The sequence below is a fragment of the Gracilinanus agilis genome, chromosome 4 (assembly GCF_016433145.1).
Source record: "Gracilinanus agilis isolate LMUSP501 chromosome 4, AgileGrace, whole genome shotgun sequence".
Classification (NCBI taxonomy): domain Eukaryota; kingdom Metazoa; phylum Chordata; class Mammalia; order Didelphimorphia; family Didelphidae; genus Gracilinanus; species Gracilinanus agilis.
The window spans coordinates 513179921-513231255 of NC_058133.1; the positions used below are offsets into that span (position 1 = coordinate 513179921).

At 38.5% G+C, this 51335-nt stretch overlaps 1 pseudogene; it reads left to right on the forward strand.

Annotated features, from left to right (window-relative positions):
- The first annotated feature begins 6804 nt into the window (after positions 1-6804).
- On the forward strand, positions 6805-30249 carry LOC123246898 (annotated as a pseudogene).
- Positions 30250-51335: the final 21086 nt, after the last annotated feature.

Consider the following 51335-nt stretch of genomic DNA (forward strand, 5'->3'; position numbering starts at 1 on the left):
AAAAAAAAAAGGAAGAAGAAGAAGAAGCTCCTCCAGGAAGGGATGATGGGAAATTCCTCCAAACAAGGGAAAAGAGGCTCCAGATTTGTCACAGCGGGGCTGCCCTCAGACTCCTAGGCAGGTAGTTTCTCTCCTGCCTCCCCCCTCCTCCCAACTGTAGTAGCCAAGGTAGGGTGGTCTAAGCCTATCCACCAACTCTCCTGTTGTCAGCCCTCCGATTGACGGGGGAGTTTCACTTAGGGACACTGGGGACCCAAGGCAGTATCCTCAAGGATGGAGCATCCCAGAGCGGCAGTGCACGCCAGGAAAGGGGACGACGATGAGCTCCCCGAGCCACGGAAGTATCCACGAAGATGACCCTCTGTCTCCTCTGAATGTCCTTCTTGAACTTCCCCCTCCTTTTGAGACCCCTTCAATCCTCAGGACCTCGGCTGCCAGCCGCTGCTAGGGGCTGACTCTTGGGTCTTCCTCCCGGCATACCGTCTTCTTCGTTCTCAGCTCCTGGACCCCACATCAGGCTGATTCTTGCGGGGCCGAGGCTCCAGGGGAATAAGAGAAGGCTCAGAGACAGGTAGGACTCCTTCCTAGTAAGCAGGCGCAGCGGACCCAGTTGGGAGAGGACCATCTGGTTGAATGCCATCCGAGGAAAGCGCATGCGCAGCTTAGTCCAGGAAGTGCCGTCCTGCCTCGAAACTTCATTTCCCAGAATGCATCGGAAGGCGCCCCCACCCCCCTCAGGTGGAGAATGACGTAAACTTCCATTATGGGAATCGCCCTTCCGGATGTCCGAGGGCTGAAGCCGCGTCCCTTCTAGGAGGCCAGATTCCCAGTTGGGGCCCCGGGTGCGACTCCCGGGGCTGAACTCGTGTGTGAGTGAAGGAGGGAAGGACCGAGGGCGGGAGTACGCACGCGCAGAGGCCGCCCTCCTTCCTCCCGGGGCGAGTCAGTGCGCAGGCGCGCGCTACCACTCCACCTCTTCTCCCCACTGTACAGATCAAGGGTTGAACCGATGTGCCTAAGGTTCTTTCTCTGGAGAGCGCGCGCTCGAGTGTACGTGTTGGTCTATTTGTGTGTGTGTTCCTTGCACTTTGGCATGCAGCCTCAGGGGGTACCTGGGATCGCGTGTGACCCCCCACACACACGGGAAGGCCTATCCTAGAGAGTTTGGCCACGGATTCCTCTTCGAGGATCCCCCCCAACTTTTCCTGTTGATCCCTCCTGACCCCTTTTCTGCCGCAGCCCCTGGAGCCTGTCTTGCCCGCCCTCCTGGGGTGACCCTGTGCCCCCTTCCTCCCTCCCTCTCTGTGCCCCTCCCCCCCGTCCTCCTCCATTCTGTGCCCTTCCCCCCCCACTCTGCGCCCCTTCCTTCCCCAACCCTTGTTTCTAGTTCTCCAGACAGCTGACCCTGCCCATTCCTGCCCTGACTGTTCCTTCTCCACAGTTACGTGTGGGTGAAGCACCCACTGTGTGCCATACACCGCCAGGTGCAGAGGACGAAGAAAGAGGCCAAGGACAGCTCCAGCCCTCAAGGAGCTCCCAGTCCAGCTAGGCCATCCGCAGGACCAGTGGGAAATGAGGCGGGTTGGGACTAGCTGGGGTTGCAGCCTGCAGGGATGTGCTTCTCCTTGAGGCAGATGCGGCTATGAGGGGAGGTGAGACCCTCCTTGGGACTTGCTGAAGTAGAGCAGAGGCTGGAGCGCCTGCCAGCCTGGGGCACGGCCAGAGCCGAAGCTCAGACACTGGAGGTGTGGACTTGTCCGTGGTCCGCCCGGAGGCCAGGGTCACTGGATCAAAGGGGGAGGGGGGAGGCTGTAGGAAGACTGGAAAGAGGAGGGTCAGGTAAGGAAAGGCTTTGAAGCCCAACCGGCATTTTACATTGGATCCTTGGAGCTATCTTTGATCTCTTGGAGTGTATTGAGGTTTGGCGTTACCAAGTCAGACCAACGTGAGAAAAACCATTTAGGTGGCTGAATGGAAGATGATTGGATTGGGAGAGTCTGGAGGCAGGCAGACCCACCGGCATGTTATTGTATTAATTCGGATGTGAGGTAGGTAAGAGTAAAAGATGAAATGACTGAGGAAACAGGTTTGATTTAAGTGATGAGTGCCATTTGGCCAACCTTGGCATCAAGGCTCTTCCTCAACTTAGGGCTGGACTCCAAATGGGGGAGAGTAGATTTATACATTTAAAAATGACCAACTCATTAATAGGAAACAGTATTAAATAATCTGATTTGTAATTGGATGAAATATTAGGGACTTACCGAGTTGGGAGAAGGAGAGTGAACAGGCACAATTCCTTCAAATTCCCCAGAAAAAAGAAGTGTTCCATTCCTCTCCAAGCATCTGTAAACAATTAAAGGAGCAAGGAATCAATAATTGATTGATCATATGGGGCCATTTTTTCAATAACACATTGAGATGTACAATTAGGAGAAAACTCCTTTAATCAGTCTTAGGAACTATGTTTCTGGTCAACATAACCTCTCTCCTTGGTTAAGGGTCTCTAAACAGCAGGTACAGATGATCCAATTTTCCAGCCACACAGGGTTAGGTTCAAACATGGCAATGTGGTTTTCTCTCAATTCCCACAATCGAATAAGCTTTTCTCACAAAGCAGAATTTGGAATAAGCCCATAACTGAATAGAAAGAAAACTGAGCTAGCCACAGAATTGGGTCACAAGATGGAGTCAGTGTGGTTCACTTAATTCTCACAATTGACCATTTACTGTCCTAATCCTCTCAATTCCCTCATGAGTTTTCCTTTTTCCTTTGGATTTGGAGTACCCCACCCCTTGCCATGGGTCACATCTGTAAGCCAAATATATGAGATTTTTCATAAATTCATAATCAGAATTATGTAAGTCAGGTTACAAATCAAACTACTTAGAGTACTCATAATGGACTAACTTTGAGAAGGGAGATTTACATGTCACCAAGGTAACCAAGAACTTAAACACAGACATGAACACCATGAAACAAATGACCAAAGCAAGACAATAATCATCAATATTAACTAATGTCAAATTTCCTTGTGTCCTAATAGTCTACTCCCAATATCCATTTAGTCAGCACATTTTGAGTCATAGATGTCCTGTAACGATTAAAAATGATAAAGGCTGATATTATGAGGAAAAGTAATATTTTAATTACCATGGCCATGTTGGTAAAATATATAAGACCACACACCTGATAAAAGCTATTTTAAACCTCCCAGCATTTTTCTTCCCTCCACCTGGCTTCCTTGTACCAAAAAAGAGACCAGTCAAAGCCCCATCTCCCCATTTAAGTCACGCTCTACGTTGGTTGACGTCATCACGTCCAAAACCGGAAACCCATTGGATCACGGAAAATGTCTCAAAGTCCCCCACATGTCCACAGGAAGTTTGTCATATATCTACATATTTTGAGGCTTAATACTTCTAAATAGAACCCCATAAATTCTAAATAACACAGTCCTATATAAATTCCAAATTTCAAAAACTCATAAGTAGGGAGCATCATAGAAAATAGAATACCTAGAACCAGGAGGACTTGGATTCAAATCTAGATTCAGACACTTTCTAGATCTGTGACCCTGGGCAAATCACTTAACCCCTTTTGCCTAGCTCTTGACCTTCTGTCTTAGAATTGTTACTAAGATAGAAAGTAAGTCTTTAAAAAAAATTAATGTGTCAACTTGTAAAATCAACTCTTCTATCTTTTAAAATGGAAAAAACAATTTTATTTTCTTTACAATTATTAATGCAGTTTTATTAACCTGGTTTTGAGAACTGATTACTAAAACATACTTAAATCCTGAATTTCCTTAGTATTTTGGAAGCCAATTATATAAGTATATGTATATAATTATTGTAGGTTTTTAAAAAAAATAAACCCTTACCTTCTGTCTTATAATACTGTGTATTGTTTCCAAGGTAAGAGTGGTAAGGGCTAGGCAATGGGGGTTAAATGATTTGCCCAGGTTCACACAACTAGGAAGTATCTGAGGCCAGATTTGAACCTGGGACCTCCTGTCTCAATCCACTGAGCCACCCAGCTACCCCATATAGTTGTGGTTTAAAAAAAATAACCTTAACTTCTGACTTGGAATCAATATTGATTCCAAAGTAGAAGGAAAATAATGGCTAAGCAATTGCTGTTAAGTGACTTGCATAGGATCAAATAGCTAGGACGTGTCTGTGACCAGATTTTAACCCAAGACCTTCCATCTCCAGGCCTGGTTCTCTATCCACTGAGCCACCTAGCCGCTCTGTGTATAGTTTTTAGAAGAAAAAAATATATAATCCTCTTGCCTTCCCAAAATTTACTCTTCCATTTAATTAGAAAATTTTTACATTATAGCTTTTTCTTAGTTATCTAATTCCTCCTTTAGAAGAATATTATCTCTATGTTATAATTTGCCCACAAATTATAAGGTTTTTCATATTTGTATCCTATTACAATAATTCTGAGATGTTTCAATATCAGTCTATTAATGAACAGATTTTGCATTATACTTAAAAAACTTCCACTTCTCACTTACCCTAATTATAGATTTTGCTATGAAAGGAAAAGGAGGGGCATAGTTAGGACAATGTCATCTATCGTAACAGGGAAAAACCTCCCTTAGCTCTGTTTGGTTCCAGGCATGAGTCATATCTGACAGCCAATCAAAGAAAAGTATCAAAAGCAAGGCTCAGGATTAACCAGGTAGGGAAATATTCTGTTTAGAAAGGATCTAGAACAATGGGAAAACTGAGTCAAGAGCATCCTACCGTAGGCTATGTTAAAGTTGTCTCCAAAACTCTTCTCAAGCACAAACATACAGACATCCATTTGTAACATATCTTGGACCGTAGCACATGCCATTTTCTACAATTGGCTCCATGACAATTCAGACAAATATCCCTATAATCAAAACTCAAAACAACAGTAGATCATAATCCCAAAAAATTTTGCCTCAAAGAGCAAAATTTCACTAATCATACTTAGGACTTGAATATTATTAGCTTCTTCATATTTCCCTAATAGTTATATTTTATTTATCCTTTACTTATAAATGAAAATTAACCACATTGCAGGGTTTAGTATTGAAGTTATATCTTTAAACTACTCTATACATTTTCATAATTTTTATAAGTGATAGCCAATATTTTCAAATTAAAACTCACTATTATGCTAAACTTATTTATCTTAAAACTAATATATCCCATCAAATACTTGTTTTGAAATATCTAGATTTTTTTATCACATTCAATTAAAAGTTTAATTCATAACTAAATAGAATCCTGATCAAAATTATCTTTTTAAGAGCATTTTTGATATAATAGTTTCTTAAGCTTCATAATAAAAGAGAATTTAGAAATATAGTGATAACATGCACAATATCCTATATTTAAAACATGAAACAAAACTCATTACTAGTCAAATTCTTGCTGATCTTAGCTCCAATTAATTTAATTATTTTTAATTAATTTTTAAAAAAGAACTCCATTGCACAACCTGGCCAGATCACAATTATATACTTCAAAAGAGAAACAGGCTACATGTAATAGAGATCATGCACCATCCTCTTTTTCTGTTTTACTCTGTATATAGAAATGTAAATTTTATTTGGTGGCTAAGTCCAGAATTTTAAAGAAGTTCTTTTCACAATCTCTTCAACTATGACAGTTATTCCATCCAAGAATTCATTGAATCTGAAAAATACAACAATAGTGTTAATGTTAAATGCTAACATTTATATAACACACCATGCTAATCCCTTAACAATTTTTACCTTTTTTAATACAACAACTCTAGGAGGTAGCCCCATTTTACAGATGATAAAAACTGAGGCAAATAGGATTATATTCCTAGGATCACGTAGTTTTCAAGCATCTGAGGTGGAATTTGAACCCTCGTCTTCCTGACTCCAGGCCCAGTGCCCTGTCTACTAAGTGGCGCAGTAGATAGGACACTGGGTTCTTCTTTTTTAAAGTTTAATTGTTTACTTTTTTTTTTTAAAGTGAGTTTAGTTAAGTTTTGATCCCTTTAAAGTTTCTGGCCCCAGATGTTAATGAAATTTGCCCTGTTGGCCTATCTTTGCGGATATGCACGTGCACAAAGTTACCTTGTCTACCCCTTAGTGGACAATATATTGCTTTGAGAAAAAAGATTTATCACCAAATGTCACTCATTCTCACGGACCCCTGGGCGGTGAGCCCTTGATTTCCCCAAAGTATATGCCAGAGTGGATTTTCTTTAAATATTTCATGAATGAATAAAACTCATCGTTGGCCTTTTTGTCCATCCAAGGTCTGCAATCTCCTCTGAAGGTCCTGAGGAACCGTGTGAGATTGGGGTTTCTGGTCCCGCCTGCTGCCTGTAGAGCCTCAGTTCTCTGGGGACAGCCAGGGTCCGAGGCCCAGAGGGAAGAGCCAAGGGAAGGCGAGAAGGGAAGGGTAGAGCCTTTCTGACTCCGAAAGGAATCCCACCAGGAGCGACACTTGCACAGCGATCCGGGTACTGAGCTTGTGGCAGCATCTCCTGTGAGGAGCAGCCCCGGCCCTGCCACAGGGACCACAAGGGATTCTGGTCCGTCCTGCCTGGGCAGGAAGACTGGGGCGAAGTCTCCCCCAGGACAGTCCACCATGGAGGACTCGGCCCTCATGCTTGCAGACAGAGGTGAGCGTTGGAAGAGAATCTCTAGTGGGGTGAGAAGTCTAGCGCGTCCAGCCAGCACCCTTCCTAGACTCAGGTCTATGGATGCCCCGGGGCCCTGCTCTAGAGCTTTTCTGTGGCTACTGAGGAAGCCAAGAACAGGAAATACTTGGACCGAGATGGGGGAAGGGTGCTGTAGGATGGATCCTTCTGGTCTGGAGGCCGCAAATGGCCATGCAGAAGGGTTCGAGATGGGCCTGGGAAGTGCTGGTGAGTGATCCCTTTGCCAACAAGGGCTGGTGAATTCTTTGTTCTTGCCCAGCTCAACCTCCCCCAGGCTTTGCCTTTCCCCAAGGCAGGAGAACTGAGGAGGGAGTGACTTCTGGATTCCTCACAGCCAGATTGCAGGTGAGTCCTTTTACCCTCTCCAGTGAATCCGTGCCAAATCTTTTCTCAGTATATAGACATATTTCTTTCCCTTGTCAATCCACAAGCATTATCTTCAGTGGTTGTGCATTCCCCCAGATTTCTTCTAAAGATCTTAACCTGAATTGTTCTTGTCAGAAGCCTGAGGCTTTTCTAATCAATTATGTAAAGTTTATATCTAGATTATCAGAGCATGAATTTTTCTATAAAATGTAAATGGACAACTTTTAGATAGGAAACATGTATTTTGAGAAGGAGGATCGCAGTCCCTGTGAATGGTGGGAGTGAAGCATTTGTATATGGGCTGAGAAGTCAGAACCTGGAAAGTCTCTTTCAACTCTTAAGATTTTTCTGTTAAATTAAAAAGTTCAATTCAACAACCACTTATGAAATTCCTGCTGTGTGCAAGGCCATAGAGGTACAAAGAAGAAAATGCAGTGGTCCCTATTTTCCAAGAGCTTTCCTTCTCTTGGTAGTGTAGCCTAATTATCTAACAAAAGTAAACCCACATGAGTAAGTTCTCCTGGCTCTCGAAAAGCCCCGGCCCACAGCTGCCTGCGATCACAAGAAGAGAGAGCGAAAAGCGGGCGACACAAAATTTATATCCTGCCTATGTCAGCACGTAGTAAGGAGGAGAGTGGGGAGCTGGGAATTGTAGTTTTGGGGTTCAGATTCCAATTACACAGCAGATACATGTATTTGCAGTTTTAGTGTTCAGTTTGTGGCCCCATATTTTAGAAGGCTTGGGAAGCTTGGTGGTACAGTGGATAGAAGGCCTGGCCTGGTGTCAGGAAAAGCCGAATTTAAATCTGGCTTCCAGCACTTACTAGCTTTGTGACCCCAGACAAGACACTTCACTCTTTTTGCCTCAGTTTCTTCATCTATAAAATGGCTTCGAGAAGGAAATGGCAAACAAACCACTTTAGTATTTCTGCCAAGAAAACACCAAATGAGGTGACAGAGTCAAACTGAACTGAAATGACTGATCAAAAACAACGACAAATTTTAGGATGGCTTTTATAAGTGAGGATGTGTCCAGGGGAGAATAGGATGGTCTTATGTCGTGTGAGGCTCCTCTAAGGGGAACTCAGGCTATTCAGGTCAGTAAAAAGAAGATTTAGATTTAGGGAGAATGTGACAGCTGCAACTATTTAATAGACTATCGACTGTCTTGAAGAGGGGAGATGGAGCTGTTCTGCTTAGCTTCAGGGGGCTGAGCTGGGGACAGTCCACAAATATATGCTTCAAGAGATGAAAAGGTCCAAATAGAGCTCTTGAAACATGGATGGACTGGCCCAGGTAGCCCTGGGTTCTCAGGCACTGAAGGTCTGTAGGCAAAGGTGGCACTACCACTTGTCGGGGATGGTGGTGTTCTTGCAGATTCTTGTCAAGTTTGAGTTGGGCAAGATGTCCTCTAAGGTCCCTTCCAACTCTGATTCTACGATTAAAAACAAGTGGAGCAACAAACTGTTTCATGGAAATTGGCAGGAGGCCCAATTAAATTAATAAAAGAAATGAGGACAAGCAAAACCGGGAAAAAACATCTGTGGAGATTTATATAATAGTCTCTTTTAGCCCATCAATGATTCTAAGGCACCACATTCATGCTCTCACATTTTAGTAGGTAATGTGCTCCCAGGGGCAAATAGAAATGAGGCTAGAAGGAAATAAAGACAGCAGGAGCAAATAAAATATCACTATAAAATGAATTGTCAAAAAAAGTAAATAAATTCATCGAACAAGAAATAAAGATTTAAATAACCTAAACTCCTAAAGAAAAAAAAATCTAGATGGAAGAACAAGAAATCCTTTCAAACATTCAAGGTACAGTTAATTTCAATATTTTATAAACTTCTAAAATAGGAAATGAGTGCATCCTACAAAGTTTTTCTGTAATATGAATATAGTCTTGATAAATACACCAGGGAGAGTCAAATCAGGAAAAAAAAAACTATTAACTAATATCCCTAATCAATATTCACAAAAATTCAAAATAAGTTATTAGCCATGAGGGTAAAACAACATCACAAAAAATTATGCACTAAGACCACGTTGATTTATATCAGAAATGCTGGTTGGTTTAATATTGGGAAAATTATAACATGAATGCTATTAATAACAATCATATGATTATATCAACAGATGTAGGAAAAAGCTTTTAACTAAATACAACACCTAGTTCTAATAAAGGTACCAGACAACATTGGACTAAGTGGGCTCTTCCTTAACGTGACAAATAGTATATATCTGAATCTAAACGTTAGCATTATATGTAATGGGTATACATGAGAATCCTTTTCATTTGTCAGCACTTCTTTTTCTTTCTTTTTTTTAACTCTTACTTTCTGTCTTAAAATTGATACTAAATAATTTTAAGGCAGAAGAGTGGTAAGAGCTAAGCAATGGGGATTAAGTGACTTGCTCAGGGTCACACAGCTAGAAAATCTGAGGCCACATTTGAACCTAGATCCTCTCATCTCCAAGCCTGGCACTCTATCCACTGTGCTGCTTAGCAGCCCCTCTCCCCTTTTGTTTAACAAAGTGCTAAAAATGCTGGCAGTAGTAATAAGACAAGAAAAGAAATTAAGAGAATAAGTATAAGTAAAGAAGAAACAGAATGATTGCTTTTTGCAGATGATATGATAATGTACTTAATTCTAGAGAAACAATTAATTGAAATAACTTTAGCAAAATTGCAGGCTTTAAAATAAATCTGAATAAATCAACATTTCTACAAATTGCTAATAAAATCCAGCAGAAAGAAACAGAGAGAACTTCCATTGAAAGTAACTGCAGAGGGGCAGCTGGGTGGCCCAGTGGATTGAGAACCAGGCCTGAAAATGGGAGGTCCTGGGTTCAAATTTCATCCTCAAGCATTTCCCAGCTGTGTGACCCTGGGCAAGTCACTTAACCTCTATTGCCTAATCCTTACCACTCTTCTGCCTTGGGACCAATACTCTTGGTCCCAAGGCAGAAGTAAGGGTTCAAAAAAGAAAGAAAGTAACTGCATAATGTATAAAATATTAAGGAATCTGCTTGCCCATATATATACATATATATATAAGAATTATGCAAATACAACCACAAGACACTACTTATAAAAATGAAGACAGACCTAAGTATTAGAGAAATAGTAATTGGTCATGAGCAGAAAAAGTCAATATAATAAAAATTATATTACAGTGCAAATGAGCCTATTTTGATTAAATAACATACCAATCAACTACCAAAGGATTACATTATGGAATTGGATAAATAATAGTGAAATTCATATGGAGACCAAAAAAAGTCAAGAATCTCAAGGGAAATAAAAAGTGAATAAAAATGAAAGTGGGAACAAAAGGGGTCTAGCAAATACAAGCTCCCAAACCACACTACAAAGCAATAATTCCCAAAATAATCTGGAACTGGATAAAAAAATAGAGAAATTAATCAATGGAATACCACTGAACCTGCTGGCCTAACATTTGATGAAGACAAAAACCTCAGGTACTTGGACAAAATCTTACTTTTTGGGAAAATTGGATAGCAATATGCAAGAAATTAAATGTAAACCAACATGTCCACTTTATACCAAGATAAGACCTGAATGGATATGTAATTAGACATAATAGGTAACATCATAAATAGATTAGAGGAACATAAAAAATTACATAGTGGATCTATGGATAGAAGAAAAAGTTCATGGCCAGCCAAGGGATAGAGAAGATCATAGAAGATGAAATGGATAATTTTGATCATATAAAATTGAAATGTTTTCTATTTTTTAAAATCCAGTAAAACAGATCAAAAGGGAAATAATTAACTGAGAAGGAATCTTAACAAATTTTTCTAATAAAGGTCTTATTTCCAAGTTTTATAAGGAATTGATTTAAATTTATAAGAATAAGGGCTATTCCCAAGTTGATAAATGGTCTTAAGAGTATGAATAGGCATCTCTGAACGAGAAAAACCTCAGGCTATAATTATATTAAAAAAACAAAAAGTTGTGAATAATTAGAGAAATGCAAATTGAGGTAATTTTGAGGTTCCACCTCACACCCATCAGGTTGGCAAAGATAACAAAAAAAGAAAATGAAATTTTGAACAGGCTGTGGGAAATATACATCGATATACTAGCGGACCTGTGAAATGAAACCTTTATGGAACCTTTTTGGAAAGCTATTTGGAATTATACATCAATAATATGAAGACTTGTATAAGCTACCAAAGAATGAAATCAGCAGAACTAAGAGAACTATTTGTCGAATAATAGCAACACCGAAAAAATAAATTAAAAAAAACTCTACACTGATTGATTCAGTGACCATCCGTAATTTCAGAGGTCCATTGATGAAGTATATTCTCCAAATTCTGACACACAGATGAGGAAGAGGGAGTTCAATCAGGTGGGGGAGAAAATACATTTTTGTTAATTAAAAAAATTTTTTTAAGATGAAAGAAACTAAGCATAAACATAAGGTTCCTTGCTGCAGGCAGCAGAGTTTTGAGATCATTGACAGATAAATTCCCCAAATCCCCAAAAAACATTTTCCATCTATGTGTAGCAGATTGAGAGGTTTCTGAGAGGAATCCATGAAAAAGATGTCAGTAACTACTGATCACTCTGATAGTTACTTTCTCTACAAATTATCTGAGAAAAGTTTGCATATAACAAGAGCATCCTTGACAAAGAGGACAAATGGTTTAAAATATATTTTTTCCAATGCACCCCCAACTTGTCAACTAATTAACAAGCATTTTTTTAAATTTTAATTTGAATATTTTCCCATAATTACATATTTCATGTTCTTTCCCTCTCCCCACAGTTCCACTGGGTTTTACATGTATCATTAATCAAGACCTAATTCCATATTATTGATAGTTGGATTAGAGTTATTGTTTAGTGTCTATATCCCCAATAATATCCCCATCAGCCCATGTGTTCAAGCATTAACAAGCATTTATTAAGCATTTCGTATGTGCCAGGCATTGGACAAAGTAATGGGGATACCTGTGTGTGTGAACAGACAAATCCTTTCCTCTTTAAGAGTGATGAAGAAAGCATCTTTAAAAAATCCAAGTCTAAGCCTTACCCATCTTTCTCTATCATTTCCTAAACAAAGCCCTGCTCTCCTCTGTTTGATCAACCCAAGAAGGATTCCTCCTTGAAGCAATTAGAGTAGTGCTTGGACAAGTGCTAAGCACCCAAAATTGATCCTCTTTCTCCTGAAGGGGTGATAATAATGATCTTCCTAAGAGATGTAACCCTTCACCCATTTCCACTGGGGATTATAGTATTGATAAGAGGGAAGAGGTCTTTTTGCTTCATTTACCTTCTAGAGATAGCTTTGGAGGTGAGTGACCACTGGGGTGAATAATTTTTGTCCAAATTATGAAAGGCATAATTATAGACCAGCCAAAAAGTTGGTAAAAGTTGTAAGATTTAAATTAGTATCAGTAAATCCAAGTATTATATTTTATAAAATTTATTAGTAATCACTTGAAATAGAAGAAATAAAAAATAGAAGTACAAAGCTTAAGTATGACCACATGAGTCAACTTTCCTGCCAAGCTCTCCCCCAGCCTCCACAGCCACATTCCAGGAAGAAGAGAGAGAGGGACGGAGTCATGCAAAAACTTTATCCTACCTACATATAGGCACACAGTGTTTGCACTCAGCATGAGCACACAAATGGGATGCTGGGTAAGAGAATCCTGAGGAGCAAATTCTATCCACACAATCTCCTCTCTGATTCCATTGGGAGGAGAGCATGTTGGAATCTCCCAGATTTATATGCCTAGTCTCCCAATGAATCATTACACATAACCAGCTTATATCTCTAAAGATCTCTTACTAAAGGTACATATAATATTGCACTTTCTAAGGGGAAATTACAATAATTTCTAAGGGGATGAGAGGGAAATAAAAGAGAAAGAGAGCAAAACTAATGTTAGGTGGGCACATTGACAAAAAGCCAATTAGGGGCAATCCTTTGGCATAAGAGTTTACATTCAGAGTAAATGTGTTCAACCTCTCACAGTTCAATTCACTCCATCCCAAAGTTCATTCTGCATCTTTTGATGTAGTGTGTGGTTTCTGCAGGCATCTCCATGGAGCCTTCTCCAAATAGTTCACTTTCTTAACTCAGGGAGTTAGTGAGTTTCTTTTCTTGAAAATTTCTCCAAAAGATTGTAAACTTAGCATTATAGGATAATACTACAATTCCCTGAGGAGGGTGTTGACCAACACCCGGATCACCCTGGGATACATGGCTGAGTTATGAGGTATATGAATCAATTGTCAAAAGAAAGTAAAAAACATAAAAAAACAAAGAAAAGAAAAGAAAAAATCAAAATCAAATAGCATATAAAAATAATGAGTAAGCAAGAATAAGCTCATAACAGGTTCTAGAATTAGGGCCCAACAAAGTGATTTATGTCCCACAAGCTTATAGGACCATTGCAGCAATATGCACTTACCCAGTCAGCAGCTAGGACTACAGAAAATTGCCATACTATGAAAGAGAAAAAAGGGACTAGACTTCGAAGCAAAGGGGAAATAGCATTCCCTGGCCTGATTTTACCTTCACTCACAGGGATAAGGGAGCCAAAATGGCAGCCAAATTGAGGTACTTTGTCTAAATCTGGCCCGGGGAAATCCTGCACCTGACATTGTCAAATAGCCACTTCCTCGAACCCCAAAACAAGTCCTCTGTCTTGACACAAATTCTTGTCAATCCCACTAGGATTGGTTGGTCTCCATGACCTTGTGCTTCTTGGCAGATTCTCATCAATCCCATCAGGTTTGGTTGGTCTCCTTGCTTTTTGGCACTGTACAATGGCTCGGCTCTTTTGTGATCCCTTCTTCTGAAATCAAACACAATTATTAGCTAAAGTCCCATAATATTTGATAATCAATGGCAGGTTTCTACAGTCTAAAGCTTTTTGGTATACATTGACATTAGGGCTAATGGATATTGTAAACTTATTTTAGTGAAAAATTAAAAAAAAAATTAACATTGGTTGCATGTAGTACAAATACAAAAAATAAGAGAGGAAAGAAAATTCAAACACCCTATTGCACATAAAAGGAAAAACAATAATAAAAATTTTAAAAATTCATAGTGCACATTCCATGAAACACTGTGTTAGCCAAGCAGAGGCACAACACAAAGTACAACAACCTTGAACAGACAAGGCAGATAGAATCTGAACTGGTCCCTAAATCAAACTTTTGGAAGACTTCATGAAAAGGCGTTCTACAACAAGTGCCTCCCCTTTCTCTTTCTTAACTCCTTATAATCTGTCTTCTGACCTCCTCATTCCTCTCCAAAGTTACCAGTGATCTGTTTAATTAGATGCTAAGGGAGAGCTGGGTGCTCAGAAGATAGAGCATAAAGCCTGGAGTCAGGAAAACAGCTTTAGACACTTACTAGCTGGGTGTGATTCTGAGAAAATCATTTAACTCTGCTTGCCTTAGTTTCTTCATCTGTGAAATGAAGATCATAACAGTCCCTACCTCCCAGGATTGTAAGGATCAAATGAGATCAGCGTAAAATGCCTAGCATAGTGCTTTAAGCTCAAATGAAAAAGAATATAAGTCCTAAAGGACAAAAAAAGAGAGAGGAACTGATCAGGTAGCCACAGTGAAAGAAAAGATGGGCTGCTCACCCTTCAGGCTGCATTTATGCCCTTGCACGATAAGAGATGCAGAGGAAGACCCTCTGCTTGTTGGCTGGACTATTGATGGGTGGGTGGTAGGGAGTAGTTTCTGGTAAAGGTCACAGAAGTTGGTTTACCAACCAAAAACCAGGTTTACCAATCAGAAAGACCTCATTTGCTTCCAAGTACTGCAGGAAATATTTCCTTCGGCACTAAATAGAGTTCTGTGGCAGTTGTGGATAACTACAGTAAATGTCATCATTATGTAGGGGTGGAAGTGGAGGGGTAGGGACAGGACTGAAATTTAGTCCACATCTCCAAAGTACAGAGGAATCTGTGACCTCTGAGAAAGAGCAGAGTGCCCTCAGTGGTGGGAGGAGGGAGCTCCTTGCATGACCTTGTGGGGTACTACCTCCAAATAAGTTGGGACACTTGGAGACTGCATACTAACCATGAATGATTATTTGGAACAAGATTGATGTTCATGTGATGTATGTAAATCGTGAAATGTTCACTGACTTTTCTTGTGAGGTTTGAGGCTTTAGGAGAAAAAAAATTATTTTCTTGGGGTTCACTTATGGAAAGAGTGAGCTTGAAGATTCATGTAAAACTATACATTGTGTCTAGTGTAAGTGAAGCCTGGAATGAATAATAATTTAGACATATTTGATATGAAATACTCAGAACTCTCAATGGTGTGAGAACCTCCCTTGATAAAAACTACACAGAGCCAAGGGCTCTGGGACTCTGGGAACAGTATCTCTGTGAGAATCACCTCACAAGATGATTCTCTGAAGAACAATAAAACATAGGGATTTTATATAACTTTTGGGGAACTCAGGACATCAAACATACTCAGACAGGTTGTAAGCAGGCTTGGGAAAGAGGCTGTAGCCAGAGCCTAGGGTATCAGGGAGTGGTGTACTACAATGGATACTAAAAGCATGGTTCCTGCACAGGTCTTGGTCTTCTTGGGACCAGATCTGTGATACAATGGGGGAAACTTCTAAGACTAAAAGGGAATTTAACTAATTTGACTGTCTACTAGTCCCACCTAAACTGGGATCATTAAGTACTTTAAGGTCTCTTGTTCAGTCTGAAATGAGGTCAGTCTGAGACTTCCTTAGGGTCAAGTTCCCAGGGGACAGGGGCAAAATTTGGGTTCCCAAAAACCCAATTGACATAACCTTCCACTTCATGTGTCTCAAGGCATATGAGAGGAACAGTCCCTGCCAAGCAGGAATGTGTTTGATTCAGGAAGCAGTGACATTCAAGGATGTGGCAGTGGACTTTACCTGGGAAGAGTGGAACTATCTGGATCGTGCCCAGAGGGACCTGTATAGGGATGTGATGTTGGAGAACTATGAGAACCTGGTCTCCCTTGGTAAGCACATTGTCAGGCCCTTGGGACTTAGAATCTGGCCATCACAGTCTCTGGTTAAGACTCTCTTGCTGCAAGCTGTGGGGTATCTGAAACGCTGAGCTGAATTTTCACTTGTTGGGTAAAGAGTATTCAAGATTATTAATCACTTGTGGTCAGTTCCAAGTTCCTTATGGTCCAGTGAGAGAATATTTTTCTCTTTACCATTTCCAAGTGAAAGTCCATGATTTGGACAGATAGGTTCTTGGTACTGGCCTCAAAACCCCATTCCCTGTCCATTGACCTGCAGGCTGAAGTCCCCAAAGAATACAAAGACCTCCTTCCAGAAAGCTTCCCTGCTTTGCTGGAATCTTTTTCATTTGCTTGGATTTCTTTTTCCCAGTGAGGCCAGTAGGAAATCCTTCTGGACTGTCTTTAGTATTCCCCCAGCTCAGTTTTCTCCATACCACAAGTACTGAATAAATAGGTCAGGAGCCTGACCACAATTCCCTTTATGTTGGAGTTTAAGTCCTTTTTGCCCCTAGGACCAAACATAAAATTCTCTGGTTATCCTTCCCAACCCTCCCCATCTAGATCCCATCTTGCCTCTCCTTTTTTAGAGTTTGCTTGTTTCAGAGGTCCTTGATATCAGGTATATGCTTCTTGACTATTCTTTTTCCCAAAACTAGCAGTGAAATTTTAGATAACTTTCTATCTTCAGCCCTTTCCCATTTCTAACTTCATACCCAGGACTTCCTATTTCCAAACTGGACATAATCTCCCTGTTAGAGAGAGGAGAAGCGCAATGGATACCAGAGGGAGAAGTGCCCAGAGGCTCTTGTACAGGTGAGTCCAAAACAGGTAGATAGTAGTTACTGCAGACAGCATCTCCCCTGATCCCTGGTGTCCAGAGAGCTCACCTCCAGGTTAGGCTTTGTGGGGAAGACCTTTGTCAACTTTGAAAAACAGAACCACCAAAGTAGTTACAAAGAACAAGTCTTTAATCAGGACAAGGAAGACAATGCTCTATCGTTTATCACACAGAGTCATGCACAAGATACCACACAGTGACAAGTTCTGGGACTCTGGAACACTGTTTCCAGAAAAATGCACTTCTTGAAAGGGGATTTTCCAATGAACTGAAGAACTTGGGGTCCTATATACACTCTGGGGAATTAAGGAAAGGATACACACCTGACTGGTTACAAGGTAGTTTGGGAAAGAGGCTGTAGCCTAAGAGAGGCTAAGAAGACAAAAAGTATACTTTAGGTTTGAGTATTTGTATCACTCCTATTCAGGGTGCTTAATGGTCCACTGTTCAGTCTAAGACCAGGGTCATTCTGGGAGTTCCTTGAAGGCAAGTTCCCAAGAAACAAACGTAAATTTGAGGGTTCCATAAAACAAGGTCATTACCTTAGACTCTAAAGTATGGACTTCCCCTTTCAAAATCCCAAAAGCTGTCTTTCTCTCTCTGTTCTTGTCTCAGTGAATAAGATATATTCCTTTTTTTGTGTTTAAAAATAACTTTCAGTTTAAACACTATCAGCAAAAAAGATTCTTTATACACAAAGAAAAGTTACTGCAAGACCTACCTCAGACTATTCATTTCCATGACTTTCAGGTACTATAAAATATATTAATTGTATTTTTAAGAAATAAATTGTAGTGCTTGCTTTAGTTTTGATATTATCCACATGTCCCTGAATATTGCTCCTCTTCCCTTCCAGAGAAGAAAAGAACATCAAAACCAGTTCATCAGACTAACCATACTGAACAATTAACATAATTAATCATATTGAAAACAAAAATATCCCAAACAATATGAATTGTCTCTTAGATTCAGAAAGAACTTTTGCTAAAGCACAAGAGAAGTCTTTTAAAATATGATTAAAAGTATCTAAATGAAATTAAGAGCAGGCTAATTTTTAAAAAAACTTGTAAAGAACTACATGGGATAGCAAATTGTGAAATGAGTAGAACCAAGAGCACATTGTACTTAGCTAACAGGTTTAATACCAGAAAAATAACTTGTTAATGTTATCTCCCAAGAAAGAAATATGAAAGACATAATTGATATATACATATCTGTCTCCCAGATGATGCCTTCTATGATGCGGGGAGGAGGAGGGACTAAGACACTGGTAAATAAATTATATTAACAAGGAGGGGGGGAATGAGGGAGGGAGGGTAAGGAAGGAAGAAAGGAAGGAAAGAAGAGAGGAAGATAGATAGATAGATAGATAGATAGATAGATAGATAGATAGATAGATCTAAACTACCTGGGTTCATATCTGGCTTCAAGACACCAGTTGTGTGACCCCAGACAAATCATTTAAACCCCATTACCTAGCCCTTAACCAGTCTTCTGCCTTAAAACCCATACTTAGAATTGACTCTAAGACAGAATGTAAGGGTTTTTTTAAAAAAGTACCTAAACCTAAATCTAGTATTATATGCAGTGGGGAAACACTGGAAGCTTTTTTCTAGCAAATATAGGAGTAAAGATAATGCACCTCCTTTCCCCATGATTATTTTCACCTAGTTTAGAAATTCTAGTAATAGCAGTAAGGCAGGAAAGGAAGTTAAAAATAAAATGGTTAGGCAAAGAAAAGAAAAACACATGTCAATGAAAATATTAGTAACAGCTTCACTTGGGAAAGTAAAATTTAAGAATCAAATTTATTGTTCATTGATTGGGGAATGAGTGAATAGATGATGCAATGGAATATTAGACAGCAAAAAGATGTAGAAAAATTCGGGACAGAGGCAAGAGGCTACTATGCTGTGTGGCAGAACACTAAGTATTAGCCAAGAGCTGAGTGGTTCAAGCCTACAGACAGACCCAGACTAGGAGCTTCAACCCCACCATATGGCATTCCTCAGGCCCAGGGTAGGGAGGGGTGCCTACTGTACCCTGATCAATGAAAGAGAATGTTCTGTCTTCCTCTGTCCCCTTTCTTAGGTGCCATTTTTTCTTTATTATCTGATGACTGTGAAACCCAGCTCTCTCTCCAACCCTGAGTAACGTTTTGGTTCTGGCTACTATGTTTGATAGGGTTTCAGGCTTTGCCTCCATGTCCCCAGAGCTTTGCTGGATGGGGTCTCAGGCTTTGCTTCACACAATAAACACAACAAATACAGAGAAACCCAGAAAGACTAATAATGAATTAAGCCAAAATGAAGCAAACAGAACCAGGAAAAATAAGTATGATTACAATTCTATAAGTGAAAAGAATAATAAAAGCATTTTAAGTTGAAGCTACAAAATTATAATGCCTAAACTTGGATTGAGAAAAGAGATTCTTTGCTGCAATTGGAAGCCATGGATGTAGAATACTTCAAATAACTTTAGGCTTTTTGGATATCTTGGTTAGGTTTTTATTTGTTTTTTTCTTTTTTAAAATTCTTTTTCATACAGAATAGTTCTTTGGGAGGGCAAGGGGCAAAGAGCATGGTAGGAAATGTGGTGGTATAAAACCACATCTAACCACAATTAAAAGAAACAAAAATACCTAAATGTAATTTCTCACTCGTAGAGTCCCTTAAGTAGGAGGAAGTCTGCAACCTACTGCTAAACTGGGTGATAACTCAGAAACATGTGAATCCTAGGAGGAGAGTTAACACCTTTAGAGGTGACAAGTTAATCCCACAGACACTACCCCTGGGCAGGGCTGGACAATTTGGAAACTGTGGTTGGCCCCTGTGAAGAGGGGCAGGAAACCAGCATAAAAGCCATGAAATCCTTGGGCTGGGACAGTCTGGTGAAGTTGAGTCTCATGGAGAGTGTCTCATGGAGAGTGTCTCCCGGAGATAGTCTTCACTGGAGACTGCAGTGTGAATTGTGGTTTCAATTTAGATTCTGACTCCTGGACTACTTCATTGGGTGAGTGAAAAAAGATGACTCCTTTCCTAGTTTCCTAAGAGACTAGCTTCCATCTTGGAGGAGGCCTTGTAGTTACTCACTATTGACCCTCCTGGCTGAGGACTAATATAGGTATTTTCTCTAACCTCTTTCACATTTCTCTACTTTATTGTTTCCCCACTAATTTGGTAAATAAACTTCTGACTTGAGATATAATAACTTTGGCGATCATGTTATTATTTCATATAATTTAAGTCCATCCACTAAATTTAACCTTTACAGGTTCCAAAGGACAAAAGCATGGGGCTAAATCTAATTGCATAAAATGAAATAGCAGTAATGAAAGTCTTGCATGTGTACACAGAGCAATTCACCCTCACAAATATAAAGGGGTGGAAGCTACTTGTAGAGTAGGTTATGGTGGGGTTTTCTTTCAATTAAGAATTAGACAAGATGACCACTGAGACTTCTTATAACTCTCAAGTTCTGACTTTGTGATTCATGGAAAGATTTTAAATCATTTTCTCATTGTATTATTAATGATTGACAAGAATTTACCTGGATTAATTGAATCATATTTTCTTATGCTGTTATTGAACAAATTAGTTTCACATGTTTAATGTTTTAGAGAATTTAAAAACAATTTTTCTGAAGTAAATCAGTCATATTTCTTGTTCTTGCTAATGTGGGGAAAGCTCAGTAATTCTCTAACTTTGCTCAATTTTCCTGATCCATCATTCTTGTCTACCTATATTCTGAGTTCAATAATTTTCTAGTTCAATAATTTTCTGAGCTACTTTTCCCCTTTACTGTGTGGTTTTCCACTATTCTACCCTGTAGAAGATAATTCTATTTTTCACTTAGTGTTGTTTTTAATGGCAATCTTAGGAAGACTTTCATTTCCAAGGAATGTAATTAATTATGCTCAGGACAGCTAGATATTCTATTATCACTTCATTTGTCTATCACATTCAAATGCCTTCAATTTCCCTAAACAATGGTGGTTCTGCCTAATCCAAATGAAGCCTTATTTTCCTTGACGGAATAGTTAGAAACTAGAACTTGCACTAAAATTTGCTTTCTCTTATCACAGGCAGTAATTACTGGCAACTTTTAAAAATTGTCTTTCAGGTTCTCTTAGTCAGGAGACCATATTTGAAATCAAAGATCCAAGTGTGATGCTGGACATTTACACAAGAGCATCAACTAAAGCAAGACTAACAAAGAATGGTGCTTTGGAGTCCACAAAAATAGGAGCTATGGAATATGACAGTCATTTAAAGAAACGGAGGGTTGGCCAGGAGAGGCAAACTAAACAAGTAACAATCTCTCAGAGAACTGTTTTTAATGAAATGAGTGTACCTCAGCATCATGTCTTTGGGAAAAGTTTGCTTCTTGAGTCAGTCTTTGTTCCATTATGGAGAGGGACTGTGGAGAAAAGTCTCCAAAAATGTACAATTGGAAAGACATTCAGAGATTTTTCAGATCTACTTACATGTAATACATTCTCCTTAGGGAAGAACCTTCCTAAGTATAACAAATTGAAGAAGCACTTCAGTTACCACTCAGATCTAATTAAGTTTTACAAAACATGTGCTGGAGAAAAATTACTTGAACACAGTGAATGTGGAAAACCATTAGGCAGAAGAGCAAATATTATTGGACATCAGAAAATTCACATTGAAGAGAAACTTGAGTGTAATAAATCTGGAAAAACTTTTAACAACAGAGGAGCCTTGATTAAAAAGAAGAAAATTGAGAGTAGGAAAAAATCCCTTGAATGTGATGAATGTGGGATAGACTTTAACTGGAGGTCAAATCTTATTAGACATCAGAGAACTCATACTGGATTGAAACCATTTGAATGTAATGAATGTGGAAAAACTTTTAGTGAGAGGGCATCTGTTACTAGACACCAGAGAACTCATACAGGAGAGAAACCTTTTGAATGTAAAGAATGTGGGAAAGTCTTCAGCAGAAGGGAACAACTCATTACCCATGAGAGAATTCATACTGGAGTGAAACCCTTTCTGTGTAATATATGTGGGAAAGCCTTCAGGGAAAGCCAAGTACTCAAAGGCCATCAGAGAACTCATACTGGGGAGAAACCATTTGAATGTAATGAATGTGGGAAGGCTTTTAATTGGAAAGGGCATCTTATTATGCATAAGAGGACTCATACTGGAGAGAAACCCTTTCGATGTAATGAATGTGGGAGAGCCTTCTGTCAGAGGGGGTCCTTTAATAGACATCAGAGAACACATACTGGAGAAAAACCCTTTGAATGTCATGAATGTGGAAAAGCCTTCAGTTTGAGAAGTGTACTCAAAATCCATCAGAAAACTCACACAGGAGTTAAACCCTTTGATTGTAATGTATGTAGGAATGCCTTCAGAGACAGAAATGTTTTTAAAAACCATCAGAAAACACATGGTAGGGTGAAACCTTTTGAATGTACTGTATGTGGAATAGGCTTCCAGTGGAGGTCAAGCCTTGTTATCCATCAAAGAACTCATACTGGAGAGAAACCTTTTGTTTGTAATGAATGTGGAAAATGCTTTAGTCGGAAGGAAAACCTTATCAGACATCAGAGAACTCATACTGGAATGAAACCTTTTGAATGTAATGACTGTGGGAAAAGTTTCAGTGAGAGCATATATATTACACATCATAGAACTCATAATGGAGAAAGACCCTTTGAATGTAATGAATGTGGGAAAGACTTTAGCCGGAAGGGAAGCCTTATTAGACATCAGAAAATTCATACTGGAGTGAAGCCCTTTGAATGTAATGAGTGTGGTAAAACCTTCAGTGAAAGGGCATCCATTAGTAGACATAAGAGAACTCATACTGGGGAGAAACCTTTTGAATGTAATAAATGTGGGAAAGTCTTCAGCAGGAGGGAACAACTCATTGCCCATGAGAGAAGTCATACTGGACTGAAACCTTTTCTGTGTAACATATGTGGGAAAACCTTCAGTGAGAACCAAGGGCTCAAAAGGCATCAGAGAGCTCATACTGGAGAGAAACCATTTGAATGTAATGAATGTGGAAAAGCCTTCAGTTCAAGTAATGTTCTCAGAACCCATCAGAGAACGCATACTGGTGAGAAACCCTTTGAATGCAGTGAATGTGGGAGAACCTTCAGTTCAAGTTATGGACTCAAAAGCCATCAGAAAACTCATTCATACCAGAGAGAAACCCTTTGAATACAATGAATATGGGAGAGCCTTCAGTTCAAGTAATGTTCTGAAAATCCATCAGAGAACTCATAAAAACAAGAATGAAACCATTTGAATAGAATCATATTGCAAAAGTCTTTCGTGATAATATTTTTTTTCTTAAACCATTATCTTATAACTCTTAGAATCAATATTATGTATTGGTTCCAAGACAGAAGGGCAGCAAAGGCTAGGGAATGGGGGTTAAATGACATGCCCAGGATCACACAGCTAGGAAGTGTCTGAGGCCAGATTTGAGATAATATTTTTAAAGGCCATCACTCACAGTGGAAAGAAACCCATTGAATGTGATGAATGCAGCAAAGGATTCAGGTGGAAAACCAACCTAATTCATTATCAGAGAACTTGTATGTAATCTATATGGGAAAGACTTCATTGAAAGTGGATTGTTTCTTCAGTCCTGAATTCTGCCCATTTACAAGTGGTGGCATGGGAAAGATAAGATCAGAGATTGCTGGGGCAGAGTGGAGGGGGATTTTCGCTCATGATGATGCCCATGCCAAGAAACATCCATCTTCACCCCTGCCCCTTGGGCTTGGCCTGTCTTTTATACAGTCAATGACATTGTTCTACTTGGCTTTCTGATTGGGCAATCTGGGTCACAAGTTCTGAACTCCAGGCACTTAACCAGACAGGTCACTCGCCAGGTCACATGCCACCTAAGGGTTTCTGCCAGTCTATTCAGGAAATCAGGGCTTCAGTACTAATACTTAGTATCTATTCTAAGACAGAAAGTAAAGTTTACAAAAAAAGAATTCACTATAGAAAAATGAATAAGGGAAAAGTTTTAGCTAGAGAGAAAACCTTATTAGATAGACTTCAAGGGACACATTCTATAGAGAGAAAGCCTTTGAATGTAGGAAACTCTTTAGTACTAGTAGAACAATTTATATAACAACTATTTAAATGTGAAGGAAAATTACCCTAAAAGAAAGACTTCAGAAATCAATGTATTGATTGATCCTGACTACAGAAGACAGATGTTGAAGCAGTCTTCCCACCTCTTGGCAGAAAAATGATGGACTACTTACAGGGGTTTGGGGCCAGCAGGACATACTTCCAGCTTTTGTATGGCCTTCAACCTGAGAATAGTTTTTACATTTTGAAATAAAGTTTCATTATATTTAAAAATGTATAAACCATTCTTTTGTGGTGCTTTATTCAAGTAGGCATTAGGCCTTCCAAGGTCCCAAAAGTTCAGAATAAGACTAGTTTTCAGACTTGGCTAATATTAATTTATTTTATTTGACTATATTTATTACAACAGAGGACTTTTACCCTGGATGAGAAATGTTATAAGGGAAGATATGGGTAGATACTGATATAAAAAGAGAAAAGAAAGAAAAGAGTCTAAAGCAATTTAAAGTACACAAAATTAAGCACAAGGAACTCAGACAAAAATAGATTAGTTACTATTGTGTTCAATTTAATGTTCACTTAAAGTATATGTAATAGTTTACTTATTCGTGTACATTCTTCTTTTTCCTTCCTTTGTATATTTTTCTCTTTTTGATGTTCAAGTTCATAATTAAAAGAAAACTTAATGGAAATGAAGAATTCCTTCAGCCAGAGGATATCACTGGGAAATATACACTTAGAGAAACCCTTTGGATGTAACAACTGTGAGGACAAGTTTCAGCAGAGAACAAACTTTATTCTCTAAAGAAAACTCATATGCAAGAGAAAGTTTGTAACCTTGTTATTGCCATGTCAAAATGGGTAGATGAGAGGCTAAATAAGATGTTAAATGTATTGTGGTCAGAGTCGGACTAGATGCTGAGGACTAGTGAAGTTTGAGAGCAATTAGAACAGCTCACCCCCAGTCAAGTGCTCCAAGGTTAAATGGATTATGATTTCTGGAGGTCTTGCACAGAGGATGCTATTTCAGGTGGAAAGAACTGGATTAACAATAAAGCATATGACTAGTGTGGGTGGTACATTGAGATACCAAGAGCTAACAAATTCTGAATACTTTTGAATAAAAAGATGCCATGATCCTCACTACTACTGGACTACAAAGATTGGGCAGGCAAGTATAAATGCTGTGGATGTGGAATAGAATGTTTCCTCATTTATAGAGGTTTAAGTACTTATTCTTGGAAAAGGTTTTAATGCTAGTCTGCTACACCAAATATCACTGCAGAGCTGGTCTCTATCTCCTATTTGACTTTACTGCTTATCTGCAACCTAGGCAGTCATCTCACTTGACAACACATTTCATTGGGAGTATAATTCTCAGTACCTCTTTGACAGGTTCTATTATTTTTGTCTATTACTCCTTTTTTTTTAAACCCTCACCTTCCGTCTTGGAGTCAATACTGTGTATTGGCTCCTAGGTGGAAGAGTGGTAAGGGTAGGCAATGGGGGTCAAGTGACTTGCTCAAGGTCACACAGCTGAGAAGTGTCTGAGGTCAGATTTGAACCTAGGACCTCCCGTCTCTAGGCCTGACTCTCCATCCACTGAGCTACCCAGTTGCCCCCTATCACTCCTTTTTTGAAGAGCTCTCTTACTTTATTCTTCATTTCTGTTTTTTGCTTTTTAAAATTTTTAACTCTTATTTTCTGCCTTAGAATTGACATTGAGTATTGGTTCCAAGGCAGAAAAGTGGTAAGGACTAGGCAATAGGGATTAAATGATTTGCCCAGGGTCACATGAGAAGTGTCTGAGGCTAGATTTGAACCCAGGTCCTCCCCACTCTAGGCCTGGCTCTCTAGCCACTGAGCCACCTAGCTGCCTCTGCCATAGCTTTCTGTTATAGGTTGGATTCACTCATGTAATAAGGACTGGACTTTCAAATGTATCTTATTAGTTCAGGTATCTCTTAAGGAATTCTACCAGAGAACAGCTAGGTGGCTCAGTGGATTGAGATCCAGGCCCAGAGAGAGAGGTCCTGGGTTCTAATCTGGCCTCAGATACTTCCTAGCTATGTGACTCTGGGCAAGTCACTTAACCTCCATTGTCTAGCCCTGACCACTCTTTCTGCCTTGGAACCAATACACAGTACTGATTCTAAGATGGAAGGTAAGGGTTTAAAAAAAAAAGAATTCTACTAACTTTTATAAATTTTTTTGTTGATATCTTTTGTTTTTATATCATCTACATTCCCCATTTTATTCCTCTCTCTCCCGTGGAATTATTCCTTGCAAGAAATAATAAAGAAGGGGGAAAATTCAACAAAACTAAGTAATATGATGGAAAAAATGTGATTATTTGTGATGTTCCATATGCAGTCTCCCACATCTGTCAAGAAGCATATATCTCCTAAAGGTATATATCTTGTATGCTAAACTGGTTCATTTTCATTTCGTAGCATTCAAAATAACTAATCCCCCCCCTAAGAAGTTATTAACTGTGATCAGGTTAGATTCATACCAGAGATTCAAGAGTGGATTAACATTATGAAAACAAGACAATTATATGACAAAGAAAATCATCCAAAATTACATGATTAACTCAATAGATAACTCAACTTTTGCCAAAGTACAACATTCATGCCAAAAAAAGCTCACAAAGGAAAGGCACAGAAAGAGCTTTAATATGTAGAAAAGTATCGATCCAAAAGCTAGCATTATATGTAATGGAAGTTTCTTCAACAAATATAGAAGGAAAGGAAGGTTGCCTCTTTCCTTGTTTTATGACATAGTTCTAGAGTTGCTAGCAATAGCAAGAAGAGGAAGGAAAAAATAAGGCATCAAGATAAGCAAAGAAGAAACAAAACTAGACTTGGTTTGCTTATGATTTCATGATTTATATAGAAAATTCCAGGTAATATGCAAAGAAACTAATTGGAAATTTTAAAGCTCTGATGTCAGGCTAAAATGATTACCACATTGTAATCAGACCATTCAATTCTCCTATCTGCTCCAACAAAACCCTGGAGGGCAAAGCACACTGAATAATCAATAAATCAAATGAAAAACTGCTAGACATGATTTCATAACTGCACAAATAGTTAACTTAACGAGAAGTCTGAGAATAATAGTAAAGACAGTCATCAGAAAGCCTAGTTCCAGCATAGAATAGTCTCATAGCACAACCAGATCTGGGCCAGGTTCTATTTAGTCTACAAGTCTCAGTGTCCTGAGGCAGTAAAAACACAGAGCTTTTCCAGGAAGGCACCAATGTGAGGACGTTGGAAGCCCTATGAGTGGGAACGAGCAGTGACCATTATGTTGCAGCAGTCCTTGGGATAGGATAGCCAAGGTCTGGGGACTCTGGGGGCTCTCACACTCTTCTTGAGATATCAGAGAGAGGCCAAAAGACCCAAATCTCTGAACCTCAAAGAATCTACCTAACCCTGTGAGGTAGCAGTCAGTTCAAAAGTTCTAGTGACCCAAAGTGAGACCAACAGAGCCAACCACCGAAACCAAAACTTCACCAGAAGGCCATGAGTCTAGCCCTGGCATAAAAGCTTGGTTTAGGAAATAAAGCTAGAGAAATGGGAAAATATAAAACAATATTGACCAGTTTTAGGATATAGCTATTCTCCAAATGAGTAACTCTATAAGACCTGCTAGCAGAGACTCAAAGAATGTTCCAAAAGGATGACATAAAAACCTAGAAGAAATGAAGCAAAAGATAAAAGATTAAATAAAAACTTAGAAGGATTGGAGAGAGAAGAGTTTAAAACTATTCCCTTATGATGGTAATGTATTCCTGTACTGTAAGGAATGATGAACAGAATGATTTCAGAAAAAGTTGGAAAGACTTACATGAACTGATGCAGAGTGAAATAAGCAGAACCAGGAAAAACATTATATACAAGTAACAGAAATATTGTGGAATGATCAACTGTGATAGCTACTGTCAGCAATATAATGATCCAGGACAATTCTGAGGGACTTATAACAAAGAATACTGTATAGATAGAATCCATTCCCAGGCTCATCCAACCCAGCTTTTCCTACCCCACAATCCCATTTTGCATGTGTACTTTGTGGGCATGTATGGGCATGGAGCATAAAAGGTGTGGGGCCGGAGGTGTCTCGGCGAACTTCAGATTTTGACTTTCTGATTTGGCTTAGGGTAATTTTTAGAAAGGTAATATTTTCTGTCCCCTTCCTACATTCCCCTTTTTCCCTATATCTCCATTTTGATTAAAATTACATTGTTAAGAGCTGCTAATAGACTCCTGACTTAAGAGTTAATTTTATAATGGCAACCAGAATACTTTTTTTTTTAAACCCTCACCTTCTGTCTTGGAGTCAATACTGTGTATTTGCTCCAAGGCAGAAGAGTGGTAAGGGTGGGCAATGGGGGTCAAAGTCAGGGTCACACAACTAGGAAGTGTCTGAGGCCGGATTTGAACCTAGGACCTCCCATTGAGCTACCCAGCTGCCCCCAGAATACTTTTAATTAATATTACATTTAATCTTTTACTTTTCATTATTACAATACCAACCACCTCCAGAGAAAGAACTGTTGGAATTGGAATGCAGATCAATGCATACTATTTTTCACTTCCTTATTTGGGTTTATGTTTTGGGGTTTTGGTTTTATATGATTATTCCCCCCCCCAAAAAATGAACAATATGGAAATGTCTTTCATGATAATACATATATAACCCAGACTAATTCGCTTTCCAAGTCTGGGAGAGGGAAAGAGAGGGAGAGAGGGAGGAAGACAAATTTGATCATATAACTTCAGAAAATTTATATGAAAATGTTTATTACATGTAATTGATTAAAAAATTAAAATTAAAAGTTAGGAATGGGGAAGAAAACTATTCCCTAAGTTCATTCAAGAAAAAGTCTCTAGAAACTAGATTATACCAAACACAAATCAATGACTCCATGAGATAGCAAGAAATGTTAGGACAAAGTCAAAACTGACAAAATTAAGTATGTTATCAAAAAGGTCCAATGTGCAAAACAAAGTCAAGATCATTTCAGTTTCATTTTAAATTCCCTGAAAATCATAATTTATAGGGAAATAAGCCTGAAGACTATCTTTAATTAAATTGAATATAGCCAGAATCCACCTGAAGGGAAAAGCTCCAGCAATCTTAGAGCCGAAATGCCTATGTTCCACACAAAAGAAATAAAAATACTGTCATTTCCCAAAAGTTATTTGAGGACAAGGAACTGCAGCATCTAAAACCTTCTACAGAAAATCAGAAGAAATTTTGGGGTTAAATATTCCATTCCTTTGTTATTCTCATATTCTAAAAGTGAGATTTTTCAGGGATACATATAACAGTTCAAGCACTCGTTTACTTAGTTGCCTAGGCTATAGAATGACTACAAAATCAGGTCAAAAACAGGAAGATCTCACTTGTAGCTTAATCTAGGAATCCAGATGCCTTTGTAGTACTTGAGGGTACTTTCCCTTGATGTTAAATAGGAAAAACTCCAGCCCCTGCCTCCCTAAGGTGCTGAGCCCGGTGAAACAGTGATGAGGGTCTGGGCCCAAGTAGGATCTGGTCTGGACCAATCCCAAGGCCATGACTGCCTCACTGGACAGAATTCTGTCCTAGGCTATGGTGGTCAGGGGAAACAGTGTCAGCAAATCAGTGTTTACTATTCAGTTGATCCAGTCTTTTTGCCATAGATTATGAAGATTCATATGCAAAACTGTGATAGTGTTAAAAGGGAAATTCTTTGAGGCTTTTACCCCGATTAATGAGGCAAAACTCAGGATAAAGAAAGGAGTATAGGGCAGCTGGGTAGCTCAGTGGATGGAGAGCCAGGCCTAGAGATGGGAGGTCCTGGGTTCAAACCCGGCCACAGCCACTTCCCAGCTGTGTGACCCTGGGCAAGTCACTTTACCCCCCATGGCCCACCCTTACCACTCTTCCACCTATGAGACAATACACAGAAGTTAAGGGCTTAAAAAAAAAAAAAAAGAAAGAAAGAAAGGAGTATATTGTAAATACATCAAGGAAGCAACCCATTGCTGGGCTGATCGGTGAAGATCAGCCAATTCGCTTCCAGGTGAGCCGGCTTTTATCAGACAAGCTGCAGAGGTCCATGACAGCAAAAGAGGCGTCTGCAGCTCATCTGCTCTTCAAGGTGGGAGTCTGTGACAGCTTCCAGGCACGAACATCCCAGGGAGAGGCATGTGATTTGACTACTGACAAATGTCAGTAAATGCAGAGCTACAGACTGAGAGATGCCTCCACACAACGTTGACCAACAAGTGGGTCTGGACACGGTGGGTCACTCAATCAGCAGAACTTTGGACAATAGATTTCAGGAAAGCGGTTTGATATTTTGGACATGAAAGGGCGAGATCTTAGGATGATGAGAAAATATATCAAAGGATTAGAGATGATTTCTCACTGGGCTTTTGGGTCATTTCTATGGAAGAATTTTGAAGAAATCTATAAAATACTTAAATCCAGTCCTCAAAGTTAAAAGACTTTAAATGAATATCTAAACACTAATTCATAATAGATTTCAACTATCAAAGAAAGGTTGCACGAGAAGGATAGCCAACTGCATATCAAGTAAAGATGACATATATGGAGGCATCTATAAAAAACTAGGATGAGCTGAAACCAATATTTCCGTGAAAATGTATGGAAACTTCAAGAAAAAGAATATTCTTACTCAGAACCAGGGAAGAAAGGGAAAGAGGAGAAAAGTTAGTGTCGTTTCTAGGAATTTCATTTGTCTTAGCCACCAACTTCCAGGAAAAAAAAAGCCCTCTTTTACTCCTTTCTTTCCTCCAATTCACACTCTCTTGGAGAACTCTTTGATCTTAGAACTATATCCTATTAATGACTAACTTTAGTCCATGGAGAGGATTAAATCCTGGACTTGAAGATGATAATGATTTTATAGACTCTTGAAATGGTAGATATCTATGTGTGTACCTGCCCATACACATTATGTAAGGGTGTCCAATGGGGATAAGCTACTCTAGAAACTCCAATTTTCATCCAACTTATAAACGCATTATTAAATTTTATTTTATTTTATTTTTCCCATGTATATGCAATAACAATGTTTAACATATGTATTTCAAAATCCATTTTCTTTTCTTTCCTCCACCTCCTGAGGATGGTAAACAATTTGCATGTGTGATCATGCAAAACATATTTCCACTTTGATCATGTTGTAAAAGAAGATTCATAGAACAAAAACCACACACACACAGGTGAATAAAATAAATATTTATTTTAAATATTTATATTAAATAAATATATATTAAATATATTTATATTTAATAAATATCTAATTATATTTATATTAAATATTTATAATAAAAAATAAATATTTTATTTATATATCAAAAAAAGACAAATAAAGCGAAAAACAATATGCTTTGATCTGCATCCAGACTCCACCATTTCTTTCTCTGAAATTCAAGTATTCTTCATTATAAGTCCTTCAGAACTGTCTTGGGTCATTGTATTGCTGAGAATAGGTAAGTCCTTCACAGTTGTTCCATCATATAATAATGCTCTTACTGTGTACAGTGTCCTTCTGGTTCTTCTCGCTTTCCTCAGTGCCAGTTTGTGTAGGTCTTTCCAGGTTTTTCTGAGCTCATCCTGCTCTTCATTTCTTACAGCACAGTCGTATTCCATTACAATCCTATACCACAACTCGTTTAGCCATTCCTCAACTGATGGGCATCTCCAAATTCCCAATTCTTTGCCACTACGAAAGAGCTGCTAGAAATACTTTTGTACAAATGGATCCTTTGCCCCCCTCCCTTTTATTTTGGATCTCTTTGGGATACAGGCCTAGTAGTGGTATTGCTAGAGTACAATTTTAGTGCCCTGTGGGCATACTTCCAAATTACTCTTCTCAATGGTTGGATGGATTCACAATTCTACTAACAATGCATCAGTGTCCAATTTCCCCCGTCTCCTTTGACATTTATCATTTTCCTTTACTGTAATGTTAGCCAATCTGATCAGTGTGAGATGGTACCTCAGAGTTGTTTTCATTTGCATTTCTCTAATCAATAGTGATTTGGAGCATTTTTTCATATAACTATAGACAACTTTAATTTCACCTTTAAATTGCCTGTTCATATCCTTTGGCCATTTGTCAATTAGGGAATGGCTTGTATTCTCATCAATTTGACTCAGTTCTCTGTATTCTTAAGAAATGAGGCTTTTGGGGGCAGCTGGGTAGCTCAGTGGATTGAGAGGTAGGCCTAGAGATGGAAGGTCCTAGGTTCCAATCTGGCCTCAGACACTTCCTAGCTGTGTGACCCTGGGAAAGTCACTTAACCCCCATTGCCTAGCCCTAATCACCTTTCTGCCTTAGAACCAATACCCAGTATTGACTCCAAGATGGAAGGTGAGGGTTTAAAAAAAAAAAAAGAAAGAAATGAGGCTTTTTCTCAGAGAAACTTGCTGTAAAAATTTCCCCTCAGATTTCTGCTTTCCTTCTAATCTTGGTTGAATTGTTTTTGTTTGTATAAAACTTTTTAAATTTGATATAGTCAAAATTATCCATTTTACATCTCCTAATGTTATCTACTTTGTTCATCCATAAATTCTTTCCTTATCCATAGATCTGAGATTTAAACTATTCCATGCTCTTCTAAATTGCTGATGATATCACTTTATGTCTAAATCATGTACCCATTTTAACCTTATCTTGGTACAGGATATGAGACATTGATCTATAACAAGTTTCTGCCAAACTGATTCCAGTTTCCCCAGTAGTTTTTATCAAATAGTGAATTCTTGTCCTCAAAGTTGGAATTTGGGGGTTTATCAAACACTAAATTACTATGATTATTTACTACAGTGTATTGTATAGCCTTATCTATTCCATTGATCCTCATTCTTTTTTTTTTTTTAAACCCTTACCTTCTGTCTTGGAGTCAATACTGGGTATTGGTTCTAAGGCAGAAGAGTGGTAAGGGTGGGCAACGGGGGTCAAGTGACTTGTCCAGGGTCACACAGCTGAGAAGTGTCTGAGGTCAGATTGGAACCCAGGACCTCCCATCTCTAGGCCTGGCTCTCCATCCACTGAGCCACCCAGCTACCCCCTGTCCCCATTCTATTTCTTAATCAATACAAGATTGTTTTGATGATTAATGCTTCATAGTACAATTTGAAATCTAGTATGGCCAGGCCACTTTCCTTCTCTCTTTTTTTCCATTAATTTCCTTGATATTCTTGATCTTTTGTTTTTTTAAATGAATTTTTAAATTATTTTTCTAGTTTTATATAATTTTTGGTTGTTGATTCTTATGTGCCTGAACAAGTAAATTAGTTCAGGTAAAATTGTCATTTTTATAATATTGACTTGGCTTTATTAGCTTCGCCATGAACAATTAATATTTGTTTAGATCTGACTTATATGAAAACTGTTTTGTAATTATATTCATATGGTTCCTGAATTTGTCTTGGCAAGTTAGACTCCCAAGGATTTTATATTTATATTTATAACATTTTTAAATGGAATTTTTCTTTCTTATTTTTTGCTGCTGGACTTTGTTTTTATAGAAATTCTGATGGTTATTTTGTTTTCTGCAACTTTGCTAAATTTGTTAATTATTTCTACTAGTTTTTTAGTTGATTCTCTAAGATTTTCTAAGTATACCATCATACCATCTACAAATCCATCATACCATCATAACCATCCTTGCTTCATTCCTGTTGTTATTGGGAAGGAGTCTAACTTATCCCCATTACAGATAATGCTTCCTGATGCTTTTAGATAGATACTACTTATCATTTGAAGAAAAACTCCATTGATTCCTATGCTCTCTAGTGTTTTTAATAGGAATGACTTTTATATCTTGTCAAAAGCTTTTTCTGCATCTATTGAAATATCATATGATTTCTGTTGGTTTTGTTATTTATATAGTCAGGTATGCTCGATAGTTTTCCTAATTATTGAGCCAGCCATGAATTCCTGGTATAAATTCTTCCTGGCCATAGTATATGATCCTTGTGACATATGGCTGTATTTTCTTTGCTAGTGTTTTATTTAAAATTTTTACATCAATATTCATTTAAGGAAATTGGACTATAGTTTTTTTTCCTCTGTATTTGCTCTTCCTGGCTTAGGTATCAGCACCATATTTGTATCATAATAAGAATTTGGTAGGGCTCTTTCTTTACCCATTTTTCCAAATAATTTATATAGCACTGGAATTAACTATTCTTCAAATTTTTTGGTAGAATCCACTTGTGAATCCATCTGGCTCTGGCAATTTTTTTCTTAGGGAGTTCATTCATTAATGGCTTATTCAGTTTCTTTTTTCTGAGATGAGATTATTTAAGTTTCCTCTTCTGTTAATCTGGGCAATTTATATTTTTGTAAATATTCATCTATTTGACTTAGATTGTCAGATTTATTGCCATATAATTATGCAAAATAATGATTGCTTTAATTTAATAAATTCTAGTGGTTGCTTCCTCTTCATTGATGGTACATATACCCTTTCCATTTTTGATACAGGTAATTTGGTTTTCTTCTTTTCTTTTTTAAATCAAATTAACAAATGGTCTGGGGCTTTTTTTCCTTCATAAAACTGACTCCTACTCTTATTTATTAGTTCAATCATTTTCTTTTAATTTTATTGATTTCTCCTTTAAATTTCAGAATTCCCAGTTTAGCCTTTAATTGGGGATTTAAAATTTGTTCTTTTTCTAGGGTTTTTAGTTGCATGCCTAATTCATTGATTTGCTTTTTCTCTATTTTATTGATGGAAACATTTAGAGTTATAAAATTTCCTTTAAGTACCACTTTGACTGTTTCTAATAAATTTTGATGTTGTCTCATTGTTATTCCTTTAAATGAAATTATTTTTGTTTCTATGATTTGTTCTTTGTCCTATCCATTCATTAGAATTAGATTACATCTTTTCTAATTAATTTTAAATTTGTCATTTCATGGCCTCTTATTGATTATAATTTTTGTTGCCTTATGATCTAAAAAAGATGCATTTATTATTATTATTACTTTCTGTATTTAGTTGTAAGATTTTTATGCCCTATTATGAAGTGAATTTTTTTTAAAGTACCATGTATTATTGACAAAAGGGCATATTCCTTTCTATTCCCATTCAGTTTTCTTTATAGGTCTATCATACCTAAAATTCTATTTACCTACTTAAGTTTTTTTTGTTTAGTTTTTGGTTGGATTTATCTACTTCTGAAAGGGAGAAGTGAGGTCTCCCACTAGTTTAACTTTCTCTTTTCTCCTATAACTCATTCAACTTTTTTAGGAATTTGGATGCTATGCTTGAAGAATTTGTGTTTAATATTGATATCACTTTATTGTCTATGGTAATTTTTGTCAAGACTTAATTTTCTTTTTTTCTTGCAGACAGTATATTATATGATTCTGGTTTTTAATATGCTCTGCTATCCTCTTCCATTTTATGAATGAGTTCATCTCATTCACACTCACAGTTATGATTATTATTTGTTTTCCTCCATCTTATTTCCCCTTGTTTATCCTTTTTTCTCTCTCCTTTCAGCCTTTCTCTGTTTACAAATGTTTTGCCTTTAACCACTACCTCCAACAATTCACTCCATTACCTCCTTATCTTGTCCCTGCTCCCACTTCCCTATGGGGTAAGATAGATTTCTATAGCCAACTGAGGATTGTAGGAATTAAATTTTAATGGTTTGACTAAAATATATGAAAATTATAAATAATATGGTGGTCACCAATTTAAAATATTATAGCTCAAAGTCAAAATGACTTTTAATAGTTTTTATTTACAAAAAAGGTGGAAAGACTGAAAGTAGAGAAATACAAAAAGGAATAGAGAAGATGTATAGCCTATCACACTAAATATTGCTCAACTCAGGCAGGCACAACTTGTTAACCCTCTCAACTGAAGTTAAACTCTCTCTGGAAGCCAGGAAAGGAAAGCCAGCTATTCACTCACCCAAGTTCCCTCCAAGAGGCAGGTCAGGATGCCTTGAGCTGAAGATGACTCCTGAAGCTGATTCTTCCTGAAGCCTACTCTCTTCTTGAAGCTGACTTCCTTCTTGAAACCAACTTCCCAGCCCCAGAAATTCAGGGCCTTTTATAATGGCTTCTTGTCCCTTCCCCTCTTCACAGGGGCCAATCACAGCTTCCAAATTGCCCAGCACTGCCCTGTGGGGCAGTGTCTTGTGGGATCCACTTCTTACCTCTGAAGGTGTTCGTTCTTATTATAGGCCTCTGAAGGTGTAAACTTTTTTATCACAAGATTCACACATTTCTGACTGATTAGGTTAAAAGGGTAGAGCTCTCTTTACTTAGTGGTTAGCTAGATCCTAAGTGGGGTACTAAAAGAAAGAGTTGACTAAGTGTTAACTCAAAGTAGACAAAGAGAATAAAGAATTCCCTTTCACAATCCCCCCCTGTGATGCTTTGGGAGAATAGTCTTCCCAATGCATCATTTAAACATAATTATCTGGTATCTCTAAAGATCTTCCAGCTAAAGATGCATACAATATTGCACTTATTCTTACTTTGAGCCAATTCTGATGAGAGTGAAATTCAAGCATTTCCCATCACTCCCCTAATTTTCCCTTCATTCTTTAACTCTTATAGGCCTCCCCATGTGAGATAATTCACCCCGTCTATCTCTCCTTTTCTTTTCTCCCTGTTTATTTCTCTTTCTCACTGCTCAATTTTTCCCCTTGGATGTCATCTCAACATGTTCAGCTTCTCTGACCTCTGTCTATGTATACTCTTTCTCACTGCATTAATAGTAATAAAGTTCTTAATTAACTTTAGTATCTAAAGTACCTTAAGTATTTTAAAGACCTTCAGTATTTTAAGTGAATTGCCTAAATATTTACATATAGTACATGTACTGGTAGTTTAAGATAAACCTCACAGAGACTCATGAGAATGAGTGACCTTATTTTCTCACCCACCATCCATTATCAAATGATTTAATTAAATTCTGAGATTTTTTTCAGGTTTTGAGGTTTATTTTCAAATGAAATCTGTAATAAATTTTTTTTTATCTTTTGTGATCCTTTCTATCTCCTGTTTGCTTATAAACTTTTCTTCTATCTATAGATCTGAAAGATAACTTTCCCAAGTTTCCCTAACTTGCTTTTTATATCTTATATTCATTTGAGGCTTTTCTCGGTAGATGGTATGAGATGTCCATCTAAATCTAATTTTTTCCATACTGCTTTCTGATTTTCCCAGGATTTTTTTAATCAAATAGTGTCTTATCCTAGCAGTTGGGTTCTTGGAATTTATCAAAACTAGGTGAAAAGATCTTTTTTTAATACGTCGTATACATCATCTTTTCCATTATTTTTTAAAACCTTTTCTTCTTCCCTACTACAACTCTAAGAGAGTTTTTTAACCAGTGCCAAATTGTTTTGAGAATTACTGCTTTGTAGTATACATTGTAGTATACTTTGAGATCTAGTACTGCTAAACTTCTCTCTTTCCTACTTTTTTCATTATTTCCTTGGGATTCTTGTCCTTTTTAGCTACAGAATGATTTTTCTTATTATTTTTAGTTCTATAAAGGAATTCTTGGATAGTTTCATTAGTATGGCATTGAATAATTAAATTGATTTAGGTGTGATAGTTATTTTTATTACCTTAACTCATCATACCCATTAGATATTACAATTTTCCCTGTTTTTAGGTACGTATTTCTATAAGCAGTGGTTTATAGTCTTCTTTATAAAATTGTTTTGTGTATTTTGTAGGTAGATTCTCTAGAATTTTTTATAGCTATAATATTTTAAACAAAAATTCTCTCCATGCTAGGTTTTATTGATATATAAAAATTTGAATCATATGTGTGGAATTATTTTTTATCCTGCATCTTTGCTTAAGTTATTATTTCAATTAATTTTTAGTTGCCAAAGGGTTCTTTAAGAAAGTAGTTTTTTACTATTTCTTTTCCCAACAGTCATTCCCTCAGATTCCTGTTTCATCTTATTGATTTAGCCATCATTTCTTGTAACTGGTCAAACAGAAGTGGTGACATTGCTTGTCCTTGTTTGGCCCCTGATTTTATAGGAAGGGATACTATTTACTCTCCATTTTGCAGTACTAGAGATATAGTTGTCGGGTGAGACCAAGATCTAAGCCCCAGAGTGAAGGGCCCAGTTGAAGTTATCTTGCTTTTAAGTTCCTAGGTCTCCGATACTAGAAAGTGAATGTGGTAGATGATGTCCCACAGGAAAATGCTTCCAGGCCAGGAGAATGTCTCTGTCCTGAGACCTTTCATCAGAGTTCCAGAAAAGCATCTGAAGTGAAGGAGCAGACCTTGGAAATGCTTGCTGGTGGTACAACAACTCTAGGAAATCCTGGTCAGGCAGAGAGAACTGGACAGGTGACCACATGGCCTTGGCCTCAATGTTTAGGAAGAGTGTTGTGGGAGTAACTATGTGTGGGTAGGGTGGGGAGTGGGGAGGTTGGAAAGAGATGACTAAGGCTTCTAACTCCAAATCTGATTTACCAAATCCTGTCTTTGCTTATTAGGACTTATCATTATCTAGCCCAGAACCTTCAGCACTCTTGATCTCTGAACTAGTCTATTAACTTAATAAGCATTTGTCAAATGCCTACTATGTGCTGCTATGCATGAAGGAAAGGATTGAGAGTTGAATAAATTTACAAGAAGACATTTAATCCAAAGAGCAATATTGTGACTTTCTTGGGCAGAGAATGGCAGCTCAGGTTTATGGGTAAAGAAAGTCTATAAGGAGCTAATCTAGACTGTGGAACTGATCATGAAGGGCTTGGATGAGGATATCTAAGGTGCTCTTGAGGGTTTGGTCCCCTTCTCTCTCTTCTTCAGGGCAAGGAATGATGATCGCCAAAGATGGAGGCTGAACTTTCCCACATCTTGAACAAAGGATAGAATGAAATGTATATTTTCAGACAAGCCCAATGTGTTGAACTGTTTAGCTCAACTCTACATAGATGTTAAAAGAAAAGTATTTTGGGTGTGAAGGGAAGTTAGTTACAGTGAGGCTGAAAAAATAAAAGGACACTAACAAAATATTTTTAAATAGATAAAAGGAAGCTGAAAATTTGGTAATCAGGGCATCTGTGTCTTTGCAGAAGTCACTGATAAAACTATTCAAGCAGCCCAAGAGCCTGGAGCACTCCCTTGCGGATTTTTCACTCAGACATGGAATCTCTAAAGATGAATCTCTGGAAGTGATGATTCAACCAGTTTTGGACCAACCTGATTGTATGACTGTCTAGTCTACACTGCTCTATTTTTTCCACAAAAAGGTTTTATTAACTACTTTCCTTTCTAAGTTAAACTATACTGACAACATTCCCTTAACCTCGGTGCATCAATAAAGAATCACTTTTTAAGTGCCTACTATGTGCTAGACATTGTGCTGAGCCCTGAGGATACTAAGAAAAGTTTAATAAAAAGGGCCGGTCCCTGCCCTCAGCCTAATGCGGTGATGGCAACCCTATGACATGCGTGTCAGCGCTGACATGCGTAGCCATTTTCAATGACACGCGGTTGCATGTGCGGCCACACACAGAGAAGTTCAGGGTCGCAAGCCCAGGATGAAACATTTGCTGCAGTGTAGTGAGGACATTCTTGTGCTCCAGAGAGGACAATTTTACTTCTATTAACTTACCTATTTTGGTTTACTAAATACAGTTATATATTACAATTATACATTTTTGTTATTTAGACTATAAATATTGCGTCATTATGTTTTTTTTTCTTGAAGTGACACACCAGCCGAGTTATGCTCGGCTTTTTGGAGAATTTTGACACACCAAACTCAAAAGGTTGCCCATCACTGGTCTAATGAGAGAAACAATGTGCAAAGAACTCTGTATAGAGAAGATAGACGCTAGGTTAGCAACTCCAATAATCAGTAAAGGATAGGAGTTTAGTTGTTTTTTAAAAAATAATTTTGGAGGGGGCAGCTGGGTTTTTACAATTATACTGCATTTTTTGTCCTTTCTGTTTATACTCTCCTACTTGTATACACTGTAGTCCTTGTTCTCCTTTCTTCCTCCTGCATCCGTTCACATCTTCTCATATTTCTTTAAATTCTTCATCATTTCTTATAGCACAGCAGTGCTTTCATTATTCATAAAGCACAATATATTTAGCCATTCCCATTAGTTGAAGTGACTTTAATTCAATTTGGATTTGACATACACGAGAGCCAAGGGACCTAATGATGAACGGACAATAAAAAAGAACAACAAGGAATAAGGCTCGGGCAAATCCCCCGGCACGAAGGGTACGAAGCAAATCATTCTGGGAAATGTAGGAAGAAAAACCGACATAAAAGGAAGATGTAATAGAAGAGGCTGAACAAAGGGAAGAACTTTTCCTAATCAAATCTATAATAAGTATTTGGTGTAAGGTGTCTGTGCTAAGGGTGGGTCTCTTATGCTGTGTTATCTTCTGGTGGAATAAGAATGGGGCTAATTTGAGCTAATAGAAGGGGAAAAACACTTTGAAAATTTACATTTGTTACAGAACTAGTCATACCCAGTATCAGAATACAAGGATGTACGTCATTATAAGTTACATTTTTCAAAGTGGCTGAATCACAACAGTAATAACAATTGAGCTGGGATGAAAGATTGATCAGTCTTGGGGGGGTTCGCCATCTTCAGGGATTGTTCTGCCAGGCAAGTTGTTCTTCTGGCTCATCTCCAAATCATGGGCTTCAGTGACCGTCTTTGAATGGTCATCTGGGTTGTTTCATAAGTACGGCTGTTCCTGAGAAGTTCTCTGCTTCTCTGGAAAGCAAAAGCTCAACCCCCATATTATAATTCTGGGTATTTTGTTTGTTTGTTCCTTGTAAGTGGTTACTCCAATTCATGTTCAGTGATTATACAAATGAATTAATTTACAAGAGATTCATTATAACTCCAATTAAAACAAAAACTTGGGGTGGGGTACAGTCTCTTAAGTAAGTAGTGGGACATATTTGTTTGCTACACACATTCAGATTTCTGGGGCTTCAATTATTATTTCACTTTGCTTTGATGATAACAATTTGCTGTGAGAGGAAAAGGCAGGGAAGGAATCCCAACACTGTTTGACTTCAGGTAAGAGTCAGGGCCATTAATCAGTCATGTCTTTCTTTTAAGTAGTGGATACAGTTCAATGATACATCAATTATACCTGAATTCAAAATAAAATAATATCAGTGGCAATTCCAATGGCTTTTACCCTAAACAGCAACTCTTACTAGTTGTATGTTGAAGCTGAGAAGTTTCCAAGATTTACATATACAATGAAAAGTTTTGATTTTACAAGTCATGATAGCCAATGTATAATATTAACATGCTTGTCAGTAGTATAATTAATTATAAATATATTAACACCACTACAGAGTAAATTATTCATTATAATAATATTAATGCTATCATAATTAAATACATATTAATTGTGATATCAAGGAATTATGTGGGTTACACATTTATATTATAATTTTATATTCTGGATTTAAAATTGCTATAAATCATATATCATTATAATAATATTAACATTATTATTAACAATATAATTGATTATAATCATTGTAACAATACCAACATTATAAGAATGCAAATCATACCTCTACATTATATATTTTAAAAGTCCCCTTTTTTTGTAAGTAGACCTAAACTGTTTAATTTAACCCAATTATTAAATTTAAACCAATTCTTTTGATGTTTTATACTTTTAATTATTTATTAGTAATATCTGCATTTTTCCCCTTTATTCTTTTAAATTCACACTCCAATTGTGGTGAATTAGGGAAACCTAAATTTTTGAATAGTATTATAGATGTTATAAAGTTGGTATTAGCTTCTTATTCATTTTTTCACCGTACAGTGTTCGAAATGGCAAGGTATCTCGAGCAGGCATGCTTGAGTGATCACTGTTCCTCTGTATCTGTTCAGTTCCCTAGCAACTATGTATTCCAATGGGTAGAGAAAGGGCCATGAGTTTTAAGAAAGGTGGGCAATATTTTTTGGTTTCTCAAAACTATTTTCTGCTGAACTCAGGTGGCATAGATGATTCATGCTCAGCATATGATTTTCTTATGGACCAGTCTCTGTCTACAAAAGGATCTAGTTTATTGTATTGTTTTAATAATCTTTAAATTAAATTTCCGATAACATCAGTATGATTAATGGTAGATTGAGCTCATAGTTGTTTAATGGAGCTTTTTCACTTTTGGTTAAGCACTGAGTAAGATTGATGAGTTTTGACTAGCTAGGAAAGTTTAAGCTGCAAACTTAATTTGCAAGCAGGAGTTGGATAGATGGGCTGTACACAACTTAGAATCTTTGCTTTCTAGGTAGCTGTCTGAATGTTGTTTTCCTTAGAAGCATCTTAAAATCCTTTATGATTTTCATAAAACATATATCTCAGTATTTAATCTGTTGATAGAATTCAGTGGGATCAAATTTGTCTCTTTTTCTGTCTTTTTTTTTTTTATTTCTACATTCCTTCTCTCATGGCCAGTGAGAAATGGAAGGAGAAATGTTTGACAGATTAATTTATTTGATTCTTGCTTTAATGATAGCATAGAATGAGATTTCTTTTAAACAACTAAATTATCTTAGAGTTTAGGAGATTCAGAAATCCACTAAAAAAAATTGTTTCCTGCTCTGTCTGTTGCCTTCATTCTTCCAGAATGACTGAAAAAGAGAGAGAGGTTTATTTTTCCCAACATGTAACCCTCCCATTGTGATCACAGACAAACAACATATAGACACATATGGAATACAGACTGATCACAGACAACATTTTCCTAGGTATTTCAAGCGTACTCTGACAACCATAAAACATAAATTATATAAACTAGATTTTTCTTTTCATCCTGGCATAAAGATCAATTGTCACAAATCATATCTACATGACTAAAGAAATCTATGGAAAAGATTGAGTCAAAAAGGGGCTAATTTTTGCTGCAGGAAGCTGGACTGGGCTGATATTGACGAATCTAGTTTCTTAATTATTTTTTCATGCTCCAATAAATATAAGCCTTTTTGAAATGGTCTGTCTAATTTGACTCCTTTCAAAAGGGAAAGAAAAAAAATATTTTTCTTTTTGTGGGCAGAACTGGTTTTTCTGGCTGGAGAAAAGGAAGAAAAAAAAATATGGAGTAGCCAGCTGCTTCTGAAAGGGGGGAGTTAAAGGAAATTGTTTTAGTCATTTTAAATCTGCTGTTTCTAAGAGATTGCCGGGCTGTTGGTGGTTGTTTAGCCAAATTGGAGAGCCCCATTCTCTAACACAGTCTCATGAATAGGGTCTAAGACATCCCTAGATAGAGTCCAAAAAGAAAAGATTTCTCCTAGGATCTGTTCTGGGCCGTGTTCAGTATAATAAGATTTTGAATCAAGGCCAATTTTTTTCCATGTCTCTGAATTTACCGTTTCCTCATCATGGAGCCACGGACAGCAAATTTGAATAATAGCCACTTGTTGCTTGCTGACTTTCACACCCCTTTTCTCTAGGTATACTTAATGATTTCAATGAAGAGTTTTCTTTCCTTTGAATCACTGTGTGCTATTGTGTCCTTTTTTTCTTAAAAGTTCTGACCTTCCCACCACCCTATCCCACACTCTCTGGAGGGGGCACTACAGCACCCTGGGTGATATCCTAGCTGTCTGTGGGGAAGCGTCCTCAGCTTTTTGGGGGTTTAGGGGCTTACCTATCCAAGAGTCCCTGTCCTGGGCACCATTAATAGGGGAGGCCAACTCCCCCAGGTCCAGGGGCTCAAGGTGGTGTGACAGCGTTGGTAAGTGATGAATGAGAGACAGTCTGAACTTCAGCCAGGCAGGCATCATGAATATTGCTCCACTCTGCCTTGTGTGAGGTTTATTTTTATATGCTTTGTGATTACATATAAAGTTGGTATAGAAACTCTATATTCAACAAAAGTTTTTTCTTAGAAATAGTGAACAAGCCATACATTAACCTTGTTACCAACAACTTTGTGACTAACAACTTTTCAAGGTGTGTTTGTCAACTTGGCTATGGGGTGGAGAAAATAATCCAGTCAGTGGAATAGGATGTACCAGCCTTTCAGGGTAATTTCTCCATTTATCATCCATTGTTAACTACCGAATCAGAGATCAGGGAGGGGGGATACTGGGCCTGTTTTTGTAGGCACCTGTGTATCTAAGTTAGGGTTTTTAAAATCTTTAACATTAACTCACTATTTGCTGGTTTGTTATAGGGAGATTCTAGGGGAATTTCTGTATTATTACATATAAAGGTGGAGCTTTTCCTAGGAGTTTGTAGGGAGCTTGTAAGGGTTCTAGTAATAGCCTATAACAGTGATGGGCAAACTATAGCCCACAGGCCAGATGCAGCCCCCTAAAATGTTTTATCTGGCCCATGGGATATTATTCCTAATCTGACAAATACAATGAGTAGGATACAATACAATGAAACTTTGAAAGAGTTGCCTTAGAAACAGACTGACAGATGAGCATTTCCTTTCCTTTGGCCCCCTCTTTAAAAAGTTTGCCCACCACTGGCCTATACTGTTCTTCTGTACTTCCCTGGGACTTATTGGGGATATTAATCACTAAATAGGGAGTGTGCTATCTATAGGCTCCTTTAAGGTGGAGAGTGAGGAGCACCTCCCTGCTGGAGCGAAAGCAGAACTCAACAGGAAATGAAGCTCACACACTTCCTGAATAAAATGGATGCTTGCCCAGTACTTCCTTTGGAGTCAAGTGGTTGCTATTCTCCCCTCTCCCCAGCCCCTTAGCCCAGGATGATGTTATAAATAGCTACAGAAGCTCACAGTTTCAGGCTAAGGGTTTATTTAACACAGAAGGGAAAACTGAGGAAAGAGGGTTTAGAGTCTAGAGAAGCTGTTGCTAAGGGTGACTGGCCAGTGTTGGCAATGGACCTAGAAGGTAAGATCAGGCTAAGGGAACCAGCCCCTCAGCCAGACATAATTTTTACTGCCCTGATGTTATGTGATCCACCAGCTAGACAGGTGAAGTTGATGAATTGGTTTAGGGGTGTCCCTGTTGCTAGGCTGACCTAATCTAATTTCCTGCCCAGGTTCCACCTCCCTCAATCCCTTCTGGGTCCCCAAGGGAAGTCAAAGGGTATCTGGGTATCTGGGTGAGAATACTAGTAAAAAGACTCCAGCAAGTGATCAAGAGGATTATCCACCATGATCAGGTGGGACTTATACCAGGAATGCAAGGATGGTTCAACATTAGGAAAACCATTCACATAATTGACCATATCAACAGTCTAACAAACAAAAATCACATGATTATCTCAATAGATGCTTTTGAAAAAGCCTTTGTCAAAATACAGCACCCATTCCTATTGAAAACACTGGAAAGTATAGGAATAGAAGGACCTTTCCTAAAAATAATAAACAGTATATACCTAAAACCATCAACAAGCATCATATGCAATGGGGAAAATTTAGAAACCTTCCCAATAAGATCAGGAGTGAAACAAGGATGCCCATTATCACCTCTATTATTTAACATTGTACTAGAAACACTAGCAGTAGCAATTAGAGAAGAAAAAGAAATTGAAGGCATTAAAATAGGCAAGGAGGAGACTAAGTTATCACTCTTTGCAGATGATATGATGGTCTACTTAAAAAATCCTAGAGAATCAATTAAAAAGCTAGTAGAAATAATCAACAACTTTAGCAAAGTTGCAGGATACAAAATAAATGCAAATAAATCATCAGCATTTCTATATATTTCCAACACATCACAGCAGCAAGAGGTAGAAAGAGAAACACCATTTAAAATCACCCTAGACAATATAAAATACTTAGGAATCTATCTACCAAAACAAATACAGGAATTATACAAACACAACTACAAAACACTTTCCAAACAATTAAAACTAGATCTAAACAATTGGAAAAACATTGATTGCTCATGGGTAGGATGAGCTAACATAATAAAAATGACCATTCTACCCAAATTTATTTATTCAGTGCCATACCTATCAAACTACCAAAAATCTTCTTTACTGAATTAGAAAAAACTATAACAAAGTCATTTGGAAGAACAAAAGATAAAGAATATCAAGGGAAATAATGAAAAAAAAGTGAAGGAAGGTGGCCTAGCAGTACTAGATATTAAACTATACTATAAAGCAGCAGTCATCAAAACAATATGGTACTGGCTAAGAGACAGAAGGGAGGATCAGTAGAATAGACTTGGGGTAAGCAACATCAGCAAGACAGTGTATGATAAACCCAAAGAGCCCAACTTTTGGGACAAAAATCCACTATTTGACAAAAACTGCTGGGAAAATTGGAAAACAATATGGGAGAGATTAGGTTTAGATCAACATCTCATACCCTACACCAAGATAAATTCAGAATGGGTGAATGACCTGAATATAAAGAGGGAAACTATAAATAAATTAAGTGAACACAGAATAGTATACTTGTCAGATCTCTGGGAAAGGAAAGATTTTAAAACCAAGCAAGAGTTAGAGAAAATCACAAAATGTAAATTAAATGGTTTTGATTATATTAAACTAAAAAGTTTCTGTACAAACAAAAACAATGTAGTCAAAATCAGGAGGGAAACAACAAATTGGGAAAAAATCTTTATAACAAAAAAACTCTCATAGGGGTCTAATTACTCAAATATACAGAGTTAAATTAATTGTATAAAAAACCAAGCCATTCCCCAATTGAGAAATGGAAAAGGTACATGAATAGACAATTTTCAGATAATGAAATCAAAAGTATCAATAAGCACATGAGAAAGTGTTCTAAATCTCTAATAATTAGAGAAATGCAAATCAAAACAACTCTGAGGTATCACCTTACACCTAGCGGATTGGCTAAAATGATAGCAGGGGAGAGTAATGAATGTTGTAGGGGATGTGGCCAAATTGGGACATTAATGCATTGCTGGTGGAGTTGTGAAATGATCCAACCATTCTGGATGGCAATTTGGAACTATGCTCAAAGGGCTATAAAAGATTGCCTGCCCTTTGATCCAGCCATACCATTGTTGGGTTTGTACCCCCAAAAGATCATAGATAATCAGATTTGTACAAAAGTATTTATAGCTGCGCTTTTTGTGGTGGCAAAAAACTGGAAAACAAGGGTATGCCCTTCTATTGGGGAATGGCTGAACAAATTGTCATGTATGCTGGTGTTGGAATACTATTGTGCTCAAAGGAATAATAAACTGGAGGAATTCCATGTGAATTGGAAAGACCTCCAGGAATTGATGCAGAGCGAAAGGAGCAGAGCCAGAAGAACATTGTACACAGAGACTGATATACTGTGGTAAAATCGAATGCAATGGACTTCTGTACCAGCAGCAATACAATGATCCAGGACAATTCTGAGGGATTTATGGTAAAGACGCTACCCACATTCAGAGGAAGAACTGCAGGAGAGGAAACATATAAGAAAAAGAACTGCTTGAACGCATGGGTTGAGGTGGACATGATTGAGGATGTAGACTCGAAACTACCACACCAATGCAACTATCAACAATTTGGAAATAAGTCTTGAGCAATGACATATGTTAAAACCAGTGGAAATGCGCATCGCCTTTGGGGGGGGGGGTTAAAGGGAAAGTGAGAATGTGAATCATGTAACCATGATAATTTTTCTAAAAAAAAAATGTATTAAAATAAATAAATAAAAATAAAATACATAAAAATGACTTAAAATGGGGAAATATAGAATACAGAAAGAAGAAAACACAATTGGAGCAAATAGAATTATTTCTTACTGTGTGGAATGAGAAATTAGCATATTCTCAAGTTATTAATAGTTATTAATGTTGCCAAAAAGTTAGTAAAAGCTGATCCCCCAACTTCATCCTTACAAAGATTTTAAAGCCTTAAATGTGTTTGTCTGGGAATTTGCCTGAGGCAGGAGTCCCAGGTTTGACTGTTCTTTGATCTTGAAGTACCAAAGCTTTGTATTGTAGCTATTGAAACTGCTTTTAGGAAGTCAAGCCCAATTGAGGCTGCTCCTCACATCCTACTATAAAGGTATTCTCCAGTTTCTTGAAGATGTTAATTTGCTTGAATGTGTCCAACCTCTTGAAATGTTCATTCTATTGTGTCTTCTTAGGAGTTGGGAGTGCCTCTGTATACCTGGGGACATTTTCTATGGGGAATATTTTGTATTGGGAGGAATTTTTTGGTGAGTCTGAGGCAGACATGGCCATTTCTCTTTCTCTGTAAATGTTTGGGGCAGTTGTCTTGGGTCAATGACTTGAGGCAGTGCCTTCACATTTCTCTCTCCCACGCTAAAGCATTATATTTCACGTGATGGATTTCCCCAGCCATATTGTTTAATGATGGTTAAAGAGGGTGAACTTTGGAATTTTCAGGGTCCCCTCAATTTTCACCCCAAACATTACTATCTTGTTAAAGTTAATGTACACTTGAAAACAAACAGGAAAATGAAGGCAATTAACAGTCTGACTTGGAATCATTTGCAAAGATTGTTTGCATGTACCAATGCATTAACTGATGGCTAATCAAAGAGAAGGAAAGAATAGGAAATTGCTGGGGATGTTAAGTTTTCTACAAATTACCCCTTGCCTTAGAAAAGAGGCAATTGGAGAGCATAGAAGGTAGACAAAAGGGCCAACTTTATTTTATTATTCATGGAAGGGAAGGTCGCAGATCTAGTTTGTTCAAAAAAACAAAAACCACACCCCTAGTTCATTGAACTCTCTCAGCTAAGAGGGTCAAACTTTTCCATCTCTCTCAGCAGGGATTTGGGGTCTCTCAAACAATTAATCATCAAACATTTATGTACACCCATTATCTCCGTGCCAAGCACTACACTAGGTACTTCGCATAAAGAAAAACAGAATCCCTCTTGCCCACAGTGAGGGACCCAATAGGCGAACATCCTAATGATGCCAACTAGAGAGAAAAGGAGTATAGGAGTATAGGATGATTTCCAGGAGGGGAGGAGGCACTCCCAGCTCTGGGGATCAGGGTTGGTCCCATGAAGAAGGTGGCCTTATGGAGACAGGATGTAAGAAATTACTATGGAGGGAAAAGTCAGCGGGATAGTTTTACTGAGGAGATCATATCCAACGCTAGAGAAGGTCTTGACCTGTGCTCTAAGAGGAAGGAGAAGAACGTGTTTCCTCTGCCCAATGTGAGGAAGGTTGGTCACTAGGTCTGTCATTAAACAGACGCTAGGCTGGGCTCTTCTCCCTAGGGAATGGGGGATGGGGAAGCATCTCCAGGCTCAGAGAAGGGGCAGGGGCAGCGCTGGGGTCTTATGAGGAGGGGGTTAAGGAAGGACCCAGAGAAGGGCCCGGTGAAAACAATCTGGGGTCTCAGTGGCTGCACCTTTCCCATTCAGACCCACTGGGGCCCTCAGGCAGAGTCACAAGGTCAAGGGACTGGAACCCCTGGGGCTCTGGGGTTCCTCTAGTCGAAACCACTCTTTTTACAGGGTAGGAAATTTAGGCCTGGGGCAAGGCAGGGCCTTGACTTGCCCAATGAAAACTCGGGCAGGACAAAGCCTTTGTTTCCTCCTGGAATGGAAGGGGGGGGCACCGCTGTGCCTGCCGAGTGGGGCTCGGACTCCATTTCCCAGAATGCCGGCGGATGCCTTGCTGCAGAGCACGGTGCATTCTGGGAGGCTCAGGATTGGCTCCTGGAGAGGCCTCAGCCATGGTTCTGCGGTGCCCTGCTATGGAGGCTTACAGAGTCCTGGAGTCGTGAGGGTGAACGGGAGTGCGCACGCGTATTTCCCCTTTCAGCACTCCGACTCCCCGGAGTCCGGGGAGTCCGAGGGAGGGAGGAGGACAGGAGTGCGCATGTGTATATTCCCTTTTTGCTCGGACCCCTACTTGCTGAAGACGAGTGGGCGTGAGGCTGATCGCGCCGTGGTTTCCACTTCCCCTCTTTACTGAAACTGCAGGAGTGAGTCTGGGCAGGTGGAGAGGGGAGGGAGAGCCCGTGTGTTCGCAGGGGAGTGTGAATATATAACTGTAAGGTTAGGAGGGGGACGCGCCCCTTCTCTATCCTTTGTTTTCTCCCCGCCCCTCCCCCACCTTCCAGCTCCTTTCTCCGAGCCTTTGTCCTTTCTACCTCTTCAGGTCACTCTCCCGGCTCCCTTGCACCACCCACGGGAGACCACTCCGTGTCCCATGCCCCGTCTCTCTGAGCTGTCTCTCCCCGCTTTGGAGAAGGAGCCCCAGAAGGGCTGCTTGCACCGGCGGGCGTGGGGGTGGGGGGAAGAGGACCCGTAAGGGCTTCTGTGCTGGTTGATTTGCTGGGGAATTGCGGTAATGGGGCGTGGCCTCTCCTGGCCCCTCCCCTTGGTGAGGACCCGACCCTGGCCCCCCCCCCCCTCCTATTCTTGGGGAGAAGTTGTGGAATCTCCTTTGACCGAACCGGAGCCAAGGAGCCTTTCCCGACCCATAGGAGAAATCCCTTCTGTGTATACCCGCCCTTTTGCACATCCACCTGACCCCAGCTGGGAGTTGCTGTGAATAGCCTGGAACTTAAGAGCTCTTCTCCGGGGAAACAGCCCCAGCAATGGTTCATGATTCTCGGGATGAGGCTCCAAACCGCCCTCCAGCTTGGTCGTACCGTGGCGCAGCTCCTCCAACAGTGTACGAGTGTCCTCTTTTCCTCCCACATTTGTTGCTTTAGCCACTGATGGATGGGAGGCGATCGCTCAGAATTGCTTCTATTAGCCTGTGGGATGGCATAGAATAAGTGGACTGGTTTGGGTGGAATTGTTTTGATTATGTTGGTTTTGCCCATCCATGAACAAACAATATTTCTCCAGTTACTTGTGTAAAAAGTGTTGTAGACTTATGTTCATGTAGTTCAAGGGGATTTATTCTCTCTTGTTTTTTTAATGGAGTATTTCTGTCTCTTCTTACAGGAATTTGTTAGTAATACATAAAAATGCTGGTGATTTATGTGAGTTTATTTTATATCCTGCTACTTTGCTAAAATTATTGATAGCTTCAACTAACTTTTTAGTTGAATCTCTAGATTTTCCACATATACCATCACGTCATTTGCAAAGAGATAGTTATTGCTTCTTTGCCCATTTTTGATTCCTTAAGTTTCTTTTTCTTCTCTTATTGCTATTGCTAGTGTAGAGATCCAGCTCATACCTACATTCTCCTGGGGGGTTTGAATCACCTACCGATGGAAGGTGAAGGCTGGAAAGTAATGGGTTAAGCTTACAGAGGAAGAGAGAGAGACAGAGACAGAGACAGAGAGACAGACAGAGAGAGAGACAGAGAGAGAGAGAGAGAGAGAGACAGAGAGAGAGAGAGAGAGAGAGAGAGAGAGAGAGAGAGAGAGA